Source organism: Cyprinodon tularosa, unplaced genomic scaffold, assembly GCF_016077235.1.
Source record: "Cyprinodon tularosa strain WSP-4 unplaced genomic scaffold, ASM1607723v1 ctg782, whole genome shotgun sequence".
Classification (NCBI taxonomy): Eukaryota; Metazoa; Chordata; class Actinopteri; order Cyprinodontiformes; family Cyprinodontidae; genus Cyprinodon; species Cyprinodon tularosa.
The window spans coordinates 228,052-299,943 of record NW_024039543.1 but is presented as its reverse complement, the minus strand read 5'-3'; the positions used below and the strand labels follow the sequence as shown (position 1 = coordinate 299,943).

The following is a 71,892-nucleotide window of genomic DNA, read 5'->3' as shown; positions in this document are numbered from 1 at the left end:
ATCAGTGCTATAACTAAAGTAAGAAGAGAAGAATGGCATCACACACTACAAAAAAAAAAAAAAAAACTTATTCACCACTACCAAGTATTGTTGGCACCCATTTCGTCTCCAACCTGCAGACTGAAGGGAACCCCAGGAGTGGGCTTTGGCGCCCAGGTCACATGATCAGAGGTGAGAATCCAGGATCAAACATGAGAACACACAACAGGACCACCGCTGAGCGACTTGGCATGCCCCAATTCTTTATCTGCTGAATCAGAAGGTGTCCAGAGTAGCAGTCATTCCTGCAGTGCAGAAACATCTGGATACAGTCCCGCTTTGATGAACTTTGGTCAGCCTTTCGTGGTCGACAGAGCAGGACATAGAAACCAGCAGACCAGTCATCTACTGAAACCCCCGTCTGGGTTTGTCTATGATCTTTGTGGTCCCGACTCACTGCTGATTCCCAGCCATAGAAGACTCCCACAGATAACGCCTGAGTCCCTTTTGTTTTCAGCCAGGCATGAAAAGCAACACTCAAAAGAGACATCTGTTGCCAGGTCCTATGAGCAGCACTTTGCCCTCACGTGCAGCATCATCATGTACAGCAGGAGAACAGTTCGCCTTCACTGACCTTCGTAATCGCTCAACAGCGTTTGGCTTTCATACAGCAGTCCAGCAGAAGATGGGCACAGTTCAGCATCATCATGTCTTTGTTCAGCAACAACAGCGGCCTGATGCGGTAATCAAGAAGATCCCTTCAAATACATCGTCCCATGATCTCTGAGCTTAAAAGACCCTTCCCCCAAGATTGCCATCAAGTCAGAAGGAAGGAGAACTGCCAGAGAAAAAAATAATACAAAGTAATTAAAAAGCAAAACTTATATTTGCCACATTTTGTTACTTTCACTATTATAAATAAAATTTATCTTGTGATGCCTCCTCCCGTGTGGCGCTAGATTTGTTGTTGTTATAGCACAAACGGCCAACTGCCCCAAATCCTGAACTGCAAAAAGGATAAACATAGAAATTTGTTAAAATAGTCCACAATCGGATGTGCCAGAATTAAGAAAATAATGACACTTACTGTTCAAAATCAATAAACGTCAATACCTCGATGACATTCACTCTGCTTGTGCCAAATATCAACTACAAATTCTAAAATCACAAACTCATTAAAGAATTAGAACAAACTCTAGAATGTCCTAGTACTGATACTTATAAAAGTTGTGATTGAATTGCCCTTGGTCAAATAATTATGAATTTCATATTGTTGTACTAAATACCAAACATCCCTATCATTGTCCCACGCTTCAAGACAAAGTCCTATTTTAAAATTTCAGAAATTATTTACATTTTATTTGAATTTCATAGCAGTTTTAACCAAAATTTTCCTCAACAAAGAATTTACACCCAACTGTATATAATCAAAGTCAGCAGTGATGCAGAAATCTATCAACAATTTTAAATGTAAATAAACATGGCATAGATGTTATTTGAAACCGTTCAATTTTAGATGATCAAATCTAATTTAGTAGAAGCTTTTATATCACATACACCATATTTTAGCAAAGCAGGAAGGCCATATGACTCTACATTAAAGAAATTCATAATTCACTATTGTTGAATGAAAAAATCAAAATTATTGATTAACTAATTTACCATTAACCATATCCAAAAATTTACCAGGAATTAGAGTCTACTTCTCCTTCTCCCCCTGTTGATATAATAAAATTATCATTTTGAAAACAATTTGGAATCTATGTCACTGTTATATAATAATTTGCTGAAAAACCAAAATATTATAAGATGTTCCACCATTTCTCCAAATCTTCCATCTAGTATTCAAACTAGACTGAGATTATGTAAATTTCAAAGTTCCATCCGTAATATCTTATCTTTATAACATCCCCCTGTGTTTTCATATTTCCAAAAGAAAAACAATTTAGAGGTGGAAAAACAAAAATGGAAGAACTTTCCCCCATTATGCTAAAATTTCAACATGTCCAATCAGTTACCCATATGAAATATAAACCAAGTTTATTTAGTCAGGATTTAGGTTAGTGTGTTAGTGTTGTTAGTCAAAGTGGATAACACAATTTCCTAATAACTACATTTATCTGCTTTAAGCCAAGGCTGAATTCTCGTTTCATATTAAGTTCACTGCACAAGCAGATGATTCAGCTTTAACCAGATTGTGACACCAAAATATGTAATCGTCTTTACCTTAAAATTGTCCGTAAAGCAGTAATAAAAACATATTTATGAAACAAAACCTTTACTGTCCCTAAATAGTTTAAAATAAGAAAAATATCACACAGCTACACACTAAACTGAGGTCATATTTACACAGACCATCCTAAAACCCATCAAAGGCCATCTGCCTACACATTCACTCTCATTCACACTCAAGCAGACTCATCAACACCCCATTGTAAGAAAGATGCAGAATGTTACCCCAGATTTCAAACCAAAATTCGTCCTGTGAAAGTCTTAAACACAATCATTATAACACCATGGTTGAAAAAAAAAATAAAAAGACATTATTATCCAACAGTTCTAATATTGTTCAGTTTTGAGTGAACCCTTCTTTTAAAAAACTCCATATTATACACACAACCGTATTTCATGATAGCCCACTGTTATTAAATGGCTACCTAGACCCCCTGTAGGAAAACCCAAAAACCGTTCACGTGGTCATGTAATATGCGAAATGGGCTGCACACGAAGATCGTCCTACAAGAAACAAAGTCATTCATTAGTGTTTCAACATGTCCAACATTAACAGTGTAGAAAACACTGTTAAGCAGAAAAACATCCATATGTTCTCATTTTTGTTCTCCTGTTCCAATCAGTGAGGGTGTTCCATCCTGTCAGGAAACCTAGAAATTGAAGTGATTGTCAATGTTACAGTATTATAAAAAACAATTGGATCATTCCAGTGCTCTAGCCTGGAACTGATGCAACACATTTCACCCGCTGAGAAAGTAAAAACATCTGTAAATCTGTTATTTTGTACTTTTCTTCTCAACACAAAACACAATTCTAAGAGTAATTCACATCAAAATCCAAGAATCCTGAAAAAGTCAGCTGGACATCAGTGCTAACAGAACTGAAGCACTCCCAAAATGCAAATAAGGGGGGTCAATCAGTCCCCCTGCTGTGAAACACAACATGTAACCAAAATGGAGACACCTCTGTCCCACAGAAGCACATTTTAACAGAAAGTTAGTAATACAACATCCAGCAAAAACATTTGACAATATTTCATAACACAATCTTGAAACACAAATCACTTCCGCACAATCTCAGCACAATTCAGACACAGACAGACGAATAAACAGCAGCGCGTGGTGGAACATACAGTATAACGGGGGGAGACAGACACAGCAATAGATCAACCCGCAGCCAAGCACGCACACAAACACAAAGAAACTTACAAAACACAGAAACACAGACAACGTTGTAGTTCAGTCAAGAAAAGACAGAAAAGAAAATGTCAGGTGCCGGCTAAAAGAATGTATGACGCATCTTTTAATTTTCCAATTTCAATTTTAAAAATCCCTTTTATTCTCATTTCAACTTCTCAGTCCAACACTTCAGAGCTGGGTCAAGCTCGAGGCGAAAATAAGCCTCAATTTAGTTTATTCGATCAATCAATCCGCCCAGTGACAAAAGGTTTTTTTTTTTTTTCTTTTTCAGCTGGGGAGAGCGATTGAACCCGTACTAAATCAAATAATCTATTTTAGTCCTTTATACTATAAGCAACCCGATTAAGGGTGCCAAAGAAAGGTGATCCAACCTGCTATTAGTCCTTTATTTTCCACGAGTGATACAACTCGGTCCAATTAACCTGCTATTAGTCCTTTTCCATGAGTGATACAACTCGATCCAATTAACCCAAATAATTATAAGTCCACTGGAGATGAGTCGAAATCTCCGGCTGATACAAGCCAAAACTAACCAATACACAAATTTCCAAAATACTTTTTTTAGAGGCCCAGGCATTGCTCCTGTTAAAGAAAAATGATTATTTTTAGACTTTAATACAGTTAATCTTATGGCATGTGTAAAAGGTATGTTGTATACTCTCCTTTTCTCATATTTCTTATTTTGAACAAGTTTGTGAAGATAACCTTTCCTTGAACCAGATTACTAAATTTAAGTTTGTTCCTGAAAATTTATGGTGAGGCCCCCCGCATTCCACAAGCTGTCTGTGAAAGCTTATCTTGTGTTTTATGACCCTAAGAATTCTAGATGCCAGGACAAGCTTTCCGCCTTTTCTTGTTAAAACAAAGAAGCAAATGACCCCAGATGTTTGCAGTAAATAAGGGGAAGCTCTAGGCAGTGTCAGAGATGGCGTCTGGTTGGAGGACCGAGGGCCAACCCTTTTTGAATGGATTAGATACAAGAGGATAAAGCTTTCTAAATAGAAGTTACAGATTAGATTTGCCCTTGCAACTCTCCAAAGATGTCTCTGTACTCTTTGCTTTCTTTCCTCCTATGTCAGGTAATGGAATGTATGTCTCTGTTGTTCTGCAGTTTCTGGTTTAGGTTTGTGCATTGTCTTATTTCTAAGTTTATGCATTGTCTTATATTGGATTAAACTCTGTAATTCTGTGATGTCAACACGCCTTGCTGATTTTCATATTACCAAACGCAGCTCGCCGGGTGGACCTGGAGAGGGAAGAAAATGAAAAGCCAACCTTTTTCCAAAGTTAACTATGTTAGAATATTTTCTTCCTTTACACTCCTCAGGGTAAAAAGAATATACATTTTTTAAAACCCAGCTTAAGTCAGAGTTAACGTAAAGGCTCTGTTTGAACTAGCCACAGTTCCCTGTAATGTGTATTTATTCAAATCCTTAAACAACCGACTCTTTTAGAAGGGATTCTATCTACCTCTGCAGCATCTGAATTCTGTGAGGCCGCACACAGCAAATCAGCCCCGGTCCGACCACACGGCGCTTCAGACAACTAAAAAATAATCAAATACTGTCTTACCACACCGAAGCGTCGGGCCGAGACGGATCAATCAGGACCAAACAGCCGCCCGCCGAGATTCCAGAACCGGCACGAGCCCCCAATTGTTAAGGAAGAAAATATTCTAAATAGTTAACTTTGGAAAAAGGTTGGGTGTTTCTCTTCCTCTCCCAGGTGCGCTCAGCGAGCTGCGTGTGGCTCCCAAGGAAAACCAGCAAGATATGCGAACGTCACAGAATCACAGAATTTAATCCAACAAAAAACAACTTATGAATTAACAACAAAACTGCAGAACAACAGAGACATACATTCCATTACCTGACATAGGAGGAAAGAAAGCAAAGAGTACAGAGACATCTTTGGAGAGTTGCAAGGGCAAATCTGATCTGTAACTTCTATTTAGAAAGCTTTATCCTCTTGTATCTAATCCATTCAAAAAGGGCTGGCCCTCGGTCCTCCAACCAAAAGCCATCTCTGACACTCCCTAAAACTTTACCTAATTTACTGCAAACATCTGGGGTCATTTGCTTCTTTGTTTTAACAAGAAAAGGCGGAAAGCTTGTCCTGGCATCTAGAATTCTTAAAGTCATAAAACACAAGATAAGCTTCCACAGACAGCTTGTGGAATGCGGGGGCCTTTTTCCTGATTCAGTTTCGCACCATCCCTGGTTGTTTATTCTGGAAGACTTTTGACCTTCTGTAAACCAAGCAGAAATCTCTCCTGCAGGCTTAACTGTTATTCACCCCCCAGGAGATACTCATTCTATTGCCTGGTGCTCTAAATACTTACCCATTAGTAGTTTTAAATCATCAACACAGCCTTATTCAAAATTAAGAAATATGTTCAAGTGAGAGTATTTACACATGCCATAAGATTAACTGTATTAAAGTCTAAAAAATAATAATTTTTCTTTAACACCGTGTAGTCAGAAAATTTAGATTTATCTTATTTCATATATTGAGTTATATTATTACTATTATTCCCATAACAAGCCAGATCCTTTCTCAAGATTTATTCATAACATTTTTACTGTTTAACCAAAGTATCTGTAATTTGTTTTGACTCCGACTTCTTTCCATAATTGTAAGTAAGGAAGACAAACGCTAGCCAGATCAGAACAGGGCTGATTACCGTGCATTAAGGGCTGTATGACATCTTGTTTTGTCTTCGCAAAGATGTAATAAAAAGCTGACTGAGTGAAATCCGTCGATCCGTTTTGTTTAACTGGAGTGAATAATTGAAAAATATTTTCCTAAAACAATTTGGCGTTGTCCAAGCAGGATTTTCCCACATAATGAACCCTCTGAACATCAACATCAGTAAAAAAAAAAAAAAAAAACAATCCACTGGACTTGATTCCAAGTTTGAAGATGTTTCTCTTCCCATCCAGGAAGCTTTTTCACTTAAAATAGTAGCGTTGAGTTCAAGGCTTTACAGAGTGGAGTAAATCAAAGCCTTGTAAGACGCAAATGTTAAAATGTCTGTAAAGAGTATTTCCTCAGGTTCCACAGCAATTTTGACACAAATAATTGTGAGCGTGGTCAGGACAAGGTTTACTGCTTGGTTAGGAAGTCTAGATACAAGAATTGTCTCAGTTGCTTCTCCATCTGCTCCTCCAAAATACAATAGGTAACCATAGTAACCAAGACTTGGATCTTCCAAAGTATTTGGTGTCTACCTAAATGTTATTTTATCCCCGAGGGCATACCATATAATTAGAATAACTAGCTAAAAGGCAGAGACCCGCTAATAATTAAAGATAAAATTAAATCTTACATATGTTACTGCTGTTAAAAACAGTAGTTAATAAATTACCCCTCATTAAAAACTTGCATTTTTGTACCATCAACATAAAAAAGCATTAAATATCTTTTATTCCAGACCACCAGTATTTCTAAAGTCTCTATTGTCTTTCTTGCTGAGTAGTGACAGGATGTTTCAGTCTTCAGAGGGGGCCGTGTCGTGTTCAGGGCAGCTCCAACATGTCGTACTTCTTAAGGATCCGTTGAGTCCGTGTGTGCACTACCGAAAGGGCTTGGATGATGATGCGCAGCACAGGCGTGGCCTCCTCCTGTTTTTTCACACACACCAGCTGCAGGAAGTACTCTCTGTCGGGAAGAGCGAGGAAAACGATCTCCGCCGCCTGACGGAGCATCCAGGGGTGGTGGGGGGCCAGCGCCACCTTATAGGCATCTCTGGGCAATGAAAATGGGCAACTGTGAGCTAAATTTCATATTTCACATAAATAAATAATCCACAACACTTAATAAGACACACCAACATTCATAAACCGCCTATATTAATCCCTTCCATCCATCCATTTTCCGTCACGCTTATCCCAAGCGAGGTCGTGAGGGGAGCTGGTGCCTATCTCCAGCTGTCAATGGGCAAACAACCATTCATGCACACTCACACCTAAGGAGAGTTTAGAGAAGCCAATTAATCCAACAGTCATGTTTTTGGACTGTGGGAGGAAGCTGGAGTACCCAGAGAGAACCCACGCATGGGCAGAGAGAACATGCAAACAACATTCAGAAAGACCCCGGGCCGGGAATCAAACCCGGAACCTTCTTGCAGCAGTGCTATCTACTGCTTCACTGAGCTGTATTAAACCCAATAATAAAAAATAAAAACAAAAAAAACGGGGAGTGGCGGCCTAGTGTTTAGGCCATACAGCTTGGAATCCAGTAACCAGACTCCGCCAGATGGATTTGCTCCGCATATCCATCTGGAAACCTTCCGTTGAAGTAATTTTGGGAAGGGGCGAACATACTGGTTAGCTGATTGGCCTATGTTGGTGATAGACGGGCCAAATAAACCAATCAGATCAACGAAGCATATAACATACTAACAGCCAGGCTACTCTTGCCGAAACCAGTCGGGAGAAGAGCAAAAACATCTTTTCCTCTGAGAAAAGCCTCCTGAGCAGTGTTTTGCTCTTCTTTCAGTGAAGAAATACTCTGTAATTCCGATAAAACTTGCTCGATAGCCACGCTAACGCTAGTTTCATCGGCTGAAGCCGCCATGTTCTTTAGACTGAACTGTCGCGCTTCTCGTTGCGTCACACCTCAACCCGCCTCAAAGCCAACGCTGATTGGACGTTCGTTTGGTGAACGGCTCCAAATTTTCTTTAACGGAGAGTCTCCAGACTGATCTGCGAGTTAAACCTTGAAAGGTCGCGAGATCAGGATGGTTTCATGAGGCTAGGAATCCCGAGGTTGTGAGTTCGAGCCTCCCACAGACTGCCACTCTGAATGGCAGCTGCTCGATGGCAGCCCACCGCTTCCCGAGGGGATGGGTTATATGCAGAGAGTGAATTTCTCCAATGTGAGATCAATAAAGTTCCATTATTAATTATTATATGAAATGAATATTCTCTGATCTGAAAACTTGTTGAACCACATTTAGAGGCAATATTTCTCAATTGGAGGTTTCTGACTTCTAGCCTGGCTTTCTTTACAAAATTATTTCAATCTATAAGGTTTTCAGATATGTGTTCACTCTTAGCTCCCAAAGGTTCAAGCACAGCTTTTCAAGCAGGTTGAAGGGTGAACTGGAACTGCATTTGGGATCATCTCCCCATTGATGATCCAATTTGGACCAAACTTTACTTGTTGTTCAGATGGCCTCACATTTTAAATATGTAGGCGTAAAGCTTGGGATTGACATGCCTAACTCATCAGTCCTCCAATAGTTCCTGCCAGTAATCTAGTTTGTTTTCTTTTGTCCAACAGAAATTTCCACAGGAATCTCCAAATCCATCCAGATGCATCTTTATAAAGTCATGCAATTCAATTCAGTTTATTTATATAGCGCCAATTCACAACACAAGCGATATCAAGGCACTTTACAGTTCAAAATGCAGTGGTTATTTAAACTTTGCTCTCCATCTCTCCTGTATGTCCTATGTGAAATTGTGTTTTTCCTCGGCCTAATTGTGAGATGAAATATTTTGAGTGTGCCTTTATTCTGCCTTAATAGGAGTGATTGTAGAGAAGTCTTGTACCAGTCTCCAGGCTCATGAGTCATGAGAAATAAAGAATTTGGGTCACACAGCCTCCCTCATGCCGTGAACAGAAGACACCTGTTCTGCAATGTTTATCTGGCCAGTGAAGGATATATTGACCTTTCAGGGAATGTCCTTGATGAACTGAAGTTGTTTTCCTCCAAATGTTCGTGTGTGAGGAAGTTTTTTGTATGCAGGGGTGGGTTGGTTGCCCTGGGAGAATGTGTGTCTATTGGGAGTTGTTGTATAAATGTCGGTGCTCAGCTTGCCTCCGTCAGAGCTTTTTCCTCTCCGTCTGCAGACGTAAAATAAATCTTGTGTTTTTGCTGAATTGCCTCTGCCTCAGCTTCCAAACTCCACATCTACTAACCAGGCTTTAGTAGTGGGAGATGGAGTGTTTAGTTATATCATCTGCAGTAATGGCATATTGTGAATAATACTTCTCACTACTGTTTGGAAAAGGTTGTCTAAATAATTATAAATTCTACTTTAGATTAATCTGTCATAGTTTTGCTACCTGCTGAGCTCTCCAGGCGTTTTGTATCGTCCCTCAGAGTCTGGTCCTTTAGACAAACCCTCTAACATCATCTTCAGCCAGAGCAGGGATCGATGCAGCCGCAGCAGAGTTCTGCAGCCTGAATCCGTGCGATAGGAGAAGTTGACCTGGCCCGCTTTAAGCTCCCCCTCCACCATGGATCGAACAGATCGGTACACCTTTTAGGGAATTGTTTAGAAGAGAATGTAGCTGAAATTGTAGATAAACCGGTCTCTACGTGTATATGACATAAACATTAGGTCTCACCCCGGTCTTTGATCCAAATGCTGCTGTGGCCTGTAGTCCAGAGGAACCCGCTGATTCCCTTTGAAACTCTAAACCATGTTTCAGGGAGAGCTCTCGAATCAGTTCGGTCTTTTCTTTCACTTTCTGAGAAAATAAACTGACCATTGTTCCCAGAGACTCCATGAAGCTGAGGATAAAAAGGAAAGTATTCAATATTTCAACTTGATTTTAGATTTGCACTTATTATAAGGTTCATAAATACAAACTGTGACTATAAGCCAGCTAGCAACGGCCAAATCCTCCTAAGCCGGATATTCAGTACGATTTTTCTCAATCGTTGCACGCAGCTACAGCTCACACTGTAGGACAAAACCCTGCGGTTTTATCGTACAGTGTGAGTTCACAGCTCACGATGTTTGTTCTCACACTGTGCAACCCGACACTCTGATGCGATCTACCTGCTCACACTGTACGTCTTAAAACATGCTTTTGTGTTTTCGTCTGGAAGAAGAATCCTTGTGTGTGCATGCCCACTGAGCGATTCGCCCATGACCACCTAATGACGGCCGACTGAATTTCAAACATGTTTGATTTTCTTCTGACCTCAAGATTTCTGATCGGGAGGTGGTCGTGAGAGGCTGATCACCCCTCGTTACCCCCGGTACATGACGCACGATCAGGCTGAAAATCAGCCCAATCGAAAAATTCTTGCACAACTGTCAACAGTCAGCTTTAGAGTCTGCTCACATCTATGGATTAGTTCCAAGTGAATTTGTTCTTTGTCCATCAGCGTCTGCATACAGAAGAAAAAATAAAGGGAGATTTGTCTTTCGAATTTAAACAATACCCTGCAGCACTACATACTAGTTTCCGGGATGTATAGACGACTTTCCTGTAACTTTGAACTTGCCAGGAACTTATGTAAATATTTCTGAATTTAGCTGGTACTCAGCTGGAGCATTCATTAGAATAGTCTATTTATGTTCCTGCACCAACCTGGATACTATTTCTTGAACTCAATGGCTAAAGGTTCAAGAAAGTTTAGCTTGGGGATAGGATTTAAAGGTATAGTGGAGGATTTTCGCACATTTTTGTAAAGATCCATCCTTTCCATTTAAAAAAAAAAAAATGCACATGCAGAACCCTATACCCGCTCCCCAGAGGGAAGGCCTATTAAATGCGTGCGAGAGCATGCAAGCTCTGTTTAAAAGTTGCTGTTTGCATCGCTCATACAAATTTATAAAAGAAGATTAGCAATTTTTCCACTATGTCAGAGTCACCACCGGTAAGTGAAAATGGGGACAAGCACGTTTGCCTTACAGTACATTAACATCTCACCAGAATGATTAACAGTTAGGAGGACCACTTATTTAGATGATCCACTCAGAAAAAGAACATCCTCCACTATACCTATAATTAGCTCACTTTATCCTGTTCCTTCACAATATATCAGTTAAATAATGATTTCTAATTTATTTTTCCTCATCTTTGTGATCATTTTCAAGTTTAAAAAAGCCAATTATCAAATACCTGCACCGTCAAGTTCTGGGAGAGTAGCTGGAATGTTCCAAAAGGCACACAGAAAAGACCTTTTAGGTGTTAAGAAATCTCTGGAGAATTCTCTAACTGCCTGTGTAGCACAGGATTTATTTTTAATACTAAATCATCACCAAATCAGAAGAAAAAAAAAGCCAAATAGACACAATCTTAACCCTTTTTAGGGCACTGATCTAAATTTTAAGCCAATAGGTTTATTGGGATCTAGGAGAAGAACTTATTACCTTTGATAGTTTGATGGCAAAAATTAATGTCAATGTAATAACAAGAAACACCATCTTCCCCTGATATATATAGAAAAATAAAAAATAAAGTGCTTCAATAAGAAACACATTTAGGAAATACATTTATATACAATTTAGGATCATTATCATTGATGATGTGAGTTTATTACACCCTAATATTAGCTGCCTGTTGCTTATCAGAACTGATGTTTCTCCAAAAAGTTTATCTAATTATAATACAGTTATATTCTTTATTCTGTACCTGGCAAAGATTTGGAAATGGAATGAGAGCAGCATCCTTCAGCTAGGAACAAAGTAAAATATTTTGATGACGCCGGAGGCATGGATGCCTCCTCATCTGCTAACATCTATGATGTGATGATGTAATGATGTGGCAAACTGGAGATGTATAAAATTCCTCTTTATCTTTTAATCGGGGCCACTTCCTGAGAGGTGAGCCCAGGGCTGCCTTCTGTAACTCTAAGCAACTTCTCTGATCTGAGTAAGATTACAGTTTATATCAAAATCTGTTGTCATGCCTCCCTAATACATATACACTCACCGGCCACTTTATTAGGTACCCCATGCTAGTAACGGGTTGGACCCCCTTTTGCCTTCAGAACTGCCTCAATTCTTTGTGGCATAGATTCAACAAGGTGCTGGAAGCATTCCTCAGGGAGTTTGGTCCATATTGACATGATGGCATCACACAGTTGCCACAGATTTGTCGGCTGCACATCCATGATGCCAATCTCCCGTTACACCACATCCCAAAGATGCTCTATTGGGTTGAGATCTGGTGACTGTGGAGGCCATTTTGAGTACAGTGAACTCATTGTCATGTTCAAGAAACCAGTCTGAGATGATTCCAGCTTTATGACATGGCGCATTATCCTGCTGAAAGTAGCCATCAGAAGTTGGGTACATTGTGGTCATAAAGGGATGGACATGGTCAGCAACAATACTCAGGAAGGCTGTGGCGTTGCAACGATGCTCAATTGGTACCAAGGGGCCCAAAGAGTGCCAAGAAAATATTCCCCACACCATGACACCACCACCACCAGCCTGCACTGTTGATACAAGGCAGGATGGATCCATGCTTTCATGTTGTAGACGCCAAATTCTGACCCTACCATCCGAATGTCGCAGCAGAAATGGAGACTCATCAGACCAGGCAACGTTTTTCCAATCTTCTATTGTCCAATTTCGATGAGCTTGTGCAAATTGTAGCCTCAGTTTCCTGTTCTTATCTGTAAGGAGTGGCACCCGGTGTGGTCTTCTGCTGCTGTAGCCCATCTGCCTCAAAGTTCCACGTACTGTGCGTTCAGAGATGCTCTTCTGCCCACCTTGCTTGTAACGGGTGGTTATTTGAGTCACTGTTGCCCTTCTATCAGCTCCAACCAGTCTGGCCATTCTCCTCTGACCTCTGGCATCAACAAGGCATTTCCGCCCACAGAACTGCCGCTCACTGGATGTTTTTTCTTTTTCGGACCATTCTCTGTAAACCCTAGAGATGGTTGTGCGTGAAAATCCCAGTAGATCAGCAGTTTCTGAAATACTCAGACCAGCCCTTCTGGCACCAACAATCATGCCACGTTCAAAGTCACTCAAATCACCTTTCTTCCCCATACTGATGCTCGGTTTGAACTGCAGGAGATTGTCTTGACCATGTCTACATGCCTAAATGCACTGAGTTGCCGCCATGTGATTGGCTGCTTAGAAATTAAGTGTTAACGAGCAGTTGGACAGGTGTACCTAATAAAGTGGCCGGTGAGTGTACGTTATGAAGTGTTATTTTACTATTTTGCACAAAGTGATCTCTTTTCAGGGAAAAGAACCGGAGAGAGGAAGTTTCAAGGTGTAAACACAGAGCTTTCCTTTAAGCTTTCCTCATTTCTTATCTTTATTTTGTTTTTCATTGTGTGCGATACAGTGCGGTACACTTGCACCTTAATCCTATTTATCTTGATATACTGTATATATATTGCTTATTCTTAATGCACATTTTTCTTAAACTAAAGTTAAATTAACTTCTATGCCAATATGTGACGAGTGAATTTCTCCGCTGTGAGATCAATAAAGCTCATCTAATCTAATAAATGGTGTTTCCACCTGGTTTCAAACCGAGGACCTTTTGAATGTGAGGTGAAGATGATAACCACTACAACACATACATAACCTTAAAGGCATTAATGTTGATACTGGCTCTTATTTTTTTTTTTTACATTATAAACCTAAATATAATTGTTACCGTAACTAGTTTGTGTAACTTTTTTAACTTTACCTTTTAACTTTTCAATGAGCATTTTACCTTTTTTCTTCACTTGTTAATTTTTTTAAAAACTTAATTTCCAGTAGGTAATATATCATTCAAGGGCTCATCTAATTGGCCAAATGCTAAAATAAGATGCCCAGCCATGTAGCAGCATTTTTGCTGAATGTCTGAATATAGATCTTGTGCTTCTAGACCTCCCTGAGGGACGGGGGGGGGGGGGGGGGGGACTCCATTTGTAAGGGGTATACAACTTGTGTAACTTGTCCTATAAAGGTTGAATCTTCTGGCCTGTCTTTGTTTGGAGGAGTTAATTAAACACATCTATCAGGTCTTCAGTGTTGCTCCTTTTCAGACTTTAAATGCAGTTAGCTTGTTTACTTGAGAAGCTGATCCCAGCTAAGCAGGTATGGCTCCAGCAGGATGTCCTCGCCATCTTCAGCCAAGCTGGATCTGAGATAAAGCAGCAGCTTCCTGGCCTGAAACGTCTGTCCAGGACATTCCTTTATGAAGACCGCTTCTTCTTCTTCTGTCTGCAGCCATTCAGCCAGGACGGGAGGATCCAAAGGCTGAAAACCATTCACAGTTATTCAGAACATGTGCTTTTATTCTGAAAATTGTTTAATCATATTTCTATTGTATATATATTTTTCTTTTTATGTGTTTATGTAATTCTGATTTTGAGCAGTGAGTCAAAACATAAGTGATAAATTTGTCCTTAAATGTTGCAAACAGTCTCTATAATCAGTACACTCTGAGTAGAGTGATTATTATTGATTTTATTTATTAAGGAAATAATTGTCTAAACTAACCTGTGTTGTGAAAAATGAAGGAGTTTCTTCCATAAAGTAAGAAATGGATCTGTTCAGCTGACAATACTCCCCACCCTACCCCCAAAAACACCATTAAAAGTTGCTTTTTAGGCTAAATCTGATCGGTTGTTGTTGAAAATTGCCCAGCGTTAGGTCGTTCTGATTTTGTTCGACTTTAGTTGAGTTATAGACGTTGAAAAGATGTTGATAGCTGGGCTATCAACATCTTTTCATCAATCTGAAAATTATGACTTTTTGATCTTTCATCCTTCACTTTTCAACCAAATGTAGACATCGTTTGGACGTAAATAATGTCTTGTTAAAGATGAATTCCTTTTTATATTATTTTCTGTGTTAAATAACTGTTAGATCCATTCATTTCTATATTCTATATCGGTCAGCCAAAATAGACACATGTTGGCCAGAGCGGCTTCATCATCACCTTATATGTTAATTCTGTAGGCTGTGAGAAGGCCTAGATGCTGACTGGGGGTATGTCAGCCATTTTTTCTGCTCTCAGGTTGTTCCTTTGGATCCCCCATTGGGTTTGATTACTTTTCCACATGGAGTGTGGTTTGTTTAGTAATTGTAAGATTCCCCGTTATGAGGGAAATCCCAATTTGAGAGTTGTGTTTTGTAATCACTCGGCTCATTTGTCTAATAATACAGTTAAAATACTCCTTTGTAGTTCTGCATGTGTCCCTGGATGGGAGCACATTGTTAGTGACGGTCATACCGTTTGGCGGAAGTTATTCAAACATGGCTGCCAGAGTGAGCCGCAGTTTCCTTGTTCGCCCTGAGCTGAGGACAAACAGAGAAATTAAAAGGTTATAGCAACAACTGTGTCATTAAAAAAAATATAATATATATACAGAGACTTTTTTTATATATATTTTTTTATTTATCCATATTCTTATCCTAAGTGTATATATTAGTATATTTTTTGCATGCCTTATACCCCAGTGTTTTTAGAGATTTTTATAATTTTATTTACCTATTTCACTTATATGTTTCATGTTGCACAATTGTACCATAAAAAAATCCTAGTTGTGAACTCCTTCACTAACAATGGCAATAAACCCGATTCTGATTCTGATTCAGAGACAGTCTGGAGTGGTGCAGGATAAAAGCATTAATTTCTCTGGGGAAAAAAACGACATAAGTTGTCTTTTTCTTAATTTTTGACTTATTCAGAGTATATAGACATTAACTTGTGGTTATGATGCAAATTCAACATGAAAGCATTCTGCACCATTAGGATTAGAAGGTTGAAGTCACATGAGGCAGAGCTGAGGCATTGGCAGACTCTAGTAGCTCTGAGAAATAGCTGCTTATTCTAAGGGTAACGATTCTCAGATTTACGCTAAATAACAAAAAGGCAAACGATGGTGAACATCAGTGAAGCTTCAGATTATTGGTCCTGAATGGAGGAAGCAAAGGGTCTCTGAAGCCCACTGATCTCTATTTATTCACTGGATTGCTGATTACCCGTTGGTATAACAGGTGGAAGTGAAGCAAGCAGGTCTTTATTACTGCTCTTCAAAAAAAGCATGTTTATTTTTGAGAATTAAAAAGAACAAGTTGAAGATGTTTGAACTGAATCAGCTTGGGTTGTGTTTTATCACCCAATTTTATATATTCAGAAACTGGAGGGTATTAGCTTTCAAATAATGTATTGCACATGTAATTTGGGCTTATAGTTCCTAAGTTATTTGCTTTTCCATTTGGGTATGCAAAATATGTGAGGATTACTTCAAAGTGAGGTGGATGTGCACTGGAAAAACCATCTAGAAATAAGTAAAAAATGTATAAAATTAAATGTATTTACCCTGAATTTGAGTAAGTAAATGAGATCGTTTGCTAATGGAATAAGTATTTTTTTACTCTTAAAATAAGATAATTAGATAATATGTACTTGAATAAAACAATGCGTTTATGTTTTCTTATTTTAAGTGTAAATTGTCTTGTTCCGTTGGCAAAATGTCTCTTTTATCTACTCAATCCAAGAACAAATGCACTTATTTTAAGAAAAAAAATACTTTTCATGGCACAGCATTCTGCTCTGTTCTGATCTGGCCAGGGTTCATCCCCCCCTCCTACTTACAACAATCGAAAGTAGTCAGAGTCAAAACAAATTACACACACTTTGCTTAACAGTAACATGTTATGAATAAACCTTGAGAAAGAATCTGGATTGTTATGGGAAGAAGCTATGTCTGGTCTACAAACAACATACTGCAGAGAATGGTGTGGCCTTGAGAGAGAAACAGACCGAGTGAAAACTTTTATAGTGAGTAAATATGATAAATTAATATATAATAGAAGAAAGATAAAAATTTTCCGACAACATCTATATTTAGAATTTTTATTTTTTTATTTTATTTTGTTTTTCATTGTGTGTGATACATGTACACTGCACCTTAACCCTTATTTATCTTGATATACTGTATATATATTGCTTATTCTTAATGCACCTTTTTCCTCCTTCTTTAATTACTATGCCAATATGTGACCAGTGAATTTCTCCGCTGTGAGATCAATAAACCTCATCTAATCTAATCTGATTTATTCTAGTGTAAGAGGCTGTTTTTTAACGTTAGACACAATGTCAATGACTAACTCAGTCAATGTCTTTGAGTCACTCCCAGATAGCTACACTAATGTTACCCTACATACAATACTATAGGATAAATCAGCGTATACACTGCAAAAAATTTAAAGTAAATTATTCTTAAAATAAGTGCATTTTTTCTTGAACTGAGGAGGTAAGTGAGACACTTTGCCAATAGAACAAGGCACTTTACATTTAAAATAAGAAAAAACAATTGCATTGTCTTATTTCAAGTGAGTTTTAACTAATTATCTTATTTAAAATAAAAAAATACTCATTCCATTGGCAAATCCTCTTACTTACCTACTCAAATTAAGAGTAAAAACACTTAATTTAAGAATTCTTTACCTATTTCTAGATTGTTTTTGCAGTGTAGTTGGATTTTCTTGGATAGTTCATACACTGACAGTGAAATCGCCTGTGGAACGTCTTCCCACTGCCGACAAACTGCTTATTTTTGCAGCCAAATGCTACACATGTAGACATTTTTAGTGGGGAGTACCAATATGGCGGACGGTGGCTTCACTTTTTCGGGCAATCAGTAATCCACTGAATAACTAGAGATCAGTGCCAGAGGTATGCACAAGTTGCTGCTTTTCTTCTGAGCTGTTAATTTAAAGTTTGCACCCCACCTGCTGACCCAGAGGATTCATAGGTGCCTCCTTTAATGACTGGTTGTTGAAAAAATGGTTACACTTGTGAGAAGTAGGTAAATATGGCAGACTTTATTTAAAAAATCAGCAAAGCAATAATTTGCTAATAAACCTTTTGCTTTATCTCTAAAGGAAAGCTTTACTTTCTAGCAGTACTGAAATAATTGTCGTTCAGAAAAAGCAAATAAAGACTTGCTAAAATAAATCCACTGAGGCCCAGATTCTCTAACAGATTTACAGACGATGTTCAAACAGTTACCAGCTTGAATGAATGTAATACCTGCAGGTGACCATGACCCGGTGTTTCTGCTGCGTCAGCGATAACAGTAATAACTACCCGTAGGTGGAGCCAGCATGGCAGAGCGCACCGAGGAGCAGAGGAGAACTTACGCAGCCAAAAGGAGCTGATTAGGAGGAGCAGAGCCAGCGTGGTGGACAGCAGCAGGTAGCGAAGCAGCCGCCTCCGTCTGAGGAAAACCATCCCAGCATCTACAGAGCAAACCGTCGTCCTCAGAGTCCTTCCGCTCCAGTATTAACCGCCGCTTCATCACATGCTGCCTGGCTTCTGCAGGTACTAACTGCACAAACCCATACCTCTGCGTGACCTTTGCACTTGACCTTTGTTCTCCTCGCCCGGTTATCTCCTGCAAACATCAGACCCTCCTCTGTGGAATGAGGCAGAGCTTATTCCTGAATATCACAGACGGAAGGAAAGACGCTTTAGATTAGAAGAAGGTTTTAGAGGGATTCTGATCCTGATTTAGTTAAAACCTTTATTTATCAAATAATAATCTCATAAGTTTATTATTATGAAAAAATTTGACTGTTAATCTCCAAAATTAGAGGCATTTTGTACGTTTTTACTGAAAAATATCTGTAGAATATATTTTTTATTTGACCTTTTATGCCTAAAACATGGTTTGATGAGCTGAATGACACCTCAGTAGTTCAGCACTGGTGCCTCTATAAGCCTGTAGGCCAGAGGCCATTCTAGGATCAGACGCTCAGGGTAAAGGCTGGATACATTTCAGTGTTTTATACATATATTTTCAGCACATCTGATCGGAGACTTTTGTGTTTTTGTCGTCTTGGACGAGCTGTAGAGAAACTTACCTGGTAATTCCTGACCTTACACCTTGCTCCTCTCCTTCCCTCTTCCTCTTTGGACTTGCAATCCTAAAATGGATTTTATTTACCGGTAACAAGGTAAATATATACAGTTCTGCTTGAAAGTACTTTTTATATATATCATTTTTTTATCCATGTACTGTATAGTTTTTAGACTGTTCTATATTTAGTATGATTTTGTTTTACTTTTTTTATTTTAAAATATGGCAAACAACATAAAAAAACAACCCATATTGTAGGAGTGCTATGATTTAATTTAAAGTTGCTTCAGCACCACCAAAAATAGTCTAAAAACGACTATTTTCACTGCTCAGTTGATGCGGCATCAAGAGCGTCCATGTTGAACAGGTCTGACCTAACAAACAATCGAAGCGCTACATTTAAGGTGGATTTCATGACTAATGGCGTCACAGATCCTTCCTCTCAGCAGCTACCAGACTTTATAACCATCTCTGCTCTTAATAAACTCAATAAATGCCCACATCTCTGCTATTTAGCACTTTTATATTCTTGCAAACAGCCTTTTGTTTTCATATGAACAAATATATATAAATGTTATGTTCGATGAAGCGAGTCTTCCTTTGATTCCCCCTCCTAGTTTTAGTAATTGTCATGTCCAAACAGAAGAATGATGGGAGAAAAGAGGGGTGAACTTGTGTTGGGGGTTGGGACCTGGGTGCGCATTCCTGTGATTAAACACCTGCACACACCTGTGTGGCAGTTTAGGCAGACAAAGGAAGAGACCGGCTCCCAGCAATGTTTCAGCTCACGGTCTAATCACCAGATACACAACTGGTAAGGAGGAAACTAGGTTAGGGATTAAGATATTGTTTATTAAAAGGCAGAAGTTGATTTAGAAGATATTAGTGATGGGTTGATGAGGCGTCATGAAACGTTTCGACACATTACCAAACTGTACTGATACTGTGTCGATACTGTGTCACTGAATACTGACACCTGCTGGACATTAAAAATCCCTACAGGCAACCTAGTTGACAGAGTTAACTGACACTGATTTGATGACCTATTATATACACTAATATGATGCAATTCATTGTATGATGCATTGTATTATTATTAAAACATATTTGATATTTTAGAAACAGTCAATGAATAATGAGAACCTGCATCATAATTTAATAATCTCTAATCTGTATTTATTTGTCTATCCTCATCCCCCAATACATCTTCCTACACCTTATTTAATTGATTTTATTTTCTATTGTATATACTGTGTCTAAACATCCTCTATTTTCTTGTATGTGCAATTTTTCCTGCTACTGGAAATACAATTTCCCGAAGGGAGTAATCCCAAGGGATTAATAAAGTCAAGTCTAAGTCTAAGTAAACATGTAGTAAATGAAGATGCTTGTTCACTGGTATTTTTTTTTTTTTTTTTTTTTTTTACAAATTTTTATTAAAAAAAATAAGTTTTGAAATTCAGTCTGTTGCGCTTTTTTATATTAGTTCTCCAGCTGTGGAAAACACCCGCTCACACAGCACAGATGAAGCTGGAGTGCACAAAAATTTTAAGGCCAGGCGGAAGAGGTTTGGATAAACCGTCCTTTAGTTTTTCCAATATACAAGAGGATCCTGGGACCTCGCAATATTGCCCTCTGCCATGTATCTCTGCACCTCAAGGATGGCATCAGCTGTGGCACTTTTGGTCTGCCTCCCCACTTCGAGATCAAAATGTTCCCAAAGGTCATCTTAAAAAAAAAAAAAAGTATTTTAGTACATGAATCAAGTGGAAACTCTGAGAGGAACAGGATGAAACAAGGAAATTAAAACAAATACCTTATTTTCCGAAATGACATCAAAGTGGTCCCACACGGCAGAAACCTTTCTTTTTGCTTGAGGAAGCTCCATAATTTTTGATGAATTTTATATTCGCAAAACACGCAAGATTGTTTTGGCAGATGCATCTCGTTGGCAGATGCGCATCCTTATAAAGGCTTGTCAATCAGTTCGAAACATCGGTCACGTGACCGATACAGGAACTGTTTCGGTCACGTGACTTTTCCGTAGCGAAACACACGTCGACACAGGTTTCGCTCTATGAGACCGACACATGCGCCGACGCATCGGTGTTGCCCGACCCATCACTAGAAGATATTGCTTGTGGCCTGTTAATGTTCAGTTTATATTGTGCTTGTGGGCAAGCCACAGTGGAAATATTTAATTTAAAAATGTTTGTTTTGAACTAATTAAATTTCTGTTTGTTAATTTGTATGAAAAGTTTTCAACCTAAATCAATGAAAAAGGATTTAAGGTTGTGCCTAGTGTGCTTCGTGGAGATGACCAGCCGTTTTCCAAGTTTGAACAGGAGCTGAAGCTAAAAACCACACATAACTTGGCAGTAATATATGTATTCAAAAATTTTAGATTCAGTTTTACTGTACAATTTCATTTCAATTTTTTATTTTACAGCTTAATGCAATATTCAATTTTTTTATGCACTTTTTACCTTTGAGTGAATCTGCATGCTTCTATTTCTCTTTAACTTTGTACACATCCATTGAGGAGCAACAAAGAGTATTTCTATCGTAGACGGGGCCGTCTGTGGAGCTGGTTGACAAGTTCCTTTTGTGTCTCTGCTTCTGTCTCCTTGAACCCCAGTCGGCCTCATCAGATGGCCGCTCACACTGAGCCTGGTTCTGCTTCGTTTTTCTTCCTGTTAAAAGGAAGTTTTTCCTCTCCACTGTCGCTACAAGCATGCTTAGTGTGAGGGATTGCCTTCAAGTCAATAAGTTGATGCAATCAACTGGTTTTCCTTAAACAGAAAACTTTGAATCAATCTGACTGGATGATCTGGTGAACTTTAAGTGCTTTGAGATGACATGTGTTGTGAATTGGAGCTATAGAAATAAACTGAACTGAATAGAATTCTATTCCAGTTCATGAAGTGGCTTTATGACTGAAGCTCCCCCTGGTGGACAAACTCAACAGAAAGCTTACAAAAGGAGACAGAATTTTCTCTTGAGAAAAAAGGTGCTAATAAAATGTTGCATCACTTTCACAATGAAAACAAAAATGCAAAGAACAGAAACTAAATCTCTTGCTTCTGTGTACATATATAGTGATAGCGCTGCAGTCAATGATGTCATAAAATGAGTGCTGTGGGTGAAGCTCAGTGTGTGATCGATGACAGCAAGCTCTATGATGTCCCAGCAGAATGTTTCAATACAGGATGTTAGGATTTACTAAAACATTTTACAATTAGAATAGATTAACCATGTTTGATTGACCCATTGAGGTCACTTCCTGGTTATAGCGCCCTCTAAAGGTTCAGACTGGTAGTAAAAGGAAAAGATGAGACAGAAGTGATGAGAAAGGAATTTATTGAAGGTAAACTGTTACATATAATCATATTTAAAATAGTCAAAGTATTTTCCATGGACACCCCCGCCGCGCTGATTGATTCATGCATCCTTTGTTTTAGTGCATAATTCCACACTCCTCACCTTCTTGTGCAAAAGGTATTTGTGCTTTGTGTGTGTTTCTGTGCTTCTTAACTGAGGTAATATTTATTTTTTTATCTAAATCTAAAGAATAAAACTAGGATTATGGCTTTTAAGCAGAATGTGACTTTAAGGTAAAAGTATAAATATAAGGATTGTTAAAGGAGAAGTTTGTGCTTATTTTATAAAAATAGAGTAAAAACATAAACGGGTGCATAAATATTAAGTGCTGTTAAGTTGGAAAGTTAAACTAATTTAGTTTTAAGTGCTAGAAGGATTTAATTTAGGAAGAAAAGGGGATATTTTAAACAAGTGACCAAGCATTGGTTTAATCGCTAAACTACGACACTACGTTCCTCAGGGGGGATTTTCCCATCATGCATCTCTTCAATGTGGAAAGTGGAAACTTTCTTTAGGATTTATAAACAGTCTATTTATCTCTGCTGCATCTGTAGAGCAAAATTTATTCTAGTTTAAATCATAAGTTGTAAACAGGACGTTTATGGTATGTAATACATCATTTATAAAACCCTGTGTTCATCAATGATATCAGAGGCAGTGATGTGCGTTCACCAAAACTCTAGTTCCTAATGTTTAATGTTTTTCATTAAAAAAAAAAGCAAAAATCAAGAAGCAATAAAGCTATTTTTTTGTAATCTGGCCTTAAATCTTGAATTAGAAACACTCTGGTGGATTTCTTTCTTTCTTTCTATTTACATCTCATTGTTTTCTATACATTTATAATACAGGTTCTTGTATTTCGGAAAGAACTACTTCTTCCATAAAGGTTCTGTAAGTAAACACAAACGAGCTGCCATGAATTCACTGTTTCTGCTGCGTTAAATGGAGACAGAAAGGTCCTGCTGAGCCTCACTGATCTAACAACCTGCTAATATCTTTAGACACCAAATGTTTCTTTAGTTAAAACTATAAACGGGAAAAAATAGAGATGTACTTTTTGTATCAAATATGGTAAGAATAAAGGTATTCATGTAAGATGGTTGTACATGAGATATTTGTGCCCTTTTCTGCATCTTTAGTCGTAAACTTGGAGGTAAGGAGAGTCGGATCCTGGATGTGTGGCTGTTGAGGTCAGGAGAATCCTTCTGCTTTGACCTGGAGGACGTCACAAAGGCCGGCCCGAGTCTGAAGGACCTGAGGGAACATGAAATTAGAGACTAGACATGTTCAATCCATCACTGAGAGTTTGGGGTTCCTGAACATTTCAGCCTGTGACGCCAAAAACACCTTAAAATACACGTAGCTATTTCACTCTAATTATCATATTGCAATATGAATGTATTCTCTTAAATAGCATTTAATGATAAAATGTATATATTTCATTATGTATGCTAACTTATTTATGGAGCAGTTAATTATTGCACATTTTATTATTTCATGCTATATCTGTTCTGTTTGATTAGATAAATGTTTTTTTTATATAACATCTAATCATTTAAATCAGGGGGCTTTAACGTTTTCCAGGCCAAGGAGCCCAAACTGATGGCGAAATGGAGCGGGGACCCCCTAATTATATATATTGTATTAAATGGTGTTATATCAAACTAGTCCTACAGTCACTCTATTACAGATGGAGTAATGCAAATGAAAGTAATCCCTCACTGGGATTATTAAAGTATTTCTGATTCCTGGTTGATGGGACAGGTGTTGTGAATGAAACGGTGCCCAGCTAGAAAGAGCTCCTGTGTGTCGCTGAAAGACATCTTCTGCCTCCATTTATCTGTTTACTACAGTGTGCTGAATTCATGTTAATGTGGATTTAGACATTTCGAATAGTGGAAAAAAAAAAAAAAAAAAAGTCTAATCAACCAAAACTTTTGCGACCCCCATGCAGTACCTCTGTGGACTCCCTAGGAGGTCGCGGACCACCTGTTGAAGACCTCCGATTTAAACTATGATTAATTTATGGGGACATTCAAATATTTAATTTCATATTTTATATGGCATATTTAATATTCACAATATGTGCTTGATAAATGAATTTTCAAAATAACAATTATTTAATTTATAATCCAAAACATATTTTAATTAACTAATAGAAAATTTATTTAATTGTTCCTTTTTCTCTGGATACTAAATGTTCTTTTCTCTGGAGAAAAGCTCACCTTCAGAGTGCTGAGAATTTCTCCAAACAGGTGTTTCGCTTCCTGAGTATCCGGTTCCTCAAAGTAATCTGACACTGAGATGTCCACCACGATGGACCTGATTTTACTGCAAACACCTGTGGAGGAGGACAGAAGGTCAGGAGGACAGAAGGTCAAGAGGACGGAAGGTCAGGAGGACGGAAGGTCAGCAGGACGGGAGGTCAGGAGGACGGAAGGTCAGGAGGACAGAAAGTCAAGAGAACATAAGGTAAGGAGGACGAAAGGTGAACCTCTGTGATGCGATAAATAATGCTGAAAGCAGTAAGTAGCAGAACAGGGATCCTACTGTGGAAGTGGAGGATGGCCTGGCCGCTGACCGGTGTGTGGGTCAGAATCAGCATCTGCAGACTCTTCAGTCCAGCCTTACAGAGCTCTGTCGCCACCTGCAGGCTCAGGTCAGTAATGCGCTCCAGCTCCAGCACCTGCAGGCGAGGGCAGCTGCCCACTTCACAGCAATACCAGGAACACACAAGAATATTTCTAATCCTGCCCCAAATGTTCTGTTTCTATATTACACATTAATATTCAGCTTATCATTAATGATACATTTAATGAATCGTTAATATTTACATGATCTATGGAAGAGCTGGAAAAATGGCCTCTGACTTACCAACAGCAACCAATCCCTGAGTGCTGCAGCCAGCCCCGCCCACACTGAGGGAACGCAGATGTGGCCAACATCTGCCGATCGTTTGCAGGCAGCGTTTTCCGAAACGAGTCGGCTGTTGGCTAAAACCGAAAGATAACGGTCAGAGGATTTCATTTAAACATGTCGATTTTAACAAGGCAGAAATCATCACTGTAAATAAATCATTTTATTTGAAAGGAATCAAACAGAAAACCACCTGGGGTGCGCCGGAGCAACATGGAGTCTGCTGATGCTCCTGCATCCAGCCCCCAGGGCCCACAGGACCTCCTGACCAACCGGATCTGAGGAACTCCTGCCGGCAGAGGAAGCGGTTAAACGCTGCGACTGAGCAGCAGGCAGGTGGACAGTGGGAGAGGCAGCCTCACCTGTATGTGAGAGTTTGCAGGTTCCTGCAGTAGCAGCTGGCCATCCACAGCGTCCTGTCGCTGAGCATGTGAGGACACTGGGAGACGGAGAGGTGAAGCAGGCTGCCCCCCGCTGAGCGCAGCAGCGCCTCCACGCCGGGCTCCACGCTGCTTCTGAAAGAGACCACCTGACATCGTCACTCCTGACCCTCACACCTTCAGTTCCTTCAGTCAAACCTTCAGATTACAGCTGGACTCCTGTTAGAACTACACACTGCAAAAAAGGCAATTTTTCTTGAAATAAGTGCATTTTTTCTTCAATTGAGCCAATGGAACTGTCAGGAACCCAGTTTGTGTGGTCTGTTTTTGTGTTTCCTTTCCTCCTCCACCAGGTGGTGCCCCGTCCTCATTGGGCCTCCCTGCACACCTGCAGCTCATTGCCTCATTACCTGTGGAGTGTTCTTAAGCTGCTGACTGCCACTACCTCGATGCCAGAGTGTTTACCTATACAGGGTACTCTAGCCATGCTTAGTTTAGCAGAGTCTAACCTGAGTTTTTGTTTTGCCAGTTTTGGATTTTCTAGTCAAGCTGAGTTTTTCTGAGTCAAACTGAGTTTTTGTCAACCAGAGCCTTAACTTTGTCTTCCTCTTTGCTTCTCGGCAGGAAGTCATCCTGCAAACTGGATTTTTTCGGACCTTCTCTCTCTGGAGGGATCAACTGTGCTTCTAACTGAGCTGGGGTTCCAAATAGTGTTGCGCCGATGCCATTTTTTGGCCCCGATACCGATACCTGGCTGTACAGTATTGGCCGAAACCGATACCATAATAATATAAAATAATTGCCATCATGGCTTCATGTCAAGCTGCTGCCTACCTTTGTGAAGCAGGAAAAACTCTAATACAAAGTGAATCCAGTAGAACTTTTTATTGCCTACTAGGAGTGGGTGACAATCGTTGAATAAACTTATGGCTCTCAAGATGGTATCAGTGCCCTATTTGTTGGTACTCGCCGATACCGATACCACCATTTTAGGGCAGTATCGGGGCCCCGTCCGATACTGGTCTCGGTATCGGTGCAACACTAATTCCAAACAGGAGGTTTGGATCCACTTTCCCCAAGAGGTCGTTTGAGCTTCACACTGAGCAAAGGTTTCATCTGCACCGCAGCCCGTTCAAGTACCGCAGGAAATCTGAGAGGCAGTCAGCTTCTCCGTTCACCAAGGAACAACCGCAGTCTGAGTAACACCAAACGAGACAATCACTGGAACATTCCACACAGATTGAATTCCATAAAGGACACCTTTTTCTGGAGAAGTGAGTCTGCAACCTATTCCTCCAATTCAAGCCTAAGAATCTAATTTCCCACTGAGCCTGAACTAACCGCAGTGTCTTCCCCTCACCTTCCAGTTGCGGTTTGACAGTGTTCTGAGCAGCACTGGATTCATCACCATATTCTTAATAAACCTGTTAAACTTTTCCCTGGTCTCTCTGTTTGGTGTTCTGCATTTTGGGTCAGACCTTTAATTAAATCATGACAGGAATAAAACAATTTACATTTAAAATAATAAAACAATTTTGCAGTCTCTTATTTCAAATGCACAATATCAAATTATCTTATTTTAAGAGTTAAAAATTATCTTTTCATTGGCAGATCCTCTGATTTTTTTAAATCAAATTAAGAGTAAATACATTTATTTTGTGATTTTTAATCATTTTCAGAACGTTTTTGCAGCATATGCTGTTTCCATGGCAACATGCATATTTCTCTGCTTAATATAAGATAATATCTCAACATTTTCTCTGAGCTTTTCAGATTTTTAATCCCTCTGAGCTGCCTGGCTGTGTCTACTGGCGTTACTAGCCTTGTGAGGACCCTCCGCTGATGTTCTTATCATGTTCTAAAAGGGACAGAAATCCTCCTATATATTTAAGTTCATTTTCACAGGAGCTGCCCGTATAAGTCCAGTAGAAGCTAAGGGTCATGTATGTTGGGTGCGTGTGTGAGAGAGATACCGTGTGTTTCTGTGGTAATCCTCCCGCGTCTCGTCGGCCCGCCGGCTCCGAGGCTTCAGGTTGTGGAGGATGACAGACTGGGTCTGAGTGCACCACTGAGACAGAGTCTGCAGGAACTACACAAACATTAAAAATGGACTGTTAATTCAGATATGGATGCAAACAAAAGTTATTGGAATGAAATGCTCATCCTTTGTGCTGCAGACCCCTTATAGTCCTAGAGCTAAATTCCTGTTAAAGGCGGCAGAGCTAAAAGCAGATCATTCTGTCTGCCACTAAATAACTGAAATATAAATGTCTTTATACTTATTTAACAAGTTTGTAGCCAAAGTTAACACTGATCCATTTCTGCAGCTCTCTCTACAATAATTCATGATTCTAAACTGGTCTAAATTAACTCATATTTCAAAAACTCTTCATTTTATGTTGGTATATTTTCAGGTATTGACCAGTTCTCCAAACGTCCGCCTCACTGGAACTCAGCACCTTTTTCTATCTGTTTGCTGTTTCAGCAACAGTCAGGGTTTCTATCAACTACAGCTTTCTTCTAATCGCTGTAACATAGAAACAGGATCAGTAATCTGCAGGATTAAAAACCCTTTTGATAGATTTATTGCACAACTCTGCTGTTTTAGCATTAAAACAACCTAGTTTTACATCTTTATTGACTTTAGTACCTAAGTAGCTTATAAGCTTCAAAAATATTTCATTCATCATTGAACAATATTGGGTCCAAATATATTATAACAATGAAGACCTAAATAAATATAAAACTTTACTCAGCACTGAGGAAAGTAGTAAGAATAAAAAGTTATGGGTAAAATGATTACTCAAGTACTGAGTAATTGTTGAAAACAAAAGATTTAATTAGATTTAAAATAAAAAAAAAATCAGACAGAATTAAGTGCAAATTCTGGTATTGCAAATTATAAATAAAAATATTACAATGCAAATAAATAATATTACAACCATAATATCATATTCTCAACATTAATTTATAGAAACGATTGTTCACAGCAGGTAATTAATATATATTAGGAAAGTGTAAAGAATATATATAACTTGACATCAAACGGTCCAAGTCACTGATGGTGGGTAGAGTAACATCAGCTGAGCAGTCAGGCTGACCTGCAGGGGGTGATGGTGAGTCTGGTAAAGCTTAATGCTCTACACAGTTTAATGCTACGTTCAAACCACAATCAGCAGGAGCAGCAAAAACTTGCTTGCTGCTTCATTTTTGATGCTGTACAAGTTTAGTTCTGACGAACGGCTGAAGTATTTTTGCTGCTCTGGCTGCATGGTAGAAAATTGGGTCTGATGCATGTTGAGCGGAGCTACCCCATCCTTTCTTTGCCTGTAACAATGGCTTATGAAATGAAAAGAGTCAATTTGTTTATTTTAATGAATGATGCGACGTTCAGACTGCAAGCATTGGATGCCGCAAAAAAGCTTCTGCTGCTTCATTATTGATGCTTGTCTACCGGTACATTAAGGTCAGACGTCCAGTAAAGTGTGTCCAGATGCATCTGATGCTTCTGCTGCTCCTGTGTTCAATGACAGAGAGCAGCTTTGCTATATTAGCCGTGATCAGTGGGTAAAAACTAGTTTTAATGTTTCTAAGTGCGAAAGTCCACCTGGAAACTTTCAGCCAGATCCTGCCTTCAAATTTTATTTAGCTGTCAGAGTTGCATAGACCCCTGTACAATGGCGGTGAGCTGTCACTGGGAATTCCGTTCAACAGCATCCTCTGGCCCGGTCACCTGTTGGGGGTTTCCGCTACTGTTCGCCATGGCTGGAGGGCCATTTTTATGTACATAATCCAAACTGCAGGCAGCTCCTCTGATTGGTTGATGTGGCTCGTCGAACAGCAAAAGTTAAATTCTTCCAACTCCAGCAGCTTCTGCTTTTGCAGCGCATCACGTGCATCAGAAGCTCACGAGGCGCTGCTTCCGTTCCTCAAAACGCGCTGCAGGACCTTCTGCTACGCATTGATGCGTGTCAGCCTTTGACTTAGCATGTAAACCTGCTGCTTCTGTTGCCTGTAGCCCGTGCGGTCTGAACGTAGCATAACACAGACCAGACAAATCACAGCGCAGCGGTGGCCCCTAATGCACCAGCGCTTCTCCAAAACCATAACAGTCAAGGCTGCTGATGGAATGGAGCCATGTTCTAATGATGTCATCTATTATCTCCCAAAAGAGCTGTTTATGTTTTAACATTTCATTAACTGGCTGCTGTAAGAGCTACTCTTTTTTTTTAAAGTTGATTTTTCAATCACATCATTAGTTACCTGATTGGTCCTAAACTGTTTCCATTGACTCTATATGTCTCGCCATGGAGTCCGTCTCCTTTTAAGACTAATATATGATGTAAGTGTTACTCATATGAGAGTAGCCATACTTCCACAAGAGTATTACATAAGGTAAAGAGTATAGTAAAGTATAGATACCTTTAAGAGTATAGTAAAGTATAGATACCTTTAATTACTGTTCTAAACGTTACTCAAGTAAATGTAACTGAGTAAATACTGCTTACTACCCACCTCTGATGGTATCTGAGTAATTAGCAAACAGATGGTAATATACTGCAGCTCTGGTTAGCTTCATATTAGAAATAACACTGAGGAGGTCTTAGGTTAACGATAATAATCAGAGATGGCTTTAAAAGGACGATGATGTACCTCAGTCGACACTCGAGCGTTTTCCAGTCGAAGGTGTGTCCAAACCGCCGGGTGCCTGGCAACAAACCTCCAATCACGGCACACCTCGGCAACGCGCAGCAACGAGCGCACGTCCAAATATGGGAAGACGCAGAACAGCCCCGCCCTCATCTTTAGGGTGTCCGCCTCTGTCTGCCTGTTGGCGTGATGGCGGGAGGGGGTGGAGCCAATGGAGTAGGGCGTGTCTACTGGGTCGGGGGAACAGGAAGAGGAAGGAGAGTAAATAAAAGGTGTTAAAACTCTAACAATCAATGAGAGGAGGAGGTGCTTACCTGTTCCAGGTGTGTGCTTTCTGGCAAATATGTGGTGCGTCATCTCAGGACTGCTCCACAGGCCTTCCTCCTCCTCTTCCTCATCCTCTTCCTCAGTGCTGTGGTGTCGAATGTTTCTTCTGCTCCAGGTTCTCCCCCATCCTTCATCTCCAACCCTGATTAATCATCAAACTTTTTTCAGGCATTTATCATGTAATTCCATTTAATATTATAGCCTTATTTAAGCAGAAGAAATACTGAGATTTAAAACCTTAATAACAAGGAGTTTTTGAATAAAAAGAAGATAAAGATAAAAAGTAAAAAAAAGTAAAAAGCTACAACAACCTGGCATAGGTAGATTGCACATCCCTTACCCGACCCTTTGCCTTGAGCCATGAGTTTATTCCATGTTTGCATTAAGTGATAACTGATCAATATAAGAGCTTTCTATAAATGTTAGAAATACCACAAACTCTAAGAAGACCTTTCCTCTACCTCTTACCTCTACTGCTAATTATTCTCTGACTGCTTCTGAGCTGATCTAAAAGTCCTGTTTCAGCTTTCTTCAGTAGAAATCTCAGGGATTTCAGTCAGAACCACTGGGTTTTTAAAGCTTTATTCCCAGTTAGAGCAGAAAAAAAAAGAAATCCCACAGCAAAAACCATAACATTTCCACCATGGGTCTGATCTTTTTGTTGTTTCTATGCAAAGCTCTTCTCTTTGAAAGCTTGGCTAAATCTGTGAAGGCACATAATGTACTCTGACACAACCTTCACAGCTTTTTCATCATTATAAGTAAGGGAGACAAACTCTGTTTAGATCAGAACAGGGCAGATTACCAAACAATAATGGCCGTATGATGAACTGTTCTCTCTTTGCAAAGATAAAACAAGTCCCAACTGAGTGAAATCCATCAATCTATGTTTATTTAACTGGAGATGATTGTTGAATATTTAATAATAACAATAATAATAATAATAATAATAATAATAATACATTTTATTTGTATTGCACTTTACATTTCAACAAAATCTCAAAGTGCTACAAAATTTATAGTTATATTTTTCTTAACCACGACAATTATCATTGAACATTCTAAAAAAACGGGTAAAAACATCACATTTCCACCATGGGTTTGATCTTTTGGTGATTTGTTGTTTCTATGCAAAGCTCTTCTCTTTGAAAGCTTGGCTGAATCTGTGAGGGCACGTAGTGAACTAAACCCTTTAAAGCCCTGAATCATTAAATAATTACTTAATTTTCATTAAATTAGAATTGTTGTTGTCAGAAGAGGTAGATTTCTCTTATTTCGTATGTCTATTTATGCTATTTACTCACTGAAAAAAGATTTTCCTTCAGTCTCTTCCACCTGCAAGGCCACACATAGGCATGCATAGAAGACACTCAGTGGCGGCTGGTGAAAAATATTTTTGGTGGGGCTGATATAGCCTAGTGTATGTCTCCAACTAATCCGGAATAAGAATTCAAATAAACAATTGGACAATACATACAATTTAACAGTAATGATTTAATTTACTATATAATAATAGTAACAGTGATGATTTGGGTCACTGTGACGGGGTTCTTTGGCCTCCAAGAATCCAGTCTCAGTCGGGTTACCGGTGTTGGTGATTTATTGAGCTCAAAAACTCAAAACAGGGTGCAAAAGAAACTAAACATACAAGATACTCTGGGCCTCAGCCTCCCTCCAGTTACCAGCAATGTAACAAAGAAACGGAAAACAAAAATTGCCGCTCTTCTTCCCACAGCCCTCATTAAATAGTTTAAGCCCCTCACATCAGGCTCTCTTATTTCTGATTTCTTCTCATTAATCAGTTTTGTCCATATATTACCTCCACAAACAATTGATGTAAAACAAAACAAATAATTTTTACAACTTAATTCTTTTACACAGATTCATTGACTTATTCAATTACACCAAACTGGGTTTGAACCCAGCAAAGACGCAACCAGACTGAAGATGACAAGTCCCCGCATAAACACGTACACACCCACACCCCCCACATACCCACACACACACACACACACACACACACACACACACACACACACACACACACACACACACACACACACACACACACACACACACACACACGGCTAACCCCACTGAAATATTAAGTGTGCACCCTCAATATGCCAGCAGGTAACCAGGAACAGCTTGTGTGCTTTAAGTTAATGGAGCTACTGATCTCAGCGCGAGTGTATTGGTCCTCACAAACACAGTATAACAGGAATGTGTGTGTGGTGCGCAAAGTTAGAGAGGTTGTTTTAAGCGACGAGGTGGATTCGTCACAGTCACAATAACCATGACATGAAATGTTCATATCCTACAACAGGGATATTCTTCTGGCAAACGGGTAGATAAATAACGATCTCACCGAATTTGGTGGAAGCTGCATCTCGGTCGTTACATTCGCCATCTTCCCTCTAACTGTCTGCACCTGCGCTTGGGTTCAGAAGCCTGTTAAAGCGCAGTATTTTCAGCGCCCCAATACCATAAAGTTCCGAGACGCTGATTGGCCATTAAATTCACCTAGCAATAGTACATGATTGACAGATTCTCTGCAAATGTGGGTCAGTCTGATCAGCGCCCCCAGAACAGAGACGGTAGGAGTCTGTCTGTGGAAATCCACAAATTAATGACAGTAGATAGGGAAATGTAGTTTATACAATTTGTTTTGCTTATAGGTACACAGTCTAGAGAGTAAAACTGACATTTATGAGTTAATTTCTAAAAATATATTTTACGTTTCTCTCTTCTTATCAGGGAGGGCGGTGCCCCAGCGCCCCCTATGGGCCGGCCGCCACTGAAGACACTTATTCTCATAACAAGCCAAATTCTTTCTCAATGTTTGTTATTGTTTAACCAAAGTGTGTGTAATTTGTTTTGACTCTGAAACAACCTTCACAGCTTTTTCATTATAAGTAAGGGATACAAACTCTGTCTAGATTAGAACAGGGCTGATTACCAAACAATAACGGCCGTATGATGAACTGTTCTCTCTTTGCAAAGATAAAATAAAATAACAACTGAGTGAAATCCATCTATCTCTGTTTATTTAACTGGAGAAAAAATACTTTTTACCCATGACAATTGTCATTGAACATTGTGAAAAAAGAAAAAAAAAAAGAAAAACATACATTTTATATTATTGATGGATGAAATCTGGCTATTAACAGGGTTTAAATGTTTCTAGAGGTTCATTGTGTGAATAATCAAAGGTTAAAAGTGAAAAATTAAGATCAGTTGAATCAAATGGAATTCTTTTTAAAGATCTCCTTATCTTTAACATACCTAAAATATGAATGTATGTTTTATTTTGTTTTTATTGTTAGATTATGAGTCCCTGAAGAAGCAGTCGCCTTCTGCTGATTTTATCCTGTATGCTGGCGTAGAAACAGCCATAAAGTTAAACTAATGAATACATTTTTAAAACAGACTAGGGCTGAAACTAACAATCATTTTGCAAATCAATTAATCTGTTGATTATTTTTTTTATTAATAATTGGATAGAAGACGTTAAACCAAGTGAAACTAAAACTTTTCCACTTAAAGAGTTCTGAATGGAGTATATTAACAGACGAAAACGTTTTTTTTTTTCAATCTTAAATGGAAAATGTTTCTATATTTTTTCTACAATTTAGGTATAATTACTGCTCTATGTGGGTCACTGTGTCAGCTAAAGTCAAGTTTTTAGGCAAGGCTAGGCAAATTTATTTGTATAGCACAATTCAGTACAAAGACAATGCAAAGTGCTTTACATGATTAAAATACAGGAAAATAAAACAGAATCAAAGCAAGTAGGAAAAAATAAAAAAATGCAGGAACAAAAAAGAATATAAAAAATTCTTCTTTTAAGTCTCTCTACTCCAGTTAACCATTAATCGATTACTAAATTAGTTAACGATTTTTACTTTTAACTCTACGTTTAACTTTTTATATCAATCACTGGTTTCTGGATAAACTGTTAAAAGACTGGATTTCCTCAATATCTTCCACAATAAAGGTCTTTAATAAACCGAATGATGAAATTCCCTGCAGTGTTGAATTATTAATCTGGAATTAACCATGTTGTCTAGTTTATTTTAAATAACAAATTTAAAGCTTTAAAGGGAGTTTAAATCCAATAGGATAGGGTTTTTTAAAAAGCAACTGAAGATGCTGCTATTCAAGCAGGTTTTTATGCCTTTGTTTGTATTTTTCCATTTTTTTTTTAATGTAGTTTTACATTGTATTCTACATTGTTCTATTGTTACGTTTTTATTCTGAAGCACTTTGTGATTTTTATCCTTGAAAAGTGCTATACGAATACATTGACTTTACTTAAATTTGACTTATAATGGTCGTTTTTTGATAAGATTTTTTTTGTTTTTAATTTTTATTTCCCTTCCCTTTTAATCCACATACCAGACTCTCTCTCTCCGTCTGAATCCCTCTCTTTCCCGTGGAGTCCAGTGTGCGGCGTAATGAGACGGCTGGAAGTGGAGCAGTCCTCCCTCACAGTCCCAGCCCCCCGAGCCCAGAGATAAGGTCCTCATTTCCTCATTCAGACCACTGAAACAGACAAGAGGAGTGATGAAAAAGCTCAAAAGCTGAAGCAATAACTACGTCTGTAACGCCTTGCTTTAAATAATCCTTCCAGCTACCCGATGCTTTCAAAGTCTGTAGGAACTTTATGTGTCAAAGAAATTTAGGAAACAAACAGTCTTTGTGACCAAAGGACAATTTAATGAACCTGTAGTGATGGTGTCCATGTGTTTGCTCTCCCAGTCTGTAGGAACTTGAGACACTGTAGCTTCTCTAAATAAATAAACAGACAGCAAACAAATGTATAAAACAGATTTTCTCTTTTGTTTAATCCTTATATGACCAGATGCTGGTTCCTTACCCTGTTTCCAATGCTGTCCTGCATCTTGTTGGGGATGATGTCATCGGTGCTGCCGTCCAGGCTCCGCCCAGCTCGTCCAGGTACAGGTGAGTACACCTCAGAGGGTGAGTACGGCTCGGCGTATTCAAACCTGTCGTTGTTTGTGAAGTGGTTGTGGCTGAGCAGCAGTAACTGCCTCTCTGCTCGGTCGGCTCGATCCAACAACGTCTCGATGAAAACCTACAATAAAGAAAATGGCCGCTCACACTGAGACTAGTTCTGCTGGAAGTTTCTTCCTGTTAAAAGGGAGTTGTTCCTCTCCACTGTCGCTACAAGCATGCTTAGTTTGAGTGCCTTGAGATGACATGTGTTGTGAATTGGCGCTATAGAAATAACCTGAATTGAAATGAATTAGTTGGTCTTTACCACAGTATTCGGGCCATTTTCAATTAAGGGAAAAATATTTCCTTAGTAAATGTCTGCCTAAAAAGTTACAAATTTATAGACTAATTTCACATTTTTACAGGAATAAAACTATGGATATTCTCTGATGCAAAAATGTTTTGAAGTTAATACAAAAAAATGTAAGATTCTATTTTTTCTAGGTTGGAATTGAATAAATTGTTGCGATTAATCGTGGAAAATAATCAGGTTTTAATTTTGAAGAATTTTAGCTTTTCAACATCAGTTAATATCCAAAATTCAGGGCAGCATTTATTTGTTCTTTCTTTCTTTCTTTCTTTCTTTCTTTCTTTCTTTCTTTCTTTCTTTCTTTCTTTCTTTCTTTCTTTCTTTCTTTCTTTCTTTCTTTCTTTCTTTCTTTCTTTCTTTCTTTCTTTCTTTCTTTCTTTCTTTCTTTCTTTCTTTCTTTCTTTCTTTCTTTCTTTCTTTTTTAAGCTCCTATAATTTTTAAGCTAGATTTAGATGAAGCAGAATTTGAACAGCATGTACTTTTAAATTGTAACCATATTTTCAGACAAATGCTGACTGCACTTATTCAACATTAACTTATAGTCTTTATTTTCTATTTTAGTTTATTTAATAAGACCTATGAATTCTGCAGAAGGTTATAATAAAAACATAAACATAATCTTTTTCTGCTTTCAAAATTCTTTTACTTTACCTGTAGAAACAACCTTGTGGTTAAAAAAACAAAAAAACTCAGTCTTTAATACCAGAATATGATGTCTGTTCCACTTAGGTTATGTATAAATAATGAACTAAAGATTTAAAAAATTTCACAAACAGGACAGTGGTAAACATAAAGTTAGCTTTTGAAAAATAAGAGTAATCTTAAATAACTTGATAATAGATAATACTGCCTTGCGATGGACTGGCTAACATGAACTAACATTCATTAATCTTAATTTTCCCAAACTGCTGATAGTGAAAACAACTTAAAAATATACAGAGAAATGTTTTTAATGTATTTATTTAGTTTTCAAAGTATGAGAATGTAAATATTCATTAGAACAGAATTTTTCACTTTGAAAGACTTTTTTATGATTTAAAAAAAAATAATACTCAATTGTTGATGATTGACAAACATTATTCTATTTACCTAAACATCAATTATCCCTACAAAGTATTAGAAATTTAAAATTAAAACCCTAAAATGAAACGAGAAAACATAGAAATATAAAAGTTAACTCAGAAAATCGTAATTGTTTTGATAGTCTACTTTAACTTTTTCAGCAAGTATATTAGCATATTATTTAAATATTAGGGTTCAAGTTAATATTCAGTTAGCAAACTTAATATTATATAATATTAAGTTTGTTATTATTAATATTAAGCCGATATAATCAATTATGTATTTATTAAATAAATTGCTTCCATTTTTAATAAATTGTTAACACAATTGTTAAATGTTATTTATTTATTGAAATCTGGCACTCCTAACCTTCCATATTAACAACCTGTTCTGTTGTTCTCCTATCTGTGGTGTCTGAACGTCACATCAATCCTGCTGTGAATGAAGCTGAGGAGGAGCTCAGAGACCTAATCTAATCAGTATCCAGTAGTTGATCTGATCTAATCCAATGTAATCTACTCTAATCTAATCTGAACATGGCAGTCACCTGCAGCCTGGATTTGGCCTCTGCTTCCTTCTCTGCCGTTTGCCGCAGGAAAAGCTCGATGTCGACCATCTCCCTGTAAAAACAGTAAGAGATTAGTGAAACAGACAGACTGATGTGTTCATTTAACACACAGAGGTAACTGGAGCCACTGGTCTGACCTCACAAGCAGCCCCCCCACCCCTCAGGGCTGCTGGGCCCCCTGTCATCCTGCATCTATTTGAACAGCAAACTGTGTGTCAGGCTGAGGTAAAGCCAACATGACGTGTCCTCTATCTAGAAACCAGGTCTCTCTGCTCACTGCTTTGACTTCCTGGTGGTATTTACTGATCTGCTGAGAGCAAACTGCTATTTAACTGACCTTTAAAGCTGCGCCGCTCTCTGTGTTTTTATTAAATACAGGCTGCTTCATTTAAGACTCACTACATTTAGACACACTTCAACCCTGAAGCCTGAAGCTGCTTATTTTTAGCTTGTGTTGTTTACATTTGGTCTGTTGTCTGCAAAAGCTGCAGATTGAGACATCAGCAGCTTGGAGACACTTGGATGGTAAAATAAAACACATTCCCCCAAATAAACCTCTTAAAGCTGTAGGGAAGCGTCTGTTCCAACTGCTGCATTTCCGAATTCTCCCGAGTGGTGCCCGACTTTATACGAGTGGACAAAGTGAATGTGATTGGTCGTTTATCAAGGGGGCGGGATTGTTGTGGTGGAAGGTTCACAAGCCAGTTTGGTTGTGGCCGGTTTGTCAGAAGCATCTTGCTAACCAGTTAGCAACTTAGTGCTAGTAGGTTCCCAATGGGAAATTCCATTGGGACCAAGTAGCACTAAATTGGTGACTTAGAAACGACACTGTCAAGGAACGCTATGGACAGAGGAAACATGCAAGAGGAGGAGAGTTTAGTGTCGGAGGTCGTGGATGAGTCTCCTCAGTCATCCATTTTTTATTTAGAGGAGGAAAGCGGGGACGAAGATGTTGTGGAAGAGGACGCCAGGGCGGCAGAAGCTTGGTTTGGTGTAGAAGGCTTACAGCCGTACATGTTTGAGCCCTTGCCTCGCAACGCTGCCAGTTCTGTTAGCTCTACGCCTGCTGAAGACACAGACGTCCATCCCCGTGAACACTGGGACGGAACTACATTAGCTGCGACATATGAATCAAGATGCTATGACCGAAAAAATTTGATTGACAGATGACCGTTGATATATGATTGGCCAAATTTAGGTGAACAAGCTAACGTGAAACTAACTGGTCCGCATAAGGTAACAAAAAGCCCCCCACAGATTTTAAATAGAAATTATCTAAATTTTAGGACCATATCGTCTGATAAAGACTATATTTATATACATGTTCAAGCCAGAATGATTTGACATCTAAATATGGCTTCCCTACGACTTTAAAGGCACTGACTCTTGTCGCTCGCTCAGCTCCGTCTCTTTTTCTGAAAGGTTTCTCTTTAGTCGCTCCATCATCTCCACGGCAGCGGACACCTGAAGGAAACAGAAATGCTTCAGAAACAATTGGATGTTTGTAAATAAAAACACATTAAGTGTTTAATAAGAGGCTTAGAATGAGTCTTACCTGTCTGGACAGGTACGCCGCCCTCTCCTCCACCTCCTTCTTCTCCCTCTTCAGCCGCTCCCTATCACGCCTTTTTCGCTGAAGCTCCGCCTCCCTCTTCTGTAGCTCCGCCTTCAGTCGTCCAACGCGCCGGTTCACCCTCTCCTCCACCTCTGCGAAGGTGCGAGCGATTTTATGGTCCAGTCCCAGCCCCAGCCGCTCCTCTAGCCCGATATCCACCGACAGGCTGAAATCCAGGCCCAGGACCCCCACATCGCCGAGGTTCTTCCCAGGAAGCAGGTCCAGAGACCCAGGTAGGGCCAGCGCGGTGGAGGGGATCTCTGCCTGGCTAGGAGGGGGCGGCAGAGCGCGGTCCGGCGGGCTGAACATCTCCCTGAGCAGCTGGATGGAGGCCGAAGACGAGGCGAGGTCCAAGCAGGCCAGCGGTGGAAGGAAGCTGTGGGTGTCCATGTTCAGAGAGGACGTCCCGCTGTGGGACACAGCCGGTCCAGGAAGAGGGAGGAGAGCAGCGGGTCTAGAACTTCTGACCCGACCCTGAAACATGAGCAGATGAGGTCACCCAGGCTGAATTGGTTAAAGAAGTGTTTAAAATGTGGTTTAGAGATGATTAAATGTCTGTTAAACCTGTTAAACAAAGAAACCAAAGACCAAACAAAGAAGCGGGAGGAGAAGAAACCGGTTCTCCAGATCGAACCTGTTAAACATGTTTATATAATTACCAGCAGTTTGACGGTGAGGTCTGCTGCACTAATTTACTTTCTATTGATTGGATCCAGTCTGGATCTCAGTGCTCTGTCACGTCACATCTTGCTGTTTATAGACGCAGCAGGAGGGAGAGGAGCACTTTGGATACTTATAGGAAATCCTTTGATTCTGTTTCTGATTTTAAAATGAGCTCAAACAACGACTAATTTATGAAATAGTTTATGTAACTTCCTAATAGATGATCTGCAGGCTTATTTTAATAATAATAATTGAGCTATTGATCCAAGGACATAGGTTTGATTTCAACTTTGGTAGGGACACTATTCTTCAGTTTCATTGGTCCTTTGCAAAATATGTATGCTCTTTTTTTATGCATAATGTGAGCTTCAGGGCTCATTTTGTTTAAAGAGAACAGCAGCATTTCTTGCCACAATAATACAAATCTTATGAGCACTGCACTCACTAGATGCTGTTTATCAACGTTTAAAGCATCACTGGCTCTGATGAATGTGGAATTAGGACTTTTTCCACTTTGAAAAGGTTTGCATTTAAACTTACCAGTGCCTATTTAACCAAATATAGTCTAAATTAGGGATGCACGATATTGGGATTTTGGCCGATATCCGATATGCCGATATTTTAAAACTCATGTAGCCGATAACCGATATCGATACCGATGTTAAAGCTGGACAAAAATAAGTAGTCATTGAAAATAGCAGTTTTGTTATCCATTTCTGACACAAATAATATACTCAAATATATTTTCATATGCTGATATCAAATAGATTTTTAAAAACGCGGTATCGATCTATTTTACTTTCAAAATCTCGTGAAATTTCATCGTTCTATTCTAATCTATTTTGCAAATTCTTGTAAGATTTTGTTAGTAAAATAGATCGATACCGCGTCAATATATCAACATATAAAAATATGGCAACATTTCGTGAATTTTCTGGGATTTCGTAGCATAACGATGACATATAGCAATATTTCATTAGTAAAAGAGATTGATATGGTGTTTTTAAATGACAATATATCAGCATATGAAGATATTGGGATATTTTAATGTATCAATATTTTTTCCCTCGTCTTTAGAAGTTTTTAAGTCTGTAAAAAATAAGTTTTTTGAGGAAGAAGAAGAAGTAGTATTTTTTTTTATTTTTTTTAAGACTTTAGAAACTCAGAAGCTGATCAAATATCGGGTTAAATATCGGTGGGGTGGCCGATGTCCGATATTCAGTTTTAAGGCCGATACCGATAGGGGGCCGATTATATCGTGCATCCCTAGTCTAAATATGTCTGTTATATGTGGATTTATCCTGTGTTTTCTTCTGAAGATATAGAATTGTGCAGAGGAAAAAAGAGGTAAAACCCACTCTTATTTTTTTATGTAATATGCTGTTGGAATAATTATGTATAAGATACTTAATGTTTGTTCTTATGATGTATAATGTGTGACATATTACTGTTCCAGAGAGGTGTTGCACAAGCAGTATAGGTCAACTCTCAGGAAGTATTGCTCAAGCTTAACGAAACCAGGAGGTTCTCGGACCATTTGACTTCAAGAAATTTAAATGCAAATTGACCTGTTCACTGAGGCCCCGTCCACACAAAGTCAAAACGAACACGAAACGCTGATATTTTCCAAAACGTTTGCCGTAAAGACGGAGACGTAAAATAAATGTGATGGTCCACACGAATGCATGAAAACGCTGCAAAATCTATGCCAGGCCTGTAAGTGGCGCTGTGGTGCCAAAGCAAAAATAAGCGACCAAATGTTGGGCATGCGCACTAATATTTATACATGGTTGCCCTGCGGGTCCATTTTCGTGGTTCAGTCAAATTCAGGTGCTGAACTATGTCGTCGATATTGCTCTGTTCTTCCTGGAGATATTCCAGAAGAAGAAGATTCTGTTGGAAGCCCGACAGCAGGGTGAGTAGCATGAGCAGCAACCATTCAACACAGTACGGCGCCATTGTTGTTGTGATACTGTGTCGCGCATGCGTGTTTAGAGGCGACGCTATGACGCATGTGTGTAAAAAAAAAATGCGGTTAGAGCTTAAAGATGGAAACGCGAAAACGGCGTTTCAAAATCTTCCCACTCTGAAGGCTGAATAAAAAAAAAGATTGTTTACAGACCCCCGAAACGCCGGCTTCGTATGGATGAGAGGCTGGTTTGGTGAAAAATTTGTGCGTTTAGGCCAGGGTTTGACTTCGTGTGGACGGGGCCTGAAGCTGCAAATTGAATTGTATTTCTTGTTTCCTATTCCTTTAGCGCAACCTCAGCTTGTGTAACTAGGGACCTCCCCCTCTGACTTTAATAAATAGCAAGGAGAAAGCTGAAGAACGGCAGAGTGGGGTGGAGATTTGTAAACTCCGCAGTCTCTTCCCACTCTCCTCGCGAGTAAAACTAAATTAATTGTCTCTGTGCCTGCTTTCTTTCCCTGTTGTATTTATGATGTTTTAGGTGCTTAGACCTGACATATGCTCTCTCTGGATCATGCAAAATAATACATTCAACGGACGGCAAATAAATGTATTGTATTTACATGTGCACTGGAACTACGGTATAAGAGTAACTGACACTGAGCATTTAAAATATTAATATTAGAAGTTGTACATATGGGCTGTAGTTACTCTGTGTCGCCCATTTCATGTATTTTATGTAGGGCTGAAACAATTAATCATATTCACAAATTATTTAAATAATCGTGAACTCATTTAGTAATTGATTAATCGTTAACTGGAGTATAGGGCCACTAAAATGTGCCTTTAGCTGATAGAGCAACCCACTTAGAGCAGGAATTATACCAAGATAATAAAAAATATGTAAACATTTTGCATTTAAGATGTAACAAAAAAAAAGTTTTTGTCTGTCAATATTCTCCATCCAGAACTCCTCCAAAGGAAACGTTTAAACGTTTCCGTTTCACCTGGTTTCATTTCATAAAAGATCTTCTTTAAGGAGCCTTTGGCTATCTGATTAAAAGATAAAATAAAAGAAATCCTAACGTTGTTAACTTACATTTCTCAAGTTCCACAAATCAAAAAACTCTCTCCTGCTTCTTTGCAGAACTCCAATCAGAAGCTTTCGCCTGTTTTAGTGTAGATAATATTACGTTTTTTTAATTTGGACTAGTTTCGTAGCCCAATATTAATTTATTTTAGCTGGTTGAGAACATTTCGCTTCCCATCCAGGAAGCTTTCTCAATTCAAAATGTCAGGAATAGCGCTGAGTTCCAGGTTTTATACAGCAGCTCGATTATAAGGAGAAAAAACATTCTAATGTTGGTCTTTCTGTTGTTCTCTGGGACAGATTTATCACCTCAACCTTTACTGAAATGACTGAGTCTTAAATCATGCAGCGGATTTACCTGCGACAGCACCAGCAGGGTCTCGTAGGTGTGCCGGCTGACCAGGTGAGCGCGGAGCTCAGGTACGGATGAGAAGCGGTACTGGTCGCCACAGCGGGGACAGAAGTAGGGCAGCTCCGAGGAAGAGGAGGAAGACATGATTGTCTGAGGAGCGGCAGCAGGAACCCTGGAAGCTGGAGGGAAAGTGGGTCAGCGAGTCTGAGCTTCTACATTATTGATTCTAAAGAGTTGAGGATGAAGCGGAGTGGAGCTGATCTCATTAAGATGAGGATAGTGGAGCTGGATCATCTGAGGTGTGAGGGGGTTTCTGTCGGCTTCATCGCTCACTGGAGGGTCAGTGCGTGCAGAGGAATTTCCTCACGCATGGATGAGCTGGAATAAAGAACCGTCTGGGGCGTGGAGCCGCTGCTCTGCTCCCAACTTCTACCCCTGGATCCTACTTCATCTGATTCCCTAATGCTGCTGTTTGTTTAATATCTGCTATGGTTATCGTCCTAAACGACTTATTTCATATCATATGTTCCCATATTTGTTTATTTCAGCTGTAAAACAGCTTGGAAATGAAGCTTTATTCTGATTTCTCTGTAGTCGTCTCCTCTCCTTAAAGTCTCTGCAGACCATTCAGTCTGTTTTGGGTCATTTTAAGGTTTTCCTTCATCAGAACTTTTGTCCAGTACAGATGCATCATTTATCTAACCTGCTAATGATGATCATAGCTGGAACTGAAATAATGTGCTTCAAAGCAGTTTGTTTAGTGTTTAGATTATCTGTAATCATTTCATTTATGATGCTTTAAAAGGGGAAGAAATAGATTCTATGTCAGATTCTAACTAATAACTGGTAATAAATGACTAATGAGAGGGTCTGAGGTCTAATGCTGGTACATTTAAACCACTGCTAAGTTTTAAACTGATAAAAAAAAATCCCAAACTGCTTTCATGAACTACGTACATTCACATGTACACAAATAATGGGGATGAAGGCCTGATCAGATAAAAAATGTGTGTTTGTATAATGATGTCAGACTCAGGATTCTTATCAGATTTGGTCCGATTGGAAAAAACTGTTATTCTGAAAGAGAGAGGGATTTTTAGGAACTCTATTCCAATTGGCATCCATGTTCAGACCCATTTGGATCTTTGGGTGTCTGAATGTCCACCCTAATCACTATATCAGGGCACTATATAGTGGTTATGCCATTTTAGATGGCTGTGTGAACGTCTAGATCAGGGGTAACCAACTAAAAATCAGTCGGGTCGGAATAAAGAAAATTAACAACCAGCAAAGGTCCAGTGACTTTTTTAACCTCTTAAAACCCCATCGAGTCGCTGGCAACCCGGAGGACCTTAAGTGGGGGTAATAACTCAAAATGCATAAAATTCCACCGGACATTTTTTTACCAGCAGATGGAGCCATTGCGCGCAGCTCCAAGCTGACACCAAGAGTTCAAAGCCCCTGGAACTGTTATAGCTAGAGGTCTGACATTTTCTGCATTTGTGGTTGACATGATGTAGAACACATATAATACAAAAAAACCTGCTTTTTCTTTATTACTGCTGTTCAAAAAGACCTATCATTTCTGAGATTAAAAACAAAACAAACTTTGAGTCATGTTTGAACTGATGCCGGTTAGTCTGTGGTCTTTTCACCCAATTTTATATATTCAGAAACTAGAGGATGTTAGCTTTCAAATAATGTATTGCACGTGTAATTTGGGCGTACAGTTCCTAAGTTATTTGCTTTTTCATTTGGGTATGCAGAATAGGATGTTAAGAAGTTAATCATAATCTGTTACTTTAAAAGGAATTTAACACTGAAATAAAATGGGGTGTTTTTGCATCGATGTTATACAATGACTTTTTAAATTAAAAAAACTTTCAAAAATAGACATTTTTTCCATTTTAAAATCTAAATAGTTTTTTTAAGTAGAGAATAACAATTGTTCAGTTTGGTATATAGATCATTTCCTGATTCAGATATTTTATAAAAGACCTGAACTGACTGTTATTTCTTTCTTTTTTCTGTCTTAATGTTGGCAGTGGGCTTTATTCTGCCCTGCAAGGCTTTAAACCTGGTTTGAATGCAGACTAAGCCATTCTCAAGCACATATCAAGGAGCTCATTTTGAGCCTGGATCCAGATTTATTGTTGATTCTGTTCATGGTGGAGAATCCTGCTTCACAGCAGCAGGTTGAGCCAAACATCCTCTAAATGTTCAGGGTCATCTTTGAGCATCAACTTTTCGTTCCCCAGTTCATCACAGTTCTTCCAGCAGTCCACACTTTCTCTGCTCTCTTTTTCTCATCGTCTTCTCCTTCTTTCCCATCGCCCGGCTTGCCACAGGTTTGCCTGCTGTGTCTAAAAGTAGCAGCAGCAGCAACCCAGACTGACAGCAGCTCATTGGATCACGTGTAGCCTGGTGCTTAACGCTCCGGGGCGCTTCCCCGTAACAGGAGAAGAGGCGCAAGTAAAATTAGAAACTGTCGTCAGACAACATGCAGTAATTTATAAATGTTTTAAATCAGTTTGGGTCCGGATCCGTGACCTCTCCTCTAGTGGATGAAAAAGTAGTGGATTTTTCTCTATCGATCAGATTTGGTCCGCTCTCAATTTGCTGCAACATATTTATACTAGTATTATATTACCATTCAACAGCACATTAAAACAATAATGGTCGTTAACGGTGACTGTAAGAACAGTGAAAAATAAAAATTTTTTAAATAGATTTTTGGCTAAGAATCAATCTTTAGGAATTAATTTAAGAATCGATTCAGAAATGGAAAACAGTGTTTTTAACTCCTCTCTACAGACCAGAGATGAGTGTGAAAGCAGATTAACAGGCAGCGGGTCTAAATGGAGCCACCATGACAGTGTTTTTCATCAGGCAGTAGCAGGAGCATCCAACAGTGAAGATCCCTAAACCATTTCAGCTCCTGATGGAGTTTAATTTGCAACAGTTTTGCTGGTTTAATCATGAATTTGCACAACGTGGAGATATTTCCCAGAGATCTGAGGCGAGACGGGCTGTGAGGAATTCTCCTCCTGATGCACGTGTGGAGATGTTATCAGCCTCTAAAGCAGGGATCAGATCAGATCCACATCCATCACCACCCAAAGCATGTCCAACCTGACCTATAAGGGTCCAACTGGGCCCTTAGTGTTCATCTTTATACTGTCTGTTTATGTCACATAAAATGAAAATCAGACAAATTAAAACTACTGTTAAATGTGATTAAAATAAAATAGACTTAGAATAATAACCGTTCTTTACATTAGAAATAAATATTCTAGTAATTTATAGGAATTTAACCAAAATGAAGCTTAAATAATTGTAGATTTTTTCCAGTTGAATAGACCTGATCAGTGATTGATTGATTTAATCAAAGTGACTGTAACTGGATCCCATTCATTGATGCTAAAGTTATAAACTGATCAGCTGTCAGCAGCCTCATACCTCTGATCATCGATCATCCGCTGCGTCACGCCCTCCTCAGCACCGTCTCCATGAAGACCGTTGCCATGGTTTCCTGTTCGGATCCTGTCTGGACCGTCCGGTACCGGCGGCGGCTTTCAGAGCTGCAGGATGGATCGAAGCGGGACCGGATGCACCACCGCCCCGCGCGCCCAGTTCCAGCCAGCAGCCTCCGCTTGCTGCTGCTGCTGCTGACGTAGGAGCCGCGTGACGTGTCACTGCTGATAAATCACCTTTTTTTTAAAATATATATATAGGTCAAAGGTTACTGCTGCTTTCATTTAAATACTGTTCATGTTTTTACAATTATTAATAATATATTATTGCTGTTATTTTGTTATTTATTTTCATGTTTGTAGCAACTGATAAAAATCCGTTCATAAATTATAATTATTTTTTTAAATATTTTTGCAAAAAATAATGAATTATTGACTGATAGTACGGACAGGATTTAGAAATTATTTTAAGAAATTAAATTTTATGTTATTGTTGTGTCGATTTCTAAGACACATTATTTTTCAGTAAAAACCTCTAAATATTTTGAGAGAATGAAAACATTTTACAAAGGGTCCGCGACCCCTAGGGGATCAGCAGAGGTACTGCATGGGGGTCGCAAAAGTTTTGGTTGATTAGACTTTTTTTTTAATATATTCCCTCCCTGCCTCCCAGATCTCCAGATGCATTTGAGATATCAAAAAAGTACTCCAGAGTGTTGTTCAGCATGGAGGTGAGTAGAAAATGAAGGCTAATCATGTTTTGGGTGTACTATTCCTTTAAACTGTTTCAACAACCTGATGCAGGTGCAGATATAAGGAGTGTTAGGTTGTGTGGAGGTTTTGGAGGACCTAAATGCAGAGGATGAAGGAGGCAGAGATGAGTTTTTGCTCATTTAATGCAGTTCTAAAGGTATCAGACATCCAAAGAAAATACAGAAAACCAAAAGACATCAGGAGGAGCAAAGAAACAAGGAGAAACCAGCTAACAGTAACTGAAGAGGAGGAGTATATATGCCAAACAGAACAAAGGCTGTGTTCAAATTCATGGTCTGCATTCTTCAAGGACTCAGTCTACCTGGAATCGATCCTTTGAAGTCCTTGAAAATAAGGAGACCGGAAGAGTTTTGGCTGTGGATTCAAACAGGTCTACCCTTCGATGGCTATTACCGCCATATGCTCTGTCGCTTAGCAATCGTGACAGTTGACACACAAAGCAGGATAAGATGAATATTGAACTTTTCAAAACTTTCTTTTTATTTAAAACAATTTTTTTTTTTTTTATTGTGAAGTGAACAAAGACTACACTCGCAAGAATCCAGAGTGTAATAAATGTTCCAACCACCGGGAGCAGGAACAAATCAAATCATATGTAATGATAGAAACCTTAGTCAGTTAAATAACCTGCTGCTGTCATTCTGCACATCTCTGATGTTGCTGCTATTTTCAAATATCCATTACTGTAAAAATGTCCATTAAAACAACTATTTTCATTCATTTCAGACGGAACTATTTACAGACTGGATTATATTAAACTGAACTTCAACAACAATTATTGAAGATTTCCAGAGGACTTCACCATTGAAATTCACCAGAGCTATAGTGAAACTGAAGATGCCCACATGCATGGCAGCTGGATGCTGGAATACATCTGGTTAAAGTGAAAAACATTGAGTAATTTCAGCTTTCTGATTCCTGATCCTCCACGGACGGGTTGGTCGTTGGATCGCCAACTTGAAGAGGGAGGATTTGCCATCGAACTTCTGGCCAGAGAAAAAACACGTAACATGTAGCCAACATTTGGAAGAAGAATGTTTTCAAGATGACTGGGATAATAGCGGGTTGTCACAAACACCAGATACAGCACTGGGACTTGATCAACAGCCGATACCGCACCGTGACGTCACAAACCAGTAGGTGGCAGTAGTGTTCTTTGACAAACATGGATGCCTCCAGTAAAGCACATTCACATGAAAATTACTCTGAATTAAAAACACTGATCATTTATTGAACAGTATGTAATAATTTCATATTTAAAGTACCTTCAGAAGTTTGAATTCTGAATTTAACCGACTTTTCCTTTAACTAAATGGTTTCTGCCAGTGTCACAGCCCACAGCATGATGGATCCATCTATAAACCTCACTATGGGAACAGTAGTGAAGGAAGATCCCAAAAGTTTATTTTTCTCCTTTCTTTATCAGTTTGTATGTTTCCTCTTTTTATCGAGTTTTCCAGATTTCCTGAAGTAAATATTAGACAAGCTTCAACTTTCTTTTTCTAAAAGATTTAAGGGATTATGGGGCATCAAATGTAAAAAAAAAAATAGCAAAACAATTTAAAGTTTCTTGTATTTCTTTCCTTTTTTCTAAATCTTAAATCTAAATATATATGATTAAATAAAATATATCTAAAAGGAGTGTATCATTGTTATTTCTAGGTGTTTATGAACTATAGATATAACAGTCTGTTTATTAAGCAAAAATGAGACATTTTTAATGCTTATTTACTTGCCGTTTGTTGTTATATCAGATCAAAAGTAAAAAAAAAGACATTTAAAGATAAAACATTTGATTTTACTCCTCTGGTTTGATGAAAACAAACTCAGCTAAGTCAAACCAATGAAGCTGATTCACGTCAATTCATGAGAAAATCTGAAAATAAACTGAGCAACTTGGCATGTGTTTATTTTCCTGAAGGAGAAAGATGTAAATGATTCAGAGGATGGAGGCTAAAAACAGAGAGTTCAGCCTCTGATGAAGAGAACAGCTTCTGTTAGGAGACGAACAGCCGGGTCTCATTAAAAAAAAGTTTATTTTTAACCCGCCTGCTCATTTTGAGAGTCAGAACGACACATTTTCTGTTTCTGTTGAATGGAAACACACTGACTGTCAATGAGTCGCAGCGGCTGTTAGAAACATCTACAAGTTATTTAACAGGATGATGCTTGTTGCTAAAAAAATGTTCCTTTGAATTAATTCACACTGAGCGCCTGTTTCACCACAGCTGATCACTGATCTCTATTTATTCACCAGATTACTGATTGCCTGTTGGTAGTACGGGGTTGAAGTGAAGCCACCAGCCGCCATATTGGTACTCCCTAATTAGACTGGTTGCAATGCAAACAATATGCGCGCTACAGCATCGGAAAAACTATGTTCTCATTCTCAGAGAGACTTAAGAGTTAAAGATAAATTAATCACTTTGACTCACACTGGCTGTTTCATAGCATCAGTACATCACTTTAACTTATAATAAAAAAAAATAGGCTCATCACATTGCATCATTATAAGTATATAAGTATAAGTCAGTGATGTCTATAAATCATGTAATATAACATATTATACAAATCCATCACAATAAAATTAACTTGTTAATGGAGCACAATAATACTAATGCGCTAAAAGTGCTAAACTGATGATGTTCATGTAATATATATGTATTGATGACATTGTTACAGTAATTACAAATAACATGATTTCAAGATTTTACATCAAGATTGAATTAGTAGTACATGTCTGTTAATGCTATAGTATTTTTCTATTTGCAAATTGTGCGTGAATGATGGCTTATACATTTATACTGTCTGTGCATTAGCATTTTAAAAAGTAGCTTTTTTTCCATCAATATCATATATATTCCATCATATATATATATATATATATATATATATATATATATATATATATATATATATATATATATATATATATATATATATATATATATATATATATATATATATATATATATCTCATGTGCAGAAATATTTTGTATGTTACATTGATAAAAAAAACAACACAGGAATTTTACTCGTATATATACACTATATTGCCAAAAGTATTTGCTCACCTGCCTTGACTCACATATGAGCTTAAGTGACATCCCGTTCCTAATCCATAGGGTTCAATATGACGTCGGTCCACCCTTTGCAGCTAGAACAGCTTCAACTCTTCTGGGAAGGCTGTCCACAAGGTTTAGGAGTGTGTTTATGGGAATTTTTGACCATTCTTCCAGAAGCGCATTTGTGAGGTCGCACACTGATGTTGGACGAGAAGGCCTGGCTCTCAGTCTCCGCTCTAATTCATCCCAAAGGTGTTCTATCGGGTTGAGGTCAGGACTCTGTGCAGGCCAGTCAAGTTCATCCACACCAGACTCTGTCATCCATGTCTTTATGGACCTTGCTTTGTGCACTGGTGCACAGTCATGTTGGAAGAGGAAGGGGCCAGCTCCAAACTGTTCCCACAAAGTTGGGAGCATGGAATTGTCCAAAATGTCTTGGTATGCTGAAGCATTCAGAGTTCCTTTCACTGGAACTAAGGGGCCAAGCCCAGCTCCTGAAAAACAACCTCACACCATAATCCCCCCTCCACCAAACTTTACACTTGGCACAATGCAGTCAGACAAGTACCGTTCTCCTGGCAACCGCCAAACCCAGACCCGTCCATCAGATTGCCAGATGGAGAAGCGCGATTCGTCACTCCAGAGAACGCGTCTCCACTGCTCTAGAGTCCAGTGGCGGCGTGCTTTACACCACCGCATCCGACGCTTTGCATTGCACTTGGTGATGTATGGCTTGGATGCAGCTGCTCGACCATGGAAACCCATTCCATGAAGCTCTCTGCGCACTGTTCTTGAGCTAATCTGAAGGCCACATGAAGTTTGGAGGTCTGTAGTGATTGACTCTGCAGAAAGTTGGCGACCTCTTCGCACTATGCGCGTCAGCATCCGCTGACCCCGCTCCGTCAGTTTACGTGGCCTACCACTTCGTGGCTGAGTTGCTGTCGTTCCCAAACACTTCCATTTTCTTATAATACAGCTGACAGTTGACTGTGGAATATTTAGGAGCGAGGAAATTTCACGACTGGATTTGTTGCACAGGTGGCATCCTATCACAGTTCCACGCTGGAATTCACTGAGCTCCTGAGAGCGACCCATTCTTTCACAAATGTTTGTAAAAACAGTCTGCATGCCTAGGTGCTTGAATTTATACACCTGTGGCCATGGAAGTGATTGGAACACCTGATTCCAATAATTTGGATGGGTGAGCAAATACTTTTGGCAATATAGTGTATGTATGGGTCAAAAGATTTGTGTCGTTTTTTTTCCGTCAATATAACATGCAACATATTTCTTTTGAAAATACAAACACACACTACAAAAACGAATGTATCAACCATTTAATAAAGAATTACTACATTGATATTTAAAGGTGAATTACTTTCTATTTACTCTACTCTCTATCGTTAGACCCAATGTCAATGACTAACTCTGTCAATGTCTGTGAGTCAGTCCCAGATAGCCAGACTAATGTTACTCTACATCAGGGGTCACCAACGCGGTGCCCGTGGGCACCAAGGGGCCCTCAAGGACCACATGGGGGGCCCTCAGAATCTTCTAAATAAAGAACAACCCACCAGTGTGCTAAGTTTTAAATTTTATTTTATTCTGTTGCTCTTCTTTTTAATCATTTATAAATGAGAATGTCTAAATAAACTTAGAAATAAACAGAAACAATAAGAATATGTTGATAATGAACAAAGCTTAGGCTAACGCTAACCCTTGCAGCTCATAGGTCAGTAATGGTTGCCCTTCCTAAGTCTTGGTACCCTTGAAGGGGCCCTCAGCCTTAAAAAATGTTGGTGACCCCTGCTCTACATACTATACTATAGGATCCATCGGCGTATAAATGGATTTTCTTGGTTAGTTCATCCACTGACTGTGAAATCACCTCTGATATGTCTTCCCACTGCCGGAAAACTGCTTGTTTTGCAGCCAAATGCTTCACATGTAGGCATTTTTACTGTGCATCTCCGTGGGAGAGGGGAGTACCAATATGGCCGACGGTGGCTTCACTTTTTTCAGGCAATCAGCAATCCAGTGAATAAATAGAGATGAGTGGACTCAACCTAACCTGATCAGTGGATTATCCAGGTGGAAGTAATCAAGCTAAATGCAGTTTTCTTTAGGAGAGGTTGATCATTTCTGATGAAATGAAGCGCAAAATACTCATGAAAGGAAACCGCCACTTTTTAGAGGAGCAAAAATGGAGATGGAAAAATACTGAATGGACTAAATGCTTAAACAACCTAAAATATGCATTTCTTAACCGATTTGCTAAAAAATAAGTTTAGGATTTACTTTTCATTTTTGTCAAATGAACAACTATTAACCTAAAAATGAACAATGGAAGCCAATACAGTGACATGTAATTGGTTTAATATGACTGGACCAAAGAGAACCTGCAGCCGTCAGGATTAAGAACATTTAGCAGACTGCTGTGATCTGGATAAAAGGCTGATTATAATGTCCCAGAGACTTAGCAGGTATCTGCACAGATATTGATGCTCTGACTTATTCTAGGCATTAAAGAGGCTCATGTGTCTGGAAGGAATACAGCCCAGCAGAAAGCTGCTCCTTCATTCAAACAGTCTGTTCTATAAGGGAACCAGGGAGGGTTGGGTTCTGGAGAACCAGACCTCTTTAGGTTGCCAGCTGCAGGACTGCTCCATATTCAGAAACACGTTTAGGTGTCTAATTTCATTCAGGATTTAAAGGTTACCTAAATCTCTCTATAACACAAGGAAATGCAAAAATAAATGTATAAAGTCAGCAGGATGGATAATACCAGGCCAAGAAGGGTCCCTTGGTTCATTTTCACAGAGTTAGTGACCCTATTGAAGAAGCAGGAAGCATCACAGATCATCAATGAGACGTGTTCAGGTCATTTAATCAATGGATGTAACTGACAATGGGTCGAACCAGAACTATGACCTGAGAGCTTTTTTCTTAACTAAATGCTCTTCATGTTATACAGATGGACTTTATATGTGTTTGATCCAGAACACCAACAGCATTAGAGAATACAGGAAAAATGAAACACAGTAGTCCGTCTGTTATAAAGTCTTTAATGTTTGGCCTAATTCATGTTGCATTCAATATTGTAAGTTTTCTCCTTCATGGAGTTCATTTTCTGTGTCCAGGGAAGGTAATGGAGATCCAGGTAGTATTATTATAATGCTAAATACACACTTCTGATGAAGCAGAAAACACTGTCTTTGCTAAGATTTCCATTATCTCCTGCTGCAAACAGCAACAATCCACTAGAGGAAAATCTGAGCCCAACCATCCTGGAGAGAAACATCAGCTGTGCTGCTGCCATCAACACCTTTGATTATAGATGTTGGAGATCGGCCTGTTTTTCAGTGTGGTCCTGTTTCTCTGACCGTGACTGGCTGGGGTTCAAGGAGACAGAAGCAGAGATAGAAAAAGAAGCTGTAAAAGGCAGCCCTGTCCAGGAAACACACAGCCAGGCAGACGAGCTCCGAGCCAGCTCCCATGTCAGAGGATGAAGAGAGCACATCCAGTTAGTCACAGTCAGAGAAACAGGACTACACTGGAAAACAGGCAGATCCCCAACATCTTTAAACAAAGGTGTTGATGGCAGAAGTACAGCTGGTATTTCACATTAGATTTTTATATTATTAAATTTTTAAACCATTAAAAACTATTTTCCCTCCTCTACTTATTACTCTAGATGCCAATCTCTTGATGAAACAGAGTTTATATGTAATTTATGCCTGATTGAACATCTATATTTAGCATATCTGGCTACTCTAACTGATGCTGCGACCTCCGATTTTAAAGCCTCTTATTATATCTTATAAGCCTTTTATTGATGAATCTGTGAAAGTTTATTTTCCTTCTCATCATTCTTGTTTGAACTTAATATCCTACAGCATTTTGCACCATAGTAATTAATTTTGCACTGCATTGAACACTTTCAGATCAATGCCTTTTGCACCATTGTTTTTAAACTGGTTTTCTTTTCTCCTACACTGTTTACATGATGATCACTGCTGCACTTTAAATGGTAATACTCATTTGGAAGCTATATGCAACGGAATTTTATGACGATACAGAAGCAAAACAGCCTTTAAGTCTTAGGTTTTCAAACTGTGGAGGAGTTGTAGTTCCTTCATGCAGCCACAAGAGGGCGCCGGAGGTCCAATTACAGGAAGCCCAGTTCTTCCTTACCAGAGATTCCTGCAGTCAGTTTCATCATCATCATCATCATCTGCATCCTCCTCCTCAGAGTAGCAGAGATGAAGGCCTCCCTCCACAGGCAGGAGGAAGGTTTCTAAAGACATCGCATTCAGACAAACATGGACTCTCTGAAGAAAAGAAGAAAAACAGAGAATGAACCCAAAACACAGGAGGCGGCGTGGGTGAAACTGTCACCATGGAGACACAGCCTTCACAGTTCATACCGCCTGACAAAATGTTAATGCAATCAGTTGTTGCTAAGCAACAGCAGGCTGTAGATGGTTGGATGGAGAGTCTTTGAAGATAGATGGAAATGATGGAGGCGTTGTTTTAAAAAAACAGAGATTTTACCACAGCGGCTTAAAGATCTGAGAGGGAGGTGATTCCTCACACTCTGGATTATAATCCAGTCCTTTCATCCTCAGAGTCAGATCTATCTATCTATCTATCTATCTATCTATCTATCTATCTATCTATCTATCTATCTATCTATCTATCTATCTATCTATCTATCTATCTATCTATCTATCTATCTATCTATCTATCTATCTATCTATCTATCTATCTATCTATCTATCTATCTATCTATCTATCTATCTATCTATCTATCTATCTATCTATCTATCTATCTATCTATCTATCTATCTATCTATCTATCTATCTATCTATCTATCTATCTATCTATCTATCTATCTATCTATCTATCTATCTATCTATCTATCTATCTATCTATCTATCTATCTATCTAGACTAAGTGTTTATTTATAATGATCATTTTATTTCTTAAAGGAGACAAACATCCAAATCAACCTGACTTTTGGGAAATAGTCATTTCCTCCTATAAACTCTGGAAGGCAAAGACTGCCATTAAATATTTAAGGTAACTGGTTGTGAATTTTTAGATGTAGAGGGTTTTCCGTCCCTCTGTTCTCTGCAGAATTGTTTAATGTCGGTTGTGGTTTTCTGGCATGAACAGCCTTTTTAAGGTCACGCTGTTTCATTCTAGTTCAGACTTGTTCCAGGCCAGGGCTGTATTTAAGAGGGCCAGTTCCCAGTTCACTTCCAAAAAGCATCTGCTCTGGTATTATAACTAGCAATTTTAGCCATGTGTTCACTTTAAAAGAACACATGCCTCTACTTTATGTCATGCCTTTCTTGGTTGTTGGGAGCCAGGTAAAGGTCGGATCTGGCCTGCAGGCCTGAAGTTTGACACATATGATTTGGCCATTTCATTTTAAAACCTTGTTGTTGTCTTTTTGAATAATTCAAAGGCTCACTAATGGGCTATAGATCATTATTTCACCAATCAAGTGTGCTTAACTTTTAACCTTTATCCATGAGGCAGACACCCTGTCTACATCTGTGACTGGGCTTAAAACAAAGTTAGAGTGACTCAAGTTATCCTCTCTATAGTTTTGCTGCTATGGACTTAACCTGCTGGAGGACATAGGGACCGATTTTCATCACTCTGCTTTATTCAATTCCAATTAAATTCTAAAATATTTTATTTATCTCAAAGGGAAATTAAATGTTGTTGTTTTTTCATCAACTTGTTGTAGGTGGATATAACTCTATTCTCCAGTCTGCAGTAATTGTTTGTTCAACTCATAACTTTATGTTCTCTCTGCTTTTTCATGTATTTGCAACTTTATCTGATCTGGTCCTGTTTGCCTGACTCCATCCTGGAAAGACCAATCAGCTAGGCTGGGCCCATCAACACCTTCAATTTTAGATGATGATAGGTGGGCCTGCTTTTCAGTGTTTAGTCCTGTTTCTCTCCTCTATAGCTATCGGGTAAGCTTTTACTGTGACTAACTGGAGGTGCTCTCTTTCATCCTTTGAAATGAAAACTACCACAGAGCTTATCTGCTCCACTCTTTCTTTCCTCGACAGAGCCATCAATGGAGCTATTTCAATGATAACTTTTCTAACATAAAATATATTTATAGATCAGCGATTCTATGTTTATTCTATGTCTGCTTCTGTCTCCTTGAACTCCAGTCGGCCTCAGTAGATGGCCGATCAAGCAGAGCCTGGTTTTGCTGGAGGTTTCTTCCTGTTAAAAGGGAGTTTTCCCTCTCTACTGTTGCTGCATGCATGCTCTGTAGAGTCATCAAAATGCAGGAGAATATCTACTGTCACCAAATGCCCATAGAGGAGAGAGTCCTGCAAAATCAAAGGACTGGAGGAAAGGAAATCAGCTGGTTTCCTTAGTCAGGTACCCCTCTGACTGTCTGATCTGACTGAATTTTCTCTGTAAAGTGCCTTCAGATTAAATGTGTTATATATATTTTTTATGAATTAACTCTTACTGCCACTATGACGCTACAGTTTGCCATTTTAACAGTTTTATATGGCAGGCTGAGCCCTACCAAGAGTTAAACAACAGCAGCTGATTTGATTCGTGTTGTCTCAGGTTTTTTGGGGAATTTTAGGCAGACCAGTTAATAGATTGATGTAAAAAATGCAGGCTACTGATCAGGGACGGATTACGGAAATTTGGGGCCAGGATGGGGGCCCTCTAGAAAACTACACATCAAATAGATCCGTACATATACAGAAGCTTTAATAGAATAGACATCTATTAATTGTTCTAGGTTGTGTCCCTCTCTTCTTGTCTCTTTTCTTCTTGTTTTCCTCTCTATGTTTTGTACTCAGCTGACTTTTCATGCTGTCTCTAAAGGAATGAAAGATTTTTTCCAAGCACTAAGCTCACTTAGCTGATTGCTCCTTCCTGTGTTTCAAAAAAAGGCAAAAGTAAATAACCCAGTCCTTCTTTTCACTGTAGACAAGCCATGATCTGCTTATCTGTTCTCCATTTTTCATTTGGATGAAATAATAGCTGCATGAATCATGACAGCAGACAAGATAGAGGAGAGCAGGAGGCAGGGTTACCAATCTACTTGCTCTGGAGAGCAGAGTTTGCTGCTTTTAGAAGTCGCTAGATTTGGCGCTAGGCGCTTTTTTGACATAAAAGTGCTAGAGGGGTCAGATATAAATAAATATATCTGTTGGCAACAAGGCTTTTCGCACAGATTGTTTTCAAATGGTTTGCTGCTGTCTGTTTGGACCTTTCTAAACATGTGCAGCAAATGGACTGATCCAATATGGTGGACACGGAGGGGGGGGGGGGGGGGGGGGGGTTTAAGTGTGAAGTATGAAGACACACTTAATATTATAAGCATTCTGATGGCATTTTAGTGAAAGGATTTTTATTAGAAACATCATTAATGTGCACAATTTTTAAATAGTTGTATTGAGCATACATGTAAAAAGTTTCATGGGCCCCCCAGGAACTTGGGGCCCTAGAAAACTGCCTAATATTGCCTAATGGTAAATCCTTTCACATTTCATTTGCCCAGAAACAATTTTTACTTGCCCAGTATAATGTTTGATAAATATAGTTCCTAATATTCATTTTTGTATATATATATCAATGAAACATGTTTGTTTTTTTGTAATTCAGTCAGTTTCCAGGTTCCTGGTGTGTATCTGCATGCGTCAGATAATGAACTCAAGCCTACATTACCGTGTTAACATGCTTTACAATCTTTCCTGCACATTCTTTTCAAACTAAACTTTGCTTTAAACTGTTTTGTGCTTGGAAAAATATAAATTGTAATGTTAAAAATCTAAAAAACACTTGACAGGTTAAAAACTTACACTACTACTACTCACCAATTTAACATGTCTAGCTCTATAACATTTAAATGCACCACTCCAATGTCTAAGAGAAAAAGATTTAATGAACATTTTTTAATGTATGACCACTGAACAGAAGACTGCCATATGATAGAAATATTTACACTGTGCGCATACAATTATTATTATTATTTTCCAAATCCCTGGCTGATCATTTCTAATCTAGCGTGTATTATAGTATAGATTAAATTCATCATCCAGCTGCTGCTCTGCAGAATTCTCTCCCCAAGAGCTGAATCATGCCATCTAGCGGAAAATCACGCCGCTTTTTCAAATTAAGCGAGAATGTGTTCAAAACAACAAAAAGCAACGCTTGTGGGTCGTTTTCAGCGAATGTCGGTGATTTTAATGTATTTTTGAGTGATACATTTTTTTTTTTTTTTTTTTTGCGATCATTGCATTTGCCCGCCGGGCAAGTGCAATGAAATTTGTACTCTCCCGACAATAAAAACTACTTGACCCGGGAGATCGGGCGATGGTTAACATCGAACCCCGTTCAGATACATATAGTCTTCCAGGTCCAGATGCAGCACTGTGATGCTGTGTTTTCAAAGATGTTTAACTTTGTCCCATAAATTTTCTTATTATTGCCCCTAATACAACTGGAATTGTACTGCTCAGTGGTGCATTGGGTAGCACTGCCACCTTGGGTTCGACCCCTGGCACGGGGTCTTTCTACTTGTGTAGGTTCTCTCCAGGTACTCCTGCTTCCTCCTACAGTCCAAAAACATGAGTTAGGTTAATGGGCTTCTCTAAATTCTCCTTAGGTATGAATGGTTGTTTGTCACAATGGACTGGTGACCTGTCCAGGGTGGACCCTGCCTCTCACCCGTAGACAGCTGGAGATTGGCACCATCATCATTAGCTACCCAACTTGGGAGAAGTGTTCCAGAAAATGGATGGATGGATAACTGGAATTATACAGACGCTAATTTGAGATCTATTAGCCTACTTCGTGTTGTCAGACAGAAAAGCGTTTTATTGATTCTACAGGTGCTGAGTTATCTGACCTTAAAGTGGTCAGAAAAATTTAACCAGAAGAAGATTTAGATTGAATTGGAGAGATTTTGGCCCTATATTAAGAAGTGATTTGGAATAAGTTTTCATTTCAGCGCAGATGTGGAAAATGTGACACTAACGTTGAGATTTAGTATCTTTTGTGTGTTTCTGATGAGACGTTTTATCTGTGGGTTTGAAACTCAGAGGAAAGCAGCCAGACTCAGTCGATCTGTTGTTTGGTTTGTTTATTAACAGCAACAACAGCCTCCATGCAGAATGAGGGAACAGTAAACTTGCACAGCCATGTGTGCTACTCGGAGCTCAGCTCTCACTGAGCTGGTGTGTTTCAGATGTCACACCACAGACCACAGGACAACATATCCCACAAAGCATCGGTGCAGCTTCAACCTGCACGCACCTGGAGCACCTCCAGTCATTTCATAGAAAAAAAAGTGACATCGTGTTTCACGTTAACCTGGCCAGAGAAACATCTGGATTCTTCTCTAAAATATACACACTCTGATTGTAAAACAGTGACACTGAGAGGTAGACAGTCCATCTAGAAAAATAGAGATGTGTTGCAAACATGAGACTCTTCAAATATAGAAAGCTGTTTACAGAAAAATATCAACAACAGGAGCACGACATTCTGACGTCGACATTCACAGAGTCTCTTCACGGCTTCATGCAGAAAAAAGTTGGTTTTATTTTACAGCAGAGGCCTTCCTCCAGGCTGCGGGGTCACAGGGTCACAGAGGCCCGCTCAGCTGCTGGCTCGGTCCGCACCTGAACCCTCAGGGCACTGCAACAGCACCTGTACACCGGTATGACGTCACGTCTGTCCGGTTCTCGGTTGAAATCCGAAAAAACTTCCAAAAAAACACCTCCAAATGTTCGTTTGTTTTAGACGCCAGGCGCGTTCAGGGCCAGAGAGTAGGCGGCCATCATCTGAGCGCGCAGCTGCTGCTTCACGTGCACGCGCCCGTGCCTCTTCCTCTCGTCGCTGCGCGCGAACCTCTTGCCGCACACGTCGCAGGAGAAGGGCTTCTCCCCGGTGTGCGTGCGCGTGTGCGTGGTCAGGTGGTCGCTGCGGCTGAAGCTGCGCGCGCAGATGGTGCACTGGAAGGGCTTCTGGCCCGTGTGGATGCGCACGTGCCTGTTGAGCTCGTCGGAGCGCGAGAAGCGGCGCTCGCAGCCCTGTACGGAGCACGGGAACGGCTTGGGTTTGACGCCGCCCCGCGCGTGCGCCCTGCGCCCAGACCGCGGCTGCTTGGGCGCCCCCGCCGCCTGCGCGCCGCTTATGTTAACCAGCGGGAACGCGCCCTGCAGGAGGGAGGAAAGCAGGTGCGCGTCCAGGGTGGAAGGAGCGCTGCTGATGACGTAGTTACCGGAGTCCCCGCCGGTTACTGGAACCGGTAAACCCTTCAGCCAGTCCTCCAGCTCCAGCGGCTCCTGCTTCACTTCACAGCCGGGCTTCAGTTCGCTCTGCCCGGCCTCGGAGCTCAGCAGAGACTCGATGAAATCAGCCACATCCATCTGTTGCTCCAGAGCAATGAGCGGGAGGAGAGAGTCTGCAGCAGGCAGGAGCAGAGCATCACTCCCGGGCGTGGAGGTCTGAGAGCAGCCGCTGCTGCAGCTGGAGCTCCCAAACTCTGATTTGATCACCACTGGTGCTGAAGCTGCGGATGCAGGCAGCTGCTCTGCAGCCGGAGGAGGGAGGCTGAAGTCGGGGGCGGGCTGCTGCTGCTGCTGCTCCATCTCAGTGCAAATCCCCACGATCTCAGTGATCATGTTCAGGATGGCGTCCGCGGTGCTGCTCAGCCCCGCAGCCGCAGGCTCCGGCTCAGCGAAGAAGCTCCCGGTGTAGCCGAGGGATGGAGAGAGGGTGTCCGAAGAGCAGTCACTCAAATCGGAGAAGAAGTCAGAGTCTGAGGCGTCAGTTCCAGGAGAGAAAACTATAGGGAAAAAAGGAAGGGGGGTTATTATAGCATAATGGCAGCCTATAGAGATACAGGGAGGATGCAGGTGCAGGATGCATGGGGGGTGATGGAGACACTCACCTTGGCTGAACGGTGATCCCACATCAGAGTCCACCCCTTCACTGGGGCTTGAACCCACGCTGTCCACCCAGGCGCTGCAGGCGTCCTCAAACTCAGACATAAAGCTGTCGTCCCTTTCCAGAAGCATCCTTATAGATCAGATAGAAACGGTTCAGTTCGGGATCCCCCCTTTTTAAAAATGTCAGTAATAATCCGTGAGCTGAATCTGCTTCCAGGCAGAGATGCTGAGGATGCTGAGCTCTCTCCGCGCGCTGCCGCCTTTTATACTCTCCGTCTCCAAGGTAACTCCCGGCCTGCCGTTATTGGTCCACACCGGCGCGAGGGATTCCCCCCGCCGTGCCCCTTCGTAGCTGCCCAAATATGGACCGCTTCCGGCTGTGACGACGGGTATCCCCCATGCCTTAAAAGGACAGGCGGCAGAGCGACGCACAGGAGCGGTGAGAGGGGGTTTCCTTCACTGCGGCAGCGGAGAGGCAGAGAGAGGTTACACAACAAGGGATGGAGGGATGAGAGAGGACAGAAAACACAGGAAATCTCTGGCTTTTTGACGCATTTTAGGGGAAACCACAAACTTAGAATCAGTCTGCAGCTCTGGTCAAGGTGTTTGGGGTCTGCAGGTTGATGGTTTTCATGCATTTGGAGATAAAAGAGATAAAAAGGATCAAATATGAGCCTCAGTCATCTTCAGCCTTCTGCTGCAGCACTGCAGACTAGGGGTGGGTATTGCCAAAGAAGTCACGATTCGATTCGAATCACGATTCACAGGCCACGATGCGATTCTATCACGATGCATCACGATACTTGAATTATTGCGATGCATTGCAATATTTTCTCCTCCATGTTTTGTTTTTGAATGACTCGGCACAGTATCCCATGGCCGGAAATGCTTGTGACACAAGGCAGCGTGCGTCAACACATTTGCAGCGACATCTACTGGACTGGAAGTGGTATTGCACTTGTTTTTGGCTGATGTTCGCCAACCATTCATGCAATTTTATTTATTCATTTTTTAAAATTAATAATCGATTCTTGGCATCAAGAATCGATGCAGTAGATCACGAAAATTAGAATCACGATGCATCATCATCACGATTATTTTGCACACCCCTACTGCAGACACACATTATCACACATTACTGAGCCACATGTGACATTCCTGCACAGCCACATGCAGCTGCTGGGAAGTTGTCACCATGGAGACAGATGGAGGATTCAGGCCAGTTACATAAAAAAGGTGCTGGATCTACTGGTTTTAACCTGAATCATCAAACCGGGCGGATGTGTGGGGACAGACACTGATCCGGACCGGATCTGGATGAAGAGTCGGAGCATCAGGAACATCATTTTGGGCTTCGTTCGGCTGTTTTCAGTATAAACCATAAAAGGCAGCAGAGCTGTTATGTAACGCAGAGGCGCTGCATGTTTGCAGGATGCATGAAAACAAACAGGAGCTCACTCAATGTTTCTCTGCAAAACTGAAAAAAAGAAAATGCTTTTTTATCTCAATAACACTTACTTTAAAATCCAACGACTGCTAAAGAATGTGCATCACCTAATATCCATTAATCTATGAAAATAATCAAATCCTCTGGGGATTTAATCCTGGTCAGATGTGCTAAAGCAGGAATCATCCAGGATGAATCCGGATCAGATCCCAGAACCACCTCCACTAAATCCATGAATGCATAGCAGCATCATCTCTGGCCTGAGCTCCTCTCCCCCTCTCAGAGGGTAGCCCCGGCCTCCCTGGAGACCTCTGGGATGTTTCAGACTCCAGGTCTGCTCACAGAAGATGCATAAATACTTCGACTCTCACTTTCACATTAAATTTTAACCGATCTATGGCGCCTCATAAAGTATTCATTCTCCTTGAACTTTTTCAGAAGTTTATTGGGGGTTTATGTGATACATCAGGGTCCTGGTGCCTTTATAATCCACAGAGACATTTAAACCAGGTTATCCTGAGCTATCTCTATAGTTATGCTGCTAAAGGCTTAGACTGCTGGAGGACATGGCGACTCCAATTTCATCATTCTGCTTCATTTCTCTATTCTCCCACTCTGCAGAATCTGTTAGTTCAATCTCTAACGTTCTGCTCTCTCTGCTTTTTCTCATAGTAGCTTCATCTGGTCTGTTTCTGTTTGGCTGTGACTCCATCCTGGAGAGAAATATCAGCTGTGCTGCTTCCATCAACACCTTTGTTTCTAGATGTTGGAGATCGGCCTGTTTTCCAGTGTAGTCCTGTTTCTCTGACTGTGACTAACTGGATGTGCTCTCTTCATCCTCTGACATGGGAGCTGGCTCGGAGCTCGTCTGCCTGGCTGTGTGTTTCCTCGATGGGGCCGTCTTCTACAGCTGCTTTTTGTATCTCTGCTTCTGTCTCCTTGAACCCCAGTGGGCCTCAGCAGATGGCCGCTCACTCTGAGCCTGGTTCTGCTGGAGGTTTCTTCCTGTTAAAAGGGAGTTTTTCCTCTCCACTGTCGCTACAAGCATGCTTAGTATGAGGGATTGCATTCAAGTCAATGATCCGATGCAATCAACTGGTTTTCCTTAGATAAAAACTTTGAATCAATCTGACTGAATGATCTGGTGAACTATAAAGTGCCTTGAGATCTGTGTTGTGAATTGGAGCTATAGAAATAAACTGAATTAAATTGGATATCTTCTGTCCAGCTGAATGAAAATAGTCCAGATCTTAGGACGTTACCTGACCTGAAAAACACAATGTTTTGATAAATGAAAGAAAACTACTTTGCTTTTTTAAGGTTGTAAAATAATGAAAAACACAAAAAAGTATAAGAATACATTTATTATTGTAGAAAAAAAAATTATTAGTAAATTTCTGCTTAATCGAACATTAAAAGAGGTCACTGCACAAGAAAAATTTAATAAAAATTGTATTCGTTGCCTTTAAAAGGACTTTTCATGTGGTTCACCATGATCTACTTTTATATGAAATGTCATATTTTATTTATTCAGCTGAGAAAGTTAGATGGTTTGCATCTTACCTTCAAACTAGAGCACAATGCATTAAAGTAGACCGAAACCAATCAGGAATTTTAACCATTAAATAACGGCGTCCTGCAAGGCTCTATACTCGGTCCTTTGCTTTTAGGGCTTTTCGGAAATCGTTTGCCTTTGCCCTGTGGAGCTAAAGTGCCAGTACTTGTTTCTATGCCGACGACGCAGTCATTAATGCACCTGCTAAGTGAGCTGAGATAGCTGCAGGTTTTATTCAGCTGTATGCCTGATATCCAAGATTAGCTTATCCAAAACCAGTTAGCTCCGAATCTGTGAAAACTCTCCATGTGTTTCTTTGTTAGGAAACTTGAAGATTAATAAAATCACCCTGTAACAGAATTGAAATACCTTAGATTGATTTTAGATTCTCATCAGAGATTTGATAAACTCATAAAAACTATCTGAAAAACAGTGAAAAGTTTCCAACTACATACCAAACCACTCAGCTCTGCCATACGTGCATCTATGATCTTCTCTCACATATCATCTTGCATGACAGCCTGGACTCAGGCTGCTCCTACTGTTACCAAACGCATTGGTTCTTTATACTATAGAGCGATAAATAGATGGAGAAAACGCCAATACGCCTTCACTGCTGTTCAGTTCAAATGAAAAAATAAACTAATAAGCTTTAATAACTTTAGAAATGTCTTTTTTCTTAAACATTGAGCAGCTGAGCCTCTATATACAATAGAATAGATCAACCAATACTGGAGTCACTAGAAGCTTTCTCTATTTAAAGTATTAAACTCTCACTGCTGTAACATTTTAAGGTCATAACCAATGTAATCATGTTCATCTCCAGGATTTATGAATAATTGAAGATGAGTCAGAGCTGTACTCATTTTTAATGATATAATGGTAGATTAACTAGAATTCAATAATAGTTTTATATCTCTATCTGGTTATATTGATCTATTTATTGTTATTTATCATTTCATTGGTATTTATTCTGTTAAACTCCTTCTATGGATAGGTGTTATGAATTATCCATTGGCTATAAATACTATATAAACACTATGATGCAGGCATGAGATTGTTTCATTAATAGTGATCTGTAGTTATTTGTTTTTATCAAATGCAAATTTTATGGTAGCAATATAGATGCTGCACTTTTAGCTTCAGTCATGTTGAAATGGGATCACAGTTTTCATCTGGTTTGTCTAATTAGGCTACCTTCACTGCAGCCTGAAGCGACCCAGATCAGATGTTTTTAACCCGTACAGATCTGATTGTTTCAAATGTGACACATGCATCTGGGTTATGTGGCCATAAATGGATAAATGCATCTGATTAGTTTTAAATGTGACCTGTGTCTGAATGCCCATTCATTCATCCTGTATTCATCCACTCAATAACAAGCATCATTATTCTGCTTCCTGCTACTTGGAAACTGGAAGAAAAACAGCCACGGCAGGAGCAATGCAGTGAGCAGCCGATGGAGAGGAAGCAAGGCTTCTGATTGGATTAATATTTGGAAGGATTTACTCTATTCAGACCAAACCTAGCAGAACAGATCTATATTTGATGGATAGATGCGCTCCAGCAGTACCATCCATGATGACTTCCACAGTCACAGAGGACGCTCGCTACTCCTGACGCCGGTGCATCCTCTGCTGCACATGCAGGAGACTGGAGTGAATGCAGTTCACACAGGAGATCAGATACAAGTCAGGTAGATTTGGAAATATGAACGACTGTGAGAAAACAATCAGATTTCACACAGAAAATAATAATTTTGCAATTAAGCCTTAGACTTAGACAAACGTTATTGTCATTTTGTATACAGCTTTCAGACAGTCAATAAGCTTAGCATTAAAAAAAAAAGCATTTCCATTTCTAAAGTGCAACAGTGATCAAATGTAAACAGTTTAGGAGAGACGTGGTGCAAAAAGGCATTAATGAGGAAGTTCAGAGCATTGGAAAAATAAATAAATGACATGGTGCAAAAATGCAATAGAAGACATTTGAGTTGAGTTCTTTTTTGTATGATGTTATCAGTGTGATGCAGAGTCTCAATTTGTGACTTTATTTAGTGTTTGTTTAATAGTTCAGCTGTCTGATGATGGTGGGAAAGAAGCTGTTTAGGAATCTGATGGACCTGCATCGGATGCTTTGAAGCCTCCTCCCAGAGGGCAGCAGGGAGAACAGTCCATGGTGGTGGGGTGAGGGGTCACTGATGATGTAATGGGCTCAGGACAAGCAGCGCTGGGTTGAAATGTCTTTAATGGAGGGAAGAGGAGCCCCCATGATCCTCCCTGCTGTTCTCACCTTCTTCCAGTCTGTGGTGCTGCAGCCTCCACACCACACAGTGAGACAGCTGCTCAGAACGCTCTCTATGGTGCTTCTGTAGAAGGTGGGGAGGATGGGTGGGGGCAGGTGGCTCTCCTCATCCTCCACAGGAAGTACATGCTCTTCTGTGTCCTTTTGACCAGTGAGGTGGTGTTTCCAGTCCAGGTGAGGGTGTCCTTTGATGTGCAGCCCCAGGAATTTGGTGCTGTTTACTCAACGGCTCGAAATGTCTGACCAAAGTCGACGATGATCTCCTTCATTTTCTCCACGTTCAGGATCAGGCTGTTATCTCTGCATCAGTCCACCAGCTGCTCCACCTCCTCTCTGTAGTCCAGGTCGTTGTCGTCTTGGATGAGGCCCACCACCGTGGTGTCGTCTGCAAACTTCACAATGTGTTTGGTGGTGAACCTGGGGACGCAGTCATGTGTCATCAGGGTGAACAGCCAGTGTTGCCAACTCAGCGACTTTTTCGCTATATTAAGCAAATTTTCAGACCCCTCCAGCGACTATTTTTCAAAAAAGCGACTAGCGACAAATCTGCCGACTTTTTACGGTGTCACTGGCAGCTTTTGGAGACTCCTACGTGAAAGCATGTATGGTTCCTACTCTTGTCCTCCAGCGGCAGCTGCTGCCGTGGGGCGCCTACCCCATCCCAACCCCGTTCTCCCGCAGGAGTCCCTCTCAGCGCTGCAGTCAGAGCTGCAGGATGTTTACCCTCAGCGTCCAGACTGCAAATGAAGCGCGCATGCGCCGGGATGGACAGCACAAATTGATCACACGGTGCCGCTCCGCCCTGACTTACATTTAAGGCGGGAGCTAGCGGGATGTAAATGTAAAATGTTATTTGGTCTAAATATATATTGTTTAGTAAAGTGAGAAAAAACACTATTATATAGTGTTTTTACTCACCTTTTGTCTTTCTGTAACGACATTATTTCTCCCATAGAAACAATAACATGCACATCACTTCCTGTGGCAGATTATGCAAATTAGGCGATGACGTCATTTAGCGACTTCTAGCGACTTTTAGCACAGCCAAAAGCTACTTTCCTTACTGAGGAGTTGGCAACAGTGTGAACAGCAGGGGGCTCAGGACGCAGCCCTGAGGGGAGCCTTAAAGTCAGAGGAAAACGTCTGTTCACGAGTGAATTAAGTGATTTTATTGGTTGTTTATCAAGAGGGCGGGATTGTTGTGGCGGAAGGTTTGCAAGCAAGTTTGGTTGTGGCCGGTGTCTCAGAAGCATCTTGCTAACCAGTTAGCAACTTAGTGCTAGTAGGTTCACAATGGGAAATTCCATTGGGACCAAGTAGCACTAAATTGGTGACTTAGAAACGACGCTGTCAAGGAACGCTATGGACAGAGGAAACATGCAAGAGGAGGAGAGTTTAGTGTCGGAGGTCGTGGATGAGTCTCCTTCATCGTACATTTTTTATTTAGAGGAGGAAAGCGGGGACGAAGATGTTGTGGAAGAGGATGCCAGGGCGGCAGAAGCTTGGTTTGGTGTAGAAGGCTTCCAGCCGTACATGTTTGAGTCCTTGCCTCGCAACGCTGGCAGTTCTGTTAGCTCTACGCCTGCCGAAGACACAGACGTCCATCCCCGTGAACACTGGGACGCAACTCAATGGGAAAGGAAATGATTCTGATTTCAACCGTTGTGTATATTAGCTGCGACATATGAATAAAGAAAAAATTTGATTGACAGATGACCGTTGATATATGATTGGCTGAATTTAGGTGTTCAGGCTGACATATAGCTAACTGGCCTGCAGAAGATAATGAAAAAAAAAACAGATTTTAAGACAAGATTTTTTTTCAAAATATAAATTTTCTAACGTTTGGGACGATATAGTCTGATAAAGAGTACATTTATATACATTTTTAAGCCTGAAGGATTTCACATTTAAACATGATTTCCCTTCGACTTTAAGGTTTGCAGTGAAAATGAAGCCTCAGGTCTCAGAGCTGCAAGTGGCTCCTTAGCTCACTTAATATTTCAAAAGATGAACTGGTTTTTCTTTTAGTTTCTGTTCTGTGCCTTAAAAAAAAAAAGAAAATATCTAAATTAAATATCCTTTTCTTTCTATTTCCCATTGATGAACTATTCTGTGTTGATCTATTGCTTCAAATCCCGATCTTTGGAATAATAATGTGAAAACTCTTGGTAGAGGCTGAATATATTTAACTTCTGAAGGTCAAACTTTGCATCACTTCTCCATTTAGATCTTTAAAGCAAACATGAACAGATATGAAACCCTGTCTCTAATTTTATCCACTTGTTTGCTTTTCCTAGAATAACATTGATTTAGATTCCAGGCTGTGCAGCAGAGGCGCTAAAAGGTTAGCATGGCCCATACGTCGTCCTTTTCCAGGGAAGTGGTGATGGAGCTGCTGCTGGTTTGTTCCTCAGGGATTCTGCTGATATTGGAGCTGAACCATTAAACCAACACCTGTTCTCACAGTTTTCTTCCCTCGGCTCCCACCTTCAGCTGCCGCTTACGTTCACACGGAGCCTGGGAGAAATAAAAAGACTCAGGCCTGTGACAGCAGCACACGAGCAGCCGGGCGGGCGGGTGTCTGGGCGCTGAGCTGAACAGTCTGCTGACGACGGCGAGCAGAGAGAAGCCCTGCTTGCGGGAACGTGTGAAGAGCCTGTATGAAGACAGATGATGGGAAAATGTGTGTGTGGGCGAAGCCAGAGAGACTGTTGCCATGGCGATGTGCCACCTCCTTCTCCTTCCACCTGTTACAAATAACACCCTAAGATGGAGACCGTCCGCGTGGCGTCAGAAGCTCTGCGGCCTTCTCTCTCTGTGTCATCTGGCGCCACTGATTCACACGTTTTATAAAAGTTAATGGAACAGTTTAGATGTTAGGGTATTTATTTTCTCCATCACCATTGGGGTATGGCTCACTGGTCCCAGATTTACGCTGCTGCAGATGAGTAAGATGAAATAAAGGCAGAATCAGGCGGGACTTTGTTTAGAAATGACACCGATAACCAGCCTGGAGGAAAATCTGACAGAAGGCTCCTAAAATAAAAAAAGATATTAGATGAATAAAGTTTAAATGGCTTGAATAATCATAACAGTAGGATGTCAACCCAAAATGAGTCAGAAAAAGCTGCGTAAAAGGTCCAAATTAAACATCAAATCAGGATCCAAGACTAAAACAAACTATAGAAGCTAAATAACTAGGAAAAAAAAGAACATTCATTAAAAATAATAACAAATAAAAAAAATTGTAAAGCTTACAAAATAAAACAACTCATAGTTTAAACAAAAGCAAGTATTAGTCATTTCCATAAAATATGACTCCTTTAACTTTTCACCATTCCAATTCCTCTTCCTTCACCTTTCTGGGGGTCAACAATAAAACCTCTATCCAGAGCTGCTGAGCTGATTCCAGGCAGCCTTCAGCCTAAAGGACGTCGTATGTTTGTCAGAGTGGAAGTACAGATCTCTGGAAATCAGAATCAGACATACTTTAATACTCCCAAAGGGAAATTACAGTACAAAGAACAAAAAGTTACAGAAATATATTAAATGGCTGAAGCTCTTTGTTATAAAACCACAAACTCATAAAGCTGAGGCCATTAGCATGCGTCACATGGAGACCAGAGATGGCAAAAGTACTCACTTTCCGTACTTGAGTAAAAGTACAGATACTTGTGTTAAAAAATACTCTGGTAAAAGTGGAAGTACTGATTAAACTTCTTTACTCAAGTAAAAGTAACAAAGTACAGGCTTGTAAATTTACTTAAAGTATAAAAGTAAAAGTAGAAACCGCTTTTTTCTTGCCGTTGCCTACATTTTAAATGGATGTCTGCCAATAGGACTAGATCTCCGTTGTGTTCATTTTCAATCATCTCGTCGTCCATGCTACTATGCTAACGCCACCGCCACCAAGCTGCAATGATTTGCCGCCAATGAATACCGCCGAATCTGTCGATTCATCTTGTAGTGGTGCGTCAAATGCAACGTAGATTCCATCCAATTAGATTGAATTTGGTATTGATGACGTGAAAAATAATAACGGTAACTCCATTGAAATGATTCAAAACTAAAGTAACGAGCCAATTTAAAAAAATGTAAGGAGTAGAAAGTACAGATATTTGTGTAAAAATTTAAAGGAGTAGAAGTAAAAAGTCGCCATAAAAATAAGTAGTAAAGTAAAGTAAAAATATCAGAAAAGTCTACTTGAGTACAGTAACGAAGTATTTGTACTTCGTTACTTCCCATCTCTGAGGGAGACCAGCGAAAAACTCAGGGGAATAAAACTATTAATGTTTATTACTCTAGTAGAACTATAAATCCTACTGTTTAAAAACACTTAATAGAAGTCAGAGTATCAACTTCAGCTTTTTACTTGAGTAAAAGTGTAAAAGTACAATGTTTAAAACTGCTTAAAGTATAAAAGTAATGCAGGAAAAAAAATTTAAGAAAAGATTTTGGGTGATAACTTCCTTATACTTAATTTTCAACTGTGGGAAATGTAACTTTACATCATCTTGAAAAAGGTATTTATTTTTGTAAATGGCGAACAACAAGTAGGGGCAGCACCGAGTCCAACCATAAAGGCAAGGCAAGGCAAGGCAAATTTATTTGTATAGCACAATTCAGTACAAAGACAATGCAAAGTGCTTTACATGATTAAAATACAGGAAGATAAAACAGAATCAAAGCAAGTAGGAAAAAATAAATAAATAAAATAAAAAACTGCAGAAACAGAAAAGAATATTAAAAACAGTTGGACTAAAAAATATATGTTTTAGTTGAACTGTTTAGCTAGAACAGTCGAAGGCAATCCTAAACAAGTGTGTTTTTAGTCTTGATTTAAAGGAACTCAGGCTTTCCGCACTTTTACAGTTTTCTGGAAGTTTGTTCCAGATAAGTGGAGCTTCCAGACAATAAAGAAATGTATTGTCTGGAAGAAATAAATTGATGGTATTTTGAAGTATAGGCAGCTAAAATTGAACTTCACTCTGAAGCAAATTGTTCTAAATCAGCTCATAAATGGCTGAATATTAAATCCATCACAGCCTAAAGACAAGTCAGAGGAGATTCCGATTTCCA

The 71,892-nt window shown here is 39.7% G+C and overlaps 3 protein-coding genes across 4 annotated transcripts; all 3 read right to left on the bottom strand.

The window, feature by feature from the left end:
* Positions 1 to 6,494: 6,494 nt before the first annotated feature.
* On the bottom strand, positions 6,495 to 18,496 carry si:ch73-269m23.5 (ceramide-1-phosphate transfer protein). Its single transcript, XM_038270902.1, has 6 exons — positions 18,269 to 18,496; positions 15,351 to 15,415; positions 14,184 to 14,371; positions 9,771 to 9,936; positions 9,486 to 9,682; positions 6,495 to 7,157 (listed from the first exon to the last, which is right to left on the bottom strand). The coding sequence occupies exons 1-6, from the start codon at positions 18,357 to 18,359 to the stop codon at positions 6,929 to 6,931; spliced, it is 936 nt and encodes a 311-aa protein (XP_038126830.1). The 5' UTR covers positions 18,360 to 18,496; the 3' UTR covers positions 6,495 to 6,928.
* Positions 18,497 to 23,177: 4,681 nt separating this feature from the next.
* Positions 23,178 to 46,899, bottom strand: LOC119773768 (F-box only protein 41-like). Of its 2 annotated transcripts, none has more exons than XM_038270900.1 (17): positions 46,690 to 46,899; positions 43,237 to 43,409; positions 39,157 to 39,690; positions 38,986 to 39,065; positions 37,581 to 37,653; positions 35,521 to 35,739; positions 35,368 to 35,432; positions 35,040 to 35,186; positions 30,629 to 30,783; positions 30,318 to 30,544; positions 27,638 to 27,753; positions 25,647 to 25,799; positions 25,478 to 25,573; positions 25,243 to 25,361; positions 24,919 to 25,077; positions 24,594 to 24,709; positions 23,178 to 23,622 (listed from the first exon to the last, which is right to left on the bottom strand). In XM_038270900.1, exons 1-17 carry the CDS (start codon positions 46,697 to 46,699, stop codon positions 23,560 to 23,562), a joined length of 2,505 nt encoding a protein of 834 aa, XP_038126828.1. In that variant the 5' UTR covers positions 46,700 to 46,899; the 3' UTR covers positions 23,178 to 23,559. The 2 variants fall into 2 exon arrangements, with proteins under 2 accessions (XP_038126828.1, XP_038126829.1); XM_038270901.1 differs by having other exon boundaries at positions 30,318 to 30,541.
* A 12,774-nt stretch (positions 46,900 to 59,673) lies between these two features.
* Positions 59,674 to 61,751, bottom strand: egr4 (early growth response 4). The gene is made up of 2 exons (XM_038270888.1): positions 61,507 to 61,751; positions 59,674 to 61,401 (listed from the first exon to the last, which is right to left on the bottom strand). The coding sequence occupies exons 1-2, from the start codon at positions 61,631 to 61,633 to the stop codon at positions 60,350 to 60,352; spliced, it is 1,179 nt and encodes a 392-aa protein (XP_038126816.1). The 5' UTR covers positions 61,634 to 61,751; the 3' UTR covers positions 59,674 to 60,349.
* Between the last annotated feature and the right edge of the window lie 10,141 nt (positions 61,752 to 71,892).

What these genes read in the sequence shown, in the direction of transcription:
- si:ch73-269m23.5 (XM_038270902.1), bottom strand. Translation starts at nt 18,359, where the DNA reads ATGGTTTTCCTCAGACGGAGGCGGCTGCTTCGCTACCTGCTGCTGTCC. An exon ending in TGAATAACTTCCGCCAAACG is followed by an intron (nt 14,372 to 15,350) that starts GTATGACCGTCA and finishes AATGGTTTTCAG; the next exon opens with CCTTTGGATCCTCCCGTCCT. An exon ending in AGCTGGGATCAGCTTCTCAA is followed by an intron (nt 9,937 to 14,183) that starts GTAAACAAGCTA and finishes TTTTATCCTCAG; the next exon opens with CTTCATGGAGTCTCTGGGAA.
- LOC119773768 (XM_038270900.1), bottom strand. An exon ending in AAAGCACACACCTGGAACAG is followed by an intron (nt 30,545 to 30,628) that starts GTAAGCACCTCC and finishes CCCCCGACCCAG; the next exon opens with TAGACACGCCCTACTCCATT. An exon ending in CTGCAAACTCTCACATACAG is followed by an intron (nt 25,574 to 25,646) that starts GTGAGGCTGCCT and finishes CTCTGCCGGCAG; the next exon opens with GAGTTCCTCAGATCCGGTTG.
- egr4 (XM_038270888.1), bottom strand. Translation starts at nt 61,633, where the DNA reads ATGCTTCTGGAAAGGGACGACAGCTTTATGTCTGAGTTTGAGGACGCC. An exon ending in GGGATCACCGTTCAGCCAAG is followed by an intron (nt 61,402 to 61,506) that starts GTGAGTGTCTCC and finishes TTTTCCCTATAG; the next exon opens with TTTTCTCTCCTGGAACTGAC.